General features: G+C 43.6%; 2 protein-coding genes and 1 pseudogene across 7 annotated transcripts; 1 reads left to right on the forward strand and 2 right to left on the reverse strand.

Annotated features, from left to right (window-relative positions):
- Positions 1–2201: 2201 nt before the first annotated feature.
- Ttf2 (transcription termination factor 2) lies at positions 2202–33871 on the forward strand. Its single transcript, XM_027393790.2, has 23 exons — positions 2202–2286; positions 2370–2472; positions 4667–4753; positions 8159–8225; positions 8885–9733; positions 11099–11213; positions 11465–11647; positions 13736–13863; positions 14552–14633; positions 16324–16443; positions 17781–17931; positions 19809–19914; positions 21290–21471; positions 22094–22247; positions 22488–22579; positions 23259–23341; positions 23885–24018; positions 24903–25073; positions 27504–27562; positions 28703–28853; positions 29887–29969; positions 30609–30683; positions 32557–33871. Exons 1-23 carry the CDS (start codon positions 2259–2261, stop codon positions 32699–32701), a joined length of 3348 nt encoding a protein of 1115 aa, XP_027249591.1. The 5' UTR covers positions 2202–2258; the 3' UTR covers positions 32702–33871.
- Positions 10464–10957, reverse strand: LOC113833200 (annotated as a pseudogene).
- A 1505-nt stretch (positions 33872–35376) lies between the features above and the next one.
- On the reverse strand, positions 35377–47994 carry Trim45 (tripartite motif containing 45). Of its 6 annotated transcripts, XM_027393796.2 has the most exons (8): positions 47716–47994; positions 46890–46937; positions 46687–46802; positions 44531–45264; positions 42843–42972; positions 42143–42257; positions 40134–40260; positions 38841–39125 (listed from the first exon to the last, which is right to left on the reverse strand). In XM_027393796.2, the coding sequence occupies exons 1-8, from the start codon at positions 47803–47805 to the stop codon at positions 38977–38979; spliced, it is 1509 nt and encodes a 502-aa protein (XP_027249597.1). In that variant the 5' UTR covers positions 47806–47994; the 3' UTR covers positions 38841–38976. The 6 variants fall into 6 exon arrangements, with proteins under 6 accessions (XP_027249594.1, XP_027249593.1, XP_027249597.1 ...); XM_027393793.2 differs by lacking the exon at positions 47716–47994 and adding an exon at positions 35377–35920 and having other exon boundaries at positions 38950–39125; positions 46687–47709; XM_027393792.2 differs by lacking the exon at positions 47716–47994 and adding an exon at positions 36461–36957 and having other exon boundaries at positions 38950–39125; positions 46687–47709.
- Between the last annotated feature and the right edge of the window lie 22768 nt (positions 47995–70762).

The raw sequence follows: 70762 nt of genomic DNA on the forward strand, positions 1-70762 counted from the left end.
TGTCTACTGTTTACTTTCCACGCGGAAGGTTCTGGCACCACTTACACATTTAGAAAACAACTTTCTTGAGGCCTGGTTTAGATCTCTTAAGTTCACTTATTTGCAGTGTACTATTCTAAGTCAAGCATGGGGATGCATGCTTATAAACTCATCACTCAGAAAGCTGAAGCAGGGGGATTGTGCATTGGAAGCTAAACGAGGAAACATATCCAGTTCTAGAACAGGTTGAGCTAATCCTAAGACTTTCTAAAAATAAATAAATAGCTTTCTTAAGTTTTAGTGCAGTCATTGTCAATATCCAGCTACAGAATAATTCCAACATCAACTTTTGTGTTTGAGTCAGCCCCACATTTAAATAATATATTGGATTGTTAACCCGTGCATTTCAAACATCTAGATTTAGGATCTACTCCAAGCATTCGTTCTGGGTACATCAAGCTATCAAGAAAACCAAAACTGACAATCTCAACTCAAAATAGAGATTTACAAAGCTCATTCTCACAGGTTTTTAGGTAAAGACCACATATGAAATATATATACACAAAACCTGTTTCTGCTCGGTTGTCTAAACATTTTGATCTTGCAGATCCTAAATTAACAGAAGACAGTTTCCCTTCCTAAAACTTCTGTGTCCATTTTTGCTGAGTTGGACCTCTGTGGATGGGCAGCTGCAGAGGAAAAGATTCTTCTGTATCGACACATCTGAGACCTGTACTTTGTCTTGTTTCAAAATCATACTGTGCAAGAAAGACTCACTCCGGTCCTTTGCCCCACCTATTTGTAAGATTTCATTGGAGAACTGTGGGTACATTGAATGTGCTTGGGAATTCTCATCTTCCTCCAGAGTTTGCTGCTGGCTCCATTCATCTTGACATGAAAATACTACTTTATATTTATGTGAACACTAGGTTTAGGCTAGTTCAGTCTCCTCCATTCAGTAAGCCCCTTGTGGTTAGAATAATTGTTTTAAATGTGTGCATTAAGTGAACTTTGTATTTCTCAAACACCTATGCTTTTGGGGGATGAAAAGAGCTATTTAGTAAGAACTGCTTAATTCATAAATGATACCTCGGTCTCTCTCCCTCCTCTGTACTCCTAAAATTTTACATTCTCCATATAGCCCAGACTTCTTAGACACTGCAGCTTTTCTATCCTCATAGCAATTGTATGTGCCAATCTGTATGGCTGAGACATAAATATTAAGCCATCTCTATTGCAACCCAGCTCTGATAGTGATTTCTCCACCTCTGTTCAATAATAGAATTGATTACAATTTCTTAAAGACTTATTTTATTTTTAATTCTGTGTATGTGTCTCTGTGTGTGCACAAGTCAAATGTGGGAGTCCCTGGCGGCCTGGAGCTGGAGTGGTTGTGAGGACAGGAAGTAGGTGCTAGGAACCAAACTCTGCAAGCACTCTTAACTTCAGAGCCATGTCTCTAGCCCGTTGATTACAATCTCAAATTCAATATTCTTTCAACGTCACTCTCGATTTTTAAAACTACAAATACAAAATAAGTTCAAAAGGTTTGACCATGCAAAATACAAAAAGTAAAATTAGCCTGCACGCGAGGCTCGGTATTTTCCTCCGGTTCTTCTCTCGGACTCGGGGCTTGCGCGCTAGGTGGCCCTAAGAACCTCACCAACATGCGAGGTCAAAGAGCCCGGAGCCTGGAACTGAGATCCTTGCAGCTGTTGTGAGGTCGCACACTCAGGCGTCTCCGACCTTGGGTGACTTTGAGGGGAGGACGCTACACTCATTTAAAGGCTGTCCGGGGCCCCGGTTAAGTCTTCGTGCCTACTCGATTACAGACAATACAATACATTGCCGCAGTTTTAAGGGACTCTCCAGCCTCTCGCTCACCTCAAACTTAAGTGTCTCCGCCCACAGCGGCTGCTTCCCGAGCAAGTGAGCGGCTCAGGCTCCCCCGGGTGCCTCACGGCTCACCGGCTACTCAAGAGTCGCTCAGGATCAACCTCATTAGTCTTGCTTTCCCCCAGGTTCAGCCTCCCTAGGTCTTGCTTTCTCCAAGGCCCAAGAACCTGCCCGCATCGTCCCCTGACCCCGGCCACGCCCCGGCACTCCAAGTTTGATTTCGGCGCGCTCCAAGTCTGAAGGCGGCGGTAGTTGGCTGAAGGTGAACGGATCTCCCATTTGATTGGTTCCCGGGATCCAGGGCTCGGACTCTGGGCGGAGCATTGTGGGGGCGGGGTCAAGGACGGAAGCCGGGCGTGCTGGGGGCGCTTCCAGTTAGCGTCATGGAAGTGGTTAAGTGTCCGAAGCATGGTAGGGCTCCGAATCGGGATTTCCCTCACCGGGCCTGTGGGACTGGCCTGGAGTGGCCGTTGCTGACCTTCTTATCTCCTCAGGGTCCGTCTGCTTCTTAAAGACTGGCGTCCGCGATGGCCCAAATAAGGGAAAGAGCTTCTACGTGTGCCGGACGAACACATGCGACTTCGTGCTGGCTAAAGAGTAAGTCTCGAGCCCGGCTCCCATTCCACAGAGTGACCCAGCCTGGTCACTTTACGTCTCTGGGTCGCGGACTCCTCCTATATTCAGATCTTCCAGGCTCAGCTTCAAGTTTCTAGTCACCCGCCTGGCCTTACTTAGCCATTCCCTTCTGCCCCAGCATCCTTTGCGCTTCCTCTAGAAAGTGTAGACAGTGGACGTGGGAATTATTAATCTGCTAGTTTTGCACCAGTTTTAGGTCTCCCCTTTTAATGTTTGAGGTTAAAAACATGAGGAGTTGGATACCTGCTTTTTTCCCCTGCATCTAAGTGGTGTGAGGTTAATAATCCGTCTCTTTAGGGAGTAGTTCTCCAGAGAAATCCAGTTTCTTTAGGGAGTAGCGTTTAAAGAAACCTCAGAGATCCACGAGCAGCTAGCTCGGGTTCTATGGACCCGAAGGCTGAAACCTGGAAACGTCAAGCTTCTTCAGAGTGAGGAAAGCTAATACTGCTCTCAAGTGTGACAGTCATCAGGTGTCTGCATTGTCTAAGTGGAATTAAACTGCGGCATCATTTAACATTTCCTCCCAATCTCTTGTCTGCTGAACTTTGTAGAGCAAAGTTATTTTCTTCAGTATCATAACTTTGTAATGGATATTAGTCCTAGAAAGAGTTGTATGATTTGTGTTTTTGTTTTGCATTAGGGTTTACTATTTATTTCTTGTTTCTAAATATATTGAGGTTTGGTCCCCTGCTCAAATGCTGTGAGACACAAGCATGCACATGTTTATAGGAATTAAGCATCAGTATCAGGTTTGGTTCAACATTTAAGAGGAATATTCTTGGAGATTGGAGAGATGGCTCAGCAGTTAAGAGCAGTGGCTGCTCTTCTAGAGGCCCTATGTTCAATTTCTAGCACCCATATAGGGGCTAATAAATGTCTGTAACTTCAGGTCCAGGGGATCTGACGCCCTCTTCTGGCCTCTGCAGGCACAGCATGTAAATGGTGTGCAGACATACATGCAGACAAAATACCCTTAAACATAAAATAAAATTTTAAAAATGTCCTCTAAAATGAGAGTTAACATTTTTTCCTCCTGTCCAAGACAGGGTTTCTCTGTGTAGCCTTGGCTGTCCTGGAACTTGCTTTGTAGAGCAGGCTGGCCTGTAACTCACGGAGATCCTCCTGCCTCTGCCTCCCAAATGCTGGTATCAAGGGTGGTTCACCATCACCATGTGATGGGAGTTAACATTCTTTTTTGTTGTTGTTGTTTGTTTTGTTTTTTTCCGAAACAGGGTTTCTCTGTGGCTTTCGAGACTGTTCTGGAACGAGCTCTTGTAGACCAGGCTGGCCTCGAACTCACAGAGATCCACCTGCCTCTGCCTCCCGAGTGCTGGGATTAAGGCATGCGCCACCAACGCCTGGCCCGGAGTTAACATTCTTAAATGGAGTGCCACTTACATGGGTGCTCTGCAATAAAAGTAGTACAGTACTTTGACTTGAGGCTTGAAGTGTGTCTGATAGCACACTGCAGGCTGAAAGCTGTTTTACAAGTCACAGGACAATGCTTTAGACCTGGTCTAAAACCTGTTCAGTCTCAGTCTTGTACATAAGCTAAGAGGGACATTTAAAAAATAATGCCAAGCAAGAAGCAACTTAGTAAATTGTTAGAGGTAGTAGATACGTGAGTAGCAGGAAGTGACAGCTGGTTGGGTTATTAATGGATAAAGAGTAATGGGAGAACCGGAGGAGAATTCACAATGAGTCCACCTTATAGCCAACCTTAGACTACAAGTCATTCCTGGGAGTATTGCAGTGTAGACATCATATAACAGGCAGCTTTAAATTCCTAAGTCATGAAGAAAAACATAATTATTGCCATGCTTTATTTTAGGAAGTAGAAAAAGAGAAACTCTGGATCCTTTCCTTGGGAAGCCACATGGATAAGATGTATGGGATTTACAAGCCAACGTAAATCCTTAGCGTAAAATTCTGTAGTTATTGTGGCAGTGGTGGCACATGCTTGTGATCCTAGGACTCAAGAGGCAGAGGAAGGATTGCTGCAAGTTGGAGGCCAGAATGGTCTCGGTAGCAAGTTCCAGGCCATCCTTGTCTCCAAATAAATCAATAAAAAAAGAATCCAAGCTTGGATCTGACTTCAGACTGTTGGCTTCTATTCCTTGTCTCCTAAGAATATTTTCTATTTTTTCCCTTCTAGTATTCCTGTTTCTCATTGTTTATTGCATGAGGACTCCGTGGTAGAGCTTCAGGGCTTGTTTTTACCACAGGGCAAGAAAGAATGGAGGTAAGTGTCCATAAGGAGCATCTCGTTTTTTTCTTTCTTCCTTTTTTTAATCTTGAAAGAGTTGCAGCTAGATACTTTTTTTTAAATTTTTTTTTTTGTGTGTGTTGGGGGGGTTGTGGGGGTGCTTGTTGAGACAGGGTTTCTCTGTGTAGCTCTGGCTGTCCTGGAACTCTGTATGTAGACCAGGCTGGTTTTGAACTCACAGAAATCCACCTGCCTCTGCCTCCTGAGTGCTGGGATTAAAGGAATGCGCCACCATTGCCTGGCTATTCTTTATTACTGAAGAACAAACATTACTGAAGAACAAACTATGTTTGCACATATTGAGGATCATCTTCCTTGTCACTCCTTTAAGTCAGTGGTTCTCATCCAGACCCCTTTAGGGTGGCGAATGACCCTTTCACAGGGGTCCCATATCAGATATTTACATTAGGATTCATAACAGTAGCAAACTTATAGTCACAAAGTAGCAACCATAATTTTATGGTTGGGGGTCACCACAACAGGAGGAACTGTATTGAAGGGTCATAGCATTAGGGAGGTTGAGAACCACTGTGCTAAATGCTGAGCAACTAGTTATCCTGAGAAGTAGGTGGTTAATTTCTGGATCACCAGCTCTGTTGTTATTCTTCTAGCTGTCCGATCACTAATAACATCAGCCCACTAACTTGTCAACTTTCAGTTCTGCTAATAGCATGCTAAGTACTCAATAAAGTGCCATTTCCCTTGGGAAGGGCAGGGAAGTTCATAGAGGGGAGATGTTATTTGTCATAAGTATTAAAAGGTAAGTAGAAACTTACCAGGTACACTATGTTCTTTTTAAAAGATTACATTGCATTGGGTTGCCAAGGCAGGAAGTAACATGACCACTTCAGAGAATTGCAGATGTTTGTTTTGGTGGTTATTTATTTGGCTGGTTTCTATCAAACCCCGGGCATACTCCACCACTGCACCATACCCCTGGCCCTCACTTAAGTCAAGGCTTTAGAACAAAAGGTTGGCCGAGAAGGCAAGGTCATACATGATAGTTTTTGTGTAATAGACTATGTGATTTAGAACTTATGTATTCTGAATCTTTGTCCCCAACCCAAGTACTTTGAAATGCTTGGCATCCTTGTTAAAAAAAAAAAAAATCAATTGACCCTAAGTTTAGGTCAATGTCTGAAGTGGTTAATTTTTTGTGCATTGGTTCATTTACATATTCTTGCATGGTTAATTGATAGGGAATGTAAAGTAGTATGCCTTAACAACCTTTTCAAGATTGTGTCAGCATTTGTGGGATCTTTGTATTTGCATATCAAATATAGATTCAACTTCTTAAATTTCTACAGAAAACCCTATTGAGGTTGCATAATTTACACAGATGAGTTTTGAGAGAGCAGACATCAATATTGACTTTTTCAGTCTGCGAGCATGATGTAGTATGACTTCAAATTTTTCTCTCAGTGTTTTTAAATAATTTTATTATAAGGTTCTCATACTCATTTTATTGAATGTGTTCCTCTGGTTGTTTTTAATCCTGTTGTAAATGGAATGTTTGTTGTACTATATGTCTGTGGGTGTGTGCATGTATATGTGTGTGAATGTGTGTAGAGGCCAGAGGTTGATTGATGTTGAGTCACTGTCTTGGTCACTCTTCACTTTACCAAGCCAGGACCCTCACTGATCCTGAAGCTCGCTTGTTCTGCAGGCTTAGCTAAACAGTTTGTCCTGGGGACCCTGTGTCACTGCTTCCTGAGTGCTGGGACTGTGAGTAAGTCTGCCATACCCACCTGGCTTTTGTGTGGGTTCTGGGGGTCAGAGCTTCAGTTTTCACATTTGCGTGGAAAGTACTTTATTCACTGAGCCATCTCCTTAGCCTGCAAATGTAATTTTTAAAGAAGATTTATTCATTCATTCATTTATTATACACAGTGTTCTGTCTGCATGTATGCCTGCAGGCCAGAAGGGGCACCAGACCTCATTGTGGATGGCTGTGAGCCACCATGAGGTTGCTGGGAATTGAACACAGAACCTCTGGAAAAGCAGTCAGTGCTCTTAACCACTGAGCCATTTCTCCAGCCCGCAAATGTAATTTAAAACAATTTTTTTACATTGTTTTCTTTTAGTAGAGTGGGGCTGGCAAGTCTTTATTACAGTCTTGCTCTCCTGACACTTAAGATCACTTACCCCTTCTTACAGAAACACCTGTAGGTAGTAGAAGGCAACCAATGGATTTCTAATTTGCATAAAAAGAACCATGGAGATTCAAAACTGAACAGAGTGGAGGAAAAGGGCAGCTGAGATAATAGCTACAACAGAGAGGCAGCCTTGTGGCACCTTGTTATCACTGGTCTTCCATGCCCATTTGTGACTGGTTGCAGTAGCTCTGTTTTACAGGTAGATGTAAGACTACTACTATTAGAGAGGTTAGAAAGGGAATCTTGAGTTCCCACGATTATGAATGGGTGTTGCAGGGGTTCAAACCCTACTCCAGCCACTTCCAAACACCACCAAGTGAAAGCTCGAATTGAGATGGTGAAGCTGAGTGCAGTTACTCAAAAAAAAAAAAAAAAAAAAAAAAAAAAAAAAAACTGCTTGAAAAGAATTGGAATGGCAAGACATTTTGTGCTCGTGCCCTTTAGTGTACTGCTCTCTCTGCTTTCTTACCTGGAATAGTGGTAATGATGGTGGCCTTGAAAGTCCCTAGGTTGTGAAGAATCAGCTAGGTGATGTAGTGTGTAGTTCACTAGTATCTTGTTTGTGTGGCAACTTCCTTTTTTTAGACAAGTTTTGTAGCCTCCCTTCTGGCACACACAATATCTGGTTGTTTTTGTTTATTTGTTTGTTTTTTTCCCAATGATTTTAGCAGCGACTGCTGATCACTTTCTCCATTTCATTTTTTCTTCATACAGAATAAGAACAAACATGTACATACTCTCTGGTTATTGTATCATTTTTGTTCTTGACTTTCTACTCCTTAAAAATGTCTTCTGCAAGGACTTGGGGGATGGCTCAGTAGGTAACCTGCTGGCTGTGCAAGCATGAAGACCTGAATTCAGATCTCTGGATGTGGTCAGCCTGGGGTATGGTGAGACACACTCTCTGTCTCTCTCTTTAATTATGGCGTTGGATTGATGATCAGTGGTTAAGAGTGCTTGCTGCTCTTGTAGAAGACATGGATTCCATTCCCAGTACTCAGATCAGGCAGCTCACAACAGTTACAGGCTTGTAACTAGTTCCAGGGAATTCAGTGCTATCTCCTGGCCTCTACAGGCACTACACGAATGTGAGTCACATATATACACATGCAGGCAAAATACTCATACACATAAAAAATAAATTTAAAACTTTTTAAAAATTAAAAAAGTAAAACTCTTAAAGACTTTTTGCAGCCTTAATTATTTGTGTTTTATGCTCCATTAGATTGTTCTTCCGATGCACTAGAAGTAAGGCAGAGGGGAAGCACTGGTGTGGAAACATCCCGTGGCAGGTAGGAACTACCCATCTGTTTTCCATATGGTGTGTTAAGCTGGTGTAATGAGTCTCTTTGACAGAGAGCACCCCAAGTCCTTATGAACTGCTGGTGTCTGTTCTATTGCCTCTGAGAGAGCACTGAAGAGCTGTGTGACTGCTAATTCAAAGCCACTTCAGTGGTCAACATTTCATTATTTACCTCCTGTTTCACAAAAATGTTTTCCAATATCATAAAAGTAGTCAGTGTCTTCCTACTTAGGAAAAGGAGGCTAACTTTCCATATTTTTACAGATCAGTATTTACTTGATTGTTGACATAAGCTAAATGTAACTCTAAGGTTCCTAGAATATGAGAGGAGGAGAGGCCCTATCCATGTGCAGTACATGGGAACTAGGCTGGGGAAGTGGTGACACTTGTAAGCAGTAGAGAAATACACATTGTGGCTCCAAAGTTGCTTTGTCTTAGTTTTCACTTTCCCTTGAGCCCCAAAAAGAAGGAACAAGGCAGCGAAAGAAACAGATTTGTTGTGAATTTGGCATCTTTTTTTTTTTTAGATACAGAAATTATACTAGGCATGGATTGTGTTTGCTGTGTTCCCATTTCCTCCAAAGAGGCATTTTAGATACAAGGGTAGCCTTATTTTACCTCACAGTGGACAGTTTTCTTTGTCCATAGGATCCTAAAGAACATGGTGTAACCGGCAAGCCTCCACAGGCATCTGAGTTATTTCCTCGTTCTCCCAGTGAGCCAAGAAACCCATTCAAGGTGCTTAACAATGATCCAAAAGCAGCACTCTGGAGACAGTTGGGCGAAGGAGAAGATGAGGGCAACACAGCTGATAAAAAACTGAGAGAAAACAAAGACCAGCTCTTAGATCAAAAGAAAGAACAGAAGCCCAATTCTAAGTGCAGGATGGAGAAAGACACCTCCCCTGACATGGTGACAGAAAGACCATCTGAAGGTGAAGGGAAAGAACAAGAGGAGAACACAAAGTTTCAGCCCCAGACTAAGACTGGAGGAATGGCTTCCAAACAAGGCCATGGAGATGCGCTCCGAGAAACACCTGTGGTTCCTCAGATGTCAGAAAGTGAGAGTCCAGATGTCCCAAACAAGCCAGAACCTAGGAGAGAAAAGGAAACCCAGCTTTTGCCTCGGAATGTTCCTGGTCAGAATCTAGAAAGCAAAGCCCAGAATGAGAAACACCTCAGCAAGGAACAGCTCAAGAATAGGGAGGCCCCTGGTGCACAGGCCTCCCAAGAAGGAGCACCTCAGCTTTGCTTGGGAGAGGCCCGCCATGCTGCCTTCAGCAGTGATGACAGTGAGGAAGATGGTGTTACCAGTAGGCCTGAGTCTCCACTTCTCTTTGACTTGACTGTGGACTCAAAGAAGAGGGGGGACCTTCATCTCTCTGATCAGTGTGTGCAAAGACAGATACCTGCTGCTTCAGGTGTTTCCAAGAAGGGAGAGTTATCCGACCCAGCAGTCCAGCGTGCAAACCTTACAACACAGCTGAGACAAAAGAAGGTGAGTATTGGGTCTGCAGAGTATACTGCTTTTGCAGAACCCCAGTTCAGTTCCCAGCATCCACATCAGGTGGCTCAAAACTGCCTGTAACCTCAGCTCCAGAAGATCTAATGCCCTCTTCTTGCCTCCTTGGGTACCTGCACTTATGTCTGCATACTTACACATGGACACATACAAACACACATAATTAAAACTTAAAAAAAAAAAAAGGCAGGCCAGGACTTGAATTGTGTTTTGCCTCTGAAGCGGTGATTCTCAACCTGTGGGTCACAACCCTATTAGGGATTGAAGGGTCCTTTTCCAGTGGTTGCATAAGACCATCAGAAAACAGATATTTATGTTAGGATTCATAACAGTAGCAAACTTAGTTAGGAGGTAGCAACAGAAATATGGTTGGGAGCCGGGTGTCGGTGGCGTACGCCTTTAATCCCTGCACTCAGGAGGCAGAGGCAGGCAGATCTCTGAGTTCGAGGCCAGCCTGGTCTACAGAGTGAGTTCCAGGACAACCTCCAAAGCTACACAGAGAAAGCTGTCTTAGGGAGAAAAAAAAAAAAATGTGGTTGGGGGTCACCACAACATGAGGAACTGCATAAAAAGGTCACAGCTTTAGGAAGGTTGAGAACCACTGCTCTGAGGTTAGGGTGTTCCAGTTTGCACCTGGGAGACCCTCACAGAGCTGATTCCTGAGAGGGCTTTATAGGTGGCTGCTTCATACCTGTCTTTTCTATGTTTATACTTAGGCTTAGTAAGCTAGTTGGGGTTTTGTTTTGCTTTTTTTTTCCTTATTAATACAGTGCTTATTTGTCTTCTCTCTGTCAAACCCTGAATCAAGCACTTTCCCCAAACTTCCTGGGGAGGTACAGGAAAAGGAACACACAGGGCAGATGGGACATGAAAGAACTACGGGAGGTGGAAGTGGAGACAGCTGCTTCACAAGGCGAAGAGGATGAGAAAGGCCACCATTAGGCAAAAGAGCCCCATTGTCTTTGAGAGGGCAAAGCCCAGAATTGTGTAGAAGAGCTGTTGCTTTCTACACAACAGAGCTGAGGCCCTCATCCGTCCATGTCTGTGGTCGATTCAACTCCACTGCAGACAGGGGACGACTCAGCAGCTGAGAGGTGCTCCTGATCAAGGAGCGTGTAGAGATGAACTTGGAGCAGGCATACATATTTGGGGCTGAGGGGCCAAGGCAGGAGAGCTGCTCCCGGGGTAGAGAAGACAGAGCTTGTTTTGCTTTTTAATCCTGGTTTTTACATTCATAATTAAAGCTCATTTCAGAATTTTGGTATGCTAAGCCATTTTAATCTGAAGTTGTCCTTTAATAACTTGAGAGGCCAGTTCCATTCGATAGGATCTGTTTTTTAGGGCACACTGGCTGCGGTGAACGTCCAGGCACTCCCTGACAAGGGTGAGAAGTTGCTTAAGCAAATCCAGGCATTGGAGGATGCACTCAGTGCTTTGGCTCTCTCCCCAGAGCAAGGTGAGATGGGGTTTCCCCCCAGAACTCTGTGTTTGTGAACTTGACAGAGACAGTTTGATAAAGATTGTGTTCATTTTTTCTGTTTTATTGATGCTGAGCTTTCTTCTAATGGTATCTATTGTTACTTATAAAAGCATTCCTGCTTCCTGTGGTCTGAGCACAGTTGAAGTGAAGCCTCTCTCGACTGCATTTGCATTGCCTTCAACTTGTTTTTCTCACTTCTCTCCATTCTTCCCTTATGTGCTGAGCAGGAACTAAGGACAGCTGTAGCTCTCAGGAACCACAGCAGAGTAACTTCACCAAGACCGCTGCTGCCCCTCTACACTTCGTGCCTCCCCAGCCCCTTCCCAGTCATCGTGGCCAGCTGGCAGGCTCTCTAGGACCAAAGGCAGGCCGCCAGGGAACTCCTGAAGGACCCAGCCAGTGCTCAGGAGGTAACATTCAAGGACTCAGCCCTGCTGTGACAAGCTGATGCTGTGGCTCTGTGCTACCTAGCAGGGGTCTTTGTGCCCACTAGAAGGGAAGCCACTTTTTAATTGAAAGTTGCATATGTGTTAGAGACCTTGAGTCTTTGTAGAGCTGGGAACAGTTGTTTTAGGACCCTCTAGGGACTGGTTACTACCTTATCCCATGTGCCCATCCACTGGCCCAGAGGTGGGCACATAGGCTACAGTGTTGTGGGTGAAAACTAGCTTATTAGGAAGCAGGTGAGCCAGCAGCTAACGTTTTCATCCTTTCCCCATATGAAAGGTGGGACTTGTACTGAGGCAGAGCAGAAGCATGTGAGTGGTGACCAGTGATCTACAGACACATAGAAAGCAGTCATTCTCGACGGGTGTTGGTGGCGCACACCTTTAATCCCAGCACTCGGGAGGCAGAGGCAGGTGGATCTCTGTGAGTTCGAGACCAGCCTGGTCTACAAGAGCTAGTTCCAGGACAGCCTACAAAGCCACAGAGAAACCCTGTCTTGGAAAAAACAACAAAAAAAAGAAAGCAGTCATTCTCTAGTTAGCTAAGTTTCCCATTGCTCACTTTCTAGACAACTTTACAGGATCCAAGTAATCTTGGGGTTTTTTGTTTGTTTCTTTCTTTCTTTCTTTTTATTTTTTGAAACGGGGTCTCACTGTGTATCCCTGGCTGGCCTGGAACTTGCTGTATAGACCAGGTTGGCCTCAAGCTCAATGAGATCTGTCTGCCTCTGTCTCCTGAGTGCTGGGACAAAAGGTATGCACCTCCACACCCAGCTCCCAGACAGAGTCTTCACTGTGCTGTCTGATGACTTGATTTACCAGTGAGGAGCTTGAAGTTGAGGTGGACTGGCAGAAATTAGGAAGTCAAAGGCAGTTCTTTCCCGATGAGAACAACTAGCGGTATAAACAATGGAAGGGCAGCATTGGTAAGGAGTGTCTAACAGATGGGGTTATATTTTAATTTAGGCCACTCTAAAAGGTCTTTGAGAAAACACTTGGTCACACAGCATAGCAGTCTTGGCTGCTCATTTTTCCATTGTGTAACAGTGACGAAGTCACCTAGAGAGACATTAAATTATGGTAGGTTATTGAGGTTAAAAGCATGTGATAAGTCTTAGAAAGAATTCTAGTAAGACAGTTTTAAGGCATTTTAAAACTTTAAGTTTCCTGTTGTCTAGAAACCTTGAAACCAGAACTTGGAACAGCTTGGGTCACTCATCCTAGTGGGATGAGAGGGCAAACAGTATAGTATGATACATAGTCAGCTGGTGGCCTGCACCTCAGGGTTCAACTTTCTGTCTTCATAGATGACTTCATGCATGGCTTTTACTCTTGCTGACTTTTCTTCTTTCAATCCAGAGACCTTTGCTTCCAGAATTACTGTACAGCATGACTTTTTTGTCCACTCCTTTTCAGAACTGAAAAATAAATGATCAAAATTCCCAAAGACCTGGCTGGAGATGTAACTTAGTGGTAGTGCTTGCCTGTCTTCTTCAACGCCTCGAGTTTGATCTTCAACTCTAGAAAAGAATTATAGATTGTTTTGTTCTAAATTGTAGTTCATGTGGTTAAGCAAACAATGGGAGTAGAGAAGCTTGGGAGGTCAGTAGAACCTTGAAATAGGAATTTTTTTTTTTAATGATTTTATTTATTATGTATACAACATTCTGCACACCAGAAGAGGGCACCAGATCGCATAAGGGATGGTTGTGAGCCACCATGTGGTTGCTGGGAATTGAACTCAGAACCTCTGGAAGAGCAGTCGTTGCTCTTAACCTCTGAGCCATCTCTCCAGCCCATGAAATAGGAATTTTTACTCAATACAAATCCATTATTTGGCAAAGAATTACATTTTTGAGGCTCTATCAAGAATACAGTACTTGTCTGCCTGTTTTGTTTGTTTGACAGACAGGGTCTCCTGTATCCTAGATTGTATAGTACTGGGGATCAAATCGGTGTTTGCAAGGCAGCCACTATACCAACTGCACTGCATCCTCAGCCCTCAGGACATGGCATTTGTGACATCTTTGGGTACCACTTGTCTGTTCACAGGCCCTATGAACCAGCAGCGCCTGCATAATGTATGGAAAATCACAAGTGAAGCCATTGATGAGCTGCATCGGTCACTGGAGTCTTGTCCTGGTGAAACAGCAGTGGCAGAAGACCCAGCTGGCTTGAAGGTGAGCCATGAAGACTAACAGTAGTGTCCAGCACCTTGCATAGAGCACTGTGAAACCAGGAGATAATTGCCTTAATGGCTTCCCTTGTAGTAGTTTCTTTTTTGTTGAACAGTGAGAATAGCTTGAGGAAAAAACAAAAACAAAAACAAAAAAGTGCCTTTTTTTTTTTTTAAGTCATAAGGTTATACATTTCTATAGCAGCAAAGGAGCCATGTGTTGATCCTGTAGATGCTACAGGATGTAAAACAGTTGTTACTTCTGATGATCTACTGGGGATGGAGATATATAAAACAAATGTGACTATCAGATAGAGATAAAGAGCACCTTGCAGTGTGTCTGTGTCATTGCCCATATATAGAGAGTTAGAGAGTACAAAGGGAACTCAGAATAAGGAGATTATGAAAAACACAGAAAGGCTGGTAAAAGTCAAGTGAGCATCAGAGATTTCTAATTAGAAGACAAACGTGGGCTTTTAGTGGGGGTGACGACATGGACAGGAGCATCCTAGTAGGGATGCTGACTATTAGCCATGTTGAGACTTCAGCAGAGCAGACAGGAGAAACCAGTGGCTCATGACAACAGCTACACTGTAGAGGAATCGCCTGTACAAAGAAGAGTAGAGGGAAGCCAGGGTACACCATAGCCTCGCATTAAGAATTCATTCTGACATTTGACTTATTTTTGTCAGGTTCCTTTGCTACTCCACCAGAAGCAAGCATTAGCTTGGTTGCTGTGGCGGGAAAGTCAGAAGCCACAAGGAGGAATTCTGGGTAAGTTTAGTATTATTTTAGGAGCCAACAGTTATGGGATTCTTAGGCACTATGTTAACCTTGCTGTATTGTTTCCTTTGATGTTGTCACAACACTGTGAGGAAGGCACGTCCATTTTTTTCAGATGGGAAACTGAAGTATAGAAATGTTGAGAACTTGGTTAAAAATACATAGCCTACCAAAGGAAGTGTTTGCAGCCAACATTAGCTGGCTCCAGTCTCTAGAAGCTGTGTAACATGAGACTGGGGGCCAGCATTCCGGGAAGACAGGCCACAACCACAGCTACAAACTTATGACTTTGCTCTGATGTTGAAGGAAGCCAAGGCCACTCAGTGTCAGCTCCATGTGCCCTGAGTTCAGAGATTTGTAGTAGAACCCACAACATCTAGTCCATCCCACGATTATAACTTACACAGATCAAAATCAGCAGAAGGCTCACAGGATAAAATCCTGGGAACAGTCTTCTGAAGTTTTCTAGTGGGTCACATGGGTCACACGTAGTAGGTTGTAGGGTGTTTCCAACCAGAGAAGCATCTTGGAAACTCAATGCCCACGGAGCTTTCTAGAAGTGTGTCACATAGGCACTTTCATCTTGGTAGATACCAAGATTCCATCTTTCAGAAGGAAAGGTGGTATTTGGCACAGAATCACATTGTATACAAATGGCATGGGCAGAGTGAATCATTCCTATCAGTCCTAAAATGTGAGAGCCTTCCTTACTTGTTGCCTCTAAAGGGTAGCCAAGGCTTACTGTTGGGAGCAGGACTCTCAGAAGTGTGTAGACAGGCTGCCCATATTGACACCTGGACTGTGGCAGAAGCAGAATTTGAATCATATCCCATGTGCTAACATTTTACTTCTGCTTGATCACAATGATTATTTTTTTAAGATTTTATTTATTATGTATATAACATTCTGCTTCCATGTATATCTGCACACCAAAAGAGGGCACCAGATCTCGTAACAGGTGGTTGTGAGCTACCATGTGGTTGCTGGGAATTGTACTCAGGACCTCTGGAACAGCAGTCAGTGCCCTTAACCTCTGAGCCACCTCTCCAGCCCCACAATGATTATTTTGAATGAATATAGCAACCTGAGTGTCACAAATGGTATGAAGAGTAAGTTAGGTAAACTCAGTGGCTGGTATAGGAACAGTCACAACCCAGACAGCAATGAAACACTTGTAAAAATCTGGTGACCTGAGTTTGACTTTTGGAATTTGTGTAAAAAGTGGGAGGAAGAACTGACTTACACATGTGTCTTAGTATGTGATGCTTATGTGCACACATGTGGGCCCCCCCCACACACATACAAATATATAATGAAGTGTTCAGTTATGGCCTTTGATGAATAAGAGAAGTACATGAAGGACTATTGGAGCTATGGAAACATCAGTTGAGTAGGTGATAGGATATGTGAGCTAAACATTTTTGCTTTTGGAAATAACCGAAAGATCAACATCATAAAACTGAAAGAGTCAATCAATCCACTGTTACAAAATGCCACTGTAACAGAGAACCTGGGGTAAGAGTAAGATCTAACTATTGTATACTGAGTGTCTGAAATAGCTCTCTACATAAAATAGCAGATCATCTTTGCAAAAACAAAGACTCCACTGGGGTAGGGAGCAGGTCTATTTTTGCCAGGGGAGTCTTCTGAAGTTGTGTTGACTCTCTGTCTTATTTTCCAGCGGATGATATGGGCTTAGGAAAAACCTTGACAATGATTGCACTTATCCTAACCAAGAAGAATCAGGAGAAAAGCAAGGAAAAGGACAAAAGCTTGCCTGTGACGTGGCTGTCCAAGGATGGTAGATATAAGCTTCTTCTGCCATTTCCAACCTTATTTGAGCCAGGTTTTCAAACTATGAAAGGCCACATCTAATTAATCTGTTAGAAAGCCACATTGGCTACTTTCCTGTATTGTTCTAATGCTGAATATGCCAGTTATAATTTACTTTTATTTAAACTTCGAAAAAGTTTTCTGGAGGTGAAAGAGTTCAAACACAATAATCACTGTTTTCTGTTGATATTTGGAATAAACTCCTGAGTAGACCCAAATTAATATACTTTTAAAAAGGTACATATTCAGTTTGTTTCTTGTTTTAAAAATATAACTTGATGCATAGTTTTAAGGTGCTATATATTGTCTATACTATACTATAAATTACTATATCTAAACTATAGTATAGTATATATATATATACATATACTATATATGTATATACTATGTACTATAGTATATATAGTATAGATATATAGTATATATAGTATAGATATATAGATATAGGATATATATATCTATACTATAAATTACTGTGAACATGAACACAAGTCTTGCTTTGCTATGTGGGTAGATGCATGTGACTCTGTTCTCAGGCAGGGCCTGTGTTAAACACTGTTGCAGCTGGGCCCCTCACCCTGTGGTGAGCAGCACATAGCACACATGGAGATGAGCAATGATACTAAGTACTGTGTCTTTATATGGTTCCAAATAGCATTGGCTGTCTTGGAAAAGGCTTTTTCTACTTACATATAGGCTCTATTTAACACATAGTAGGGGTGTGTGTGTGTGTGCGTGCGTGCGTGCGTGCGTGCGTGCATTGTTTTTGTTTTTTGAGGCAGGATTTCTCTGTGTAACAGCTCTAGTTGTCCTGGAACTCACTTTGTCGACCAGGCTAGACTCCAACTCACAGAGATCCGCCTGCCACTGACTCCTGGGTGCTGGAATTAAAGGTGTGCGCCACCACTGCCTGGCCTTGTGTTTATATTTTAATGTGGAAGTACATTAAGTTAAGCTTTTCATGGGAAAAACACCAATAATTCCCTTTCCCTGTAGTGAATCATCTCAGGAGGCCTTAGGAAAGGGCCTGCTGCCTGCTTCCACTCCTGGCCACTGTAAAAGAGCATTGCTTTTTAGATGGCCACACACTGCCCACTTTCCTCCCCGTCTTTAGACTCAGAATCTACACTTTTATAGGAATAAACAGTTAAGTGCTTTGATTTAAAATTGCTTCCATTTCCTATTCTGTTTGCTTTGTGTAGAAATAAAACAGTAAAAATATTGAAGGGGCAAAGTTAGTCAAGAGAAAGTTAATGCTCAAGGCTGTTCAATAAATGTAACTAGGTATTGGTTTCCTCCCTCAAGACTCCTCTGTTTTTACTTCCAACGGAACACTAATTGTCTGCCCTGCTTCGCTGATCCATCACTGGAAGAACGAGGTAGAGAAACGAGTGAACAGCAACAAACTCAGAATCTATCTCTACCATGGACCCAACAGAAATCGGCAAGCAAAAGTGTAAGTGGAAGTTCCTGGATGCACCTGCAACCCATCTAAGGAGCCCTTTTGCCTTTCTGCTTGCCTGTTTCTTCTCTCTGTTAGGGCTCATCAGATGTGTGGAGACTGAGGCCGATTTTCAATCTCATTGCCAGACAACCTGCACTCAGATACATCTACTGTGGCTCAGAGGTTTTACTTTGTTGTGCACTGGTCACTTTCCCTAGCCAAAGCTGCAGTGTGAGGGGCTTGCAGTGCCTGAGCTGCTGCCAGGTGGCAGCCACATTCCCTGGTAAACCCTGGGAATGGGGAAATGTCAAGGAGTCTAGGGATCATCTTCCATTTCGATGAGTATGAAAGGAAGCACCTAGTCTTGCATGCCATCTTGCTAGCATCTGTCATTCACCTGCGGTAGGCTGTGTGGATGTGTGAGTGTTTATGTCATATTTTCATACATAAACTATTCAAAAAGTTTAGACATCAGAGTTTTAGATGCAGAATTTTTAGACTTAACTGAAAATTCTTGGAAGGAGATGCTTGGGAGGGAGAAAAGATCACCCCAGATGGTAATCTTTAGTTTTTGGTTTCTGGAGGTAGTTGTTTTTGTTTTTGTTTTTGCTTTTCCAGTGCTAGAGATTGGAGCATTCTGGGTAAGCACCCTACTACCAAGCTACGTATAGACCTGCCTGGTAATTTAAAGGAACTGTTTTCTGTTTGTAATTGAGATGTGAGAATCTGAGGCAAATATTTGCTGTTTAACCAAGGACTAAAGCATTGTTGTTCCTCCTCCCAAGTGAGCTCTCTCCAACCATTTTCTGCTAGATATTTTGTGTCCCACAGAACAGTATAGGTATTATCTGGGGGTCAATTACCAGATTGGTGACTTTTATTCTTAAATATGTATTTATTTTTTTAATCTCTGGAGGTTTATTTATTTTTTAATCTTTAAAGATTTATGAACCACACATGTTCCGGATAGCAGCAAGTGCTCTTAACCTCTGAGCCTTCTTTAGAGTCTGACCTTAGTCTGACACACCTGTTCTCACAGTCAATGCACTATTGGCAGCACGCAGACTTGGCTGTCGTCTGCTTTTGCTCTGGAGCCTTAGAAACAATTAGAGCTCACTTGATTAGCACTTTGAGCCCAATGGTCTTGTTACTCAGAAGACACCAGTCACTTATATTTGATGCTGAGGATTCATAGATGGTAGTGGTGCTGAGGAATCATAGATGGTACTGCCATTTGGAATTAGGTGTATCATTTTACTAAAGGAATTTCGTGCCATCTCTCAGGTACATGGTATTAAATATATTAGAATAAGATTAGTGCCTTTAATAAGAACCTTTGAGTGTAAATAATGTAGGAGAGGTGAGCTGAAAGCTTTACTAAGTTAAACATTAAAACCCAAAACTAAGTTAACGGATTTTCACAAATCTATTGTGAAGTGGTAGTGAGAAGGTACCATTGGCATGGGTGATAGTGCTTTGAAGCTCTCTCTTTCTTGGAGACAGCAGCCTCACCCACCTTGGACCATTAAATATCAGTTTCCAACCTGTCTTACTTTCTATTCTGACCAGATCATTGCAAACTTAATTTGACTACGGTGAGAGCTTTTCCTTTCTGACTCACTGGATGGGAAGAGAGGTTTTTCTGGCTATAGTGAACACACTGAGTAAAAATGATCACATTGGTAAGAGGTAGAGAAGTCTGGTAGAAAAACCTGCCTCATCTCTCTCTGTCTCTCTCTCTCTCTCTCTCACACACACACAGAGTGAGAGTGAGTGAGTGAGTGAGTGAGTGAATGAGTGCACATATTCTTCAAGGATATAATGTGCTTCTGGCAGGCTCCAGGAGGAATTGTTTACTGTTTGTTTTGTTTTGTATTGTGTCCATGCAGACTCTCTACATATGACATCGTGATTACTACTTACAGCCTTCTGGCCAAGGAGATTCCTACAATGAAACAAGAGGGAGAGGTCCCAGGTGCAAATCTCAGTGTGGAGGTGAGACTTAGGGTATGCCAGGGAAGTGAGGCTTAGGGATGCCAGGGAAGTGAGGCTTAGGGTTGCCAGGGAGGTAGAAGTAGAGCCCCACATAGTCTAATGGGACAGATAGCAAAGGTATTTTCCTACAAGGAGAAGAATGTTCCAAATACTCTACCTATGGACATGAGTCCTTCTTCCTACTGAACAAGCACCCCAGTGATAAAATACTACTTGGCACCGTTCGACTGTTTTTAGAACTAAAGAAACATTCACCGTAGTTGTAATAATAATCACACATGGATTTAGAGGAGTCTCATTCGCAGTTTTTGTCTTTGACTGTGGGGTATACTCTCATGTGTTTTTATGTTTAGTATGTGTTACTCTGTTATTGTCTGCTTTCCCTCTGCCTCCAGAAGGGGCCTTGCAAATAATAGGGCTACAGATGGGTCAAAGACTGAACGATAACCTTGAGAAATTCTTAGTTCATAGGCTGATTCAGGGGCTCTTAGCTGATGTACAGGCTTTATTGTATTGACCAACTTCAGTGCTTTTCCATAGCTCTTGAGATAAACCCCAAATTCCATGGCATAATGTCTTGGGTACCTTACAGTCTTGTCCTGTCTCTATCCCTCATCTCTCCTCATCTGCTCCCTTCCTGTGGCAACGCACACTCTGCATACTGTCACACCTGCCACCCTCTGGTTATCTCTGGACACTGTGCTTAAGCTACCACCCTTTTCTCGGGTGCATTTTCCTAAGTGGTTTCAGAAAGCCTTTCTGTACTGCTCCCTTGTCTGCATTTAGATGAGTGTCTCGGCTGGCACCTGGTACTCGCTTGGGGCTGTGCAACTGGGGTGGGGACTCTGCTGAGTGGGGAAGGGAAGAAGTCTGGGTGCAGTGGACTTCCTCTGCCCTTTATTGAGTGACTTCTGAATAGGCTTCATGTTCTACTTACATTTTTCTCTCTTGCTGGAGTTTGAGTTCTCTGAGGGTATGAGGTCTTTATGGACTTAGCATCTTACACCAAAAATTAGACTTGTAGTAAATTTAGTAACTATCTTACTAAGTGAATGAATTTTCAGCCTTCTGCCTAGTGTATTCCTGGTCAAACATTGTTAATGCAGCTGCCGAACGTGGATTGAAAGAATAAAAGGAAACTCAAAATTACAAAGCATTTTATCCTTAGGATTTTAAGTCCAGAGACAAACTCTTAGGTGAGCATTTGTTTGAACTGTTTGAGGAGTTCTGCCCTTGGTTTCTGAATTTAGTTCAGTGGAAGGCTCTAAGCAATAAATTAGAGGGCCAGGTTGGGTCCTCAGCGCTGTGGTCATGTCCCCTCTTGAGGAACGTGCATGTTCCTCACTGGTGTTGGCTATCACTTTGTCTCTTCCAGGGCATCTCAGCACCTTTGCTTCAAGTAGTCTGGGCTCGAATCATATTGGATGAAGCTCATAATGTGAAGAATCCTCGAGTCCAGACATCCATTGCTGTGTGTAAGCTACAAGCTCAGGCCCGGTGGGCTGTCACTGGAACCCCCATTCAGAACAACTTGTTGGATATGTATTCACTAATGAAGTGAGTGACCTCTTTGCCTCATTAAAGTGAACCCCTGTCCCTAACTTGTAACCCTTCATTATTTCACGTGCAGGGATGAAGCTCTGTGGGTTCAGATTATTTTGTGTAGCAGGTGGCAAGCTTTAAAGGCAAAGGATGGATATTCATGAGGAAGTATTGTTAGTTCACAAGCTAATACCTGTAAATTAAAGGAAGCTAAGGTTACCATTCTTCAGTCCAGTGGCTGTTTTAGGCTGCTTTGCTTTAAAATCTTTGGACTAGGACAGGATAGCAATTTATTTGAGGCAAGCAGAAGAGAATGCTGTTTTCAAAATGCTTATTTTTTTCAAATGTGCCCATAACAGGCTTTGGAATTTCTTTGCTAACAGTGATGCTTTAGTCATAAATTCTAGCAGTGTGTCCTGTTGTGACTTTACATTGTTCATGTCAAATGCACATCTTTACAATGTGGTTTTCCTGATTGGCTTGGGTTCTTTTGGTCTGTGTGGCAAACATTGCTATGGAATCCATTTTTGGATGGGATGGGGTTCTAGGTTACGGTTCTGGTTTGTTTTATTGTGTCTTGCTTTGAACACTAATTCCGTCCTCTCCCTGCTCTGTTTCCTTCCTGGCCCTAAAAAAGGTTTCTCCGATGCTCCCCATTTGATGAGTTCAGTCTTTGGAAGAGTCAGGTTGACAATGGTTCAATGAAAGGAGGAGAGCGGTTAAGCATTTTAACCAGGAGCCTTTTGCTGAGGAGAACAAAAGACCAACTGGATTCCACTGGTAAACCTTTGGTAACCAGATTTCTGCCTATCCTCGGCGAGGCCAGGGAAGTGGGGTGGCCAGGACCTCAGGTAGACTAGCCCCTGTGTCAGGAGCTTCTTTCTTTCTGAGGAGATTCTCCTTTGAGCAGTCCATGGTACTGTGTTAGCAAAGTCCTTGCCAGGGAAGGGGGCTGCTGTCCAGAGACCTGCGCCAGATGAGTCTGTTGGTTTACAGAGCTTCACTCCAGCCTCCTCGTCTCTTTCTTGCAGGTGCCATTGCCCCAGCGTAGATTCCAACTGCACCATTTAAAGCTCTCTGAAGACGAGCAGGCTGTTTATGATGTCTTTCTTGCCAGGTCAAGGTGTGTGCCATAAGGGAGCACCTTTTTTCGTGCTTCGGTTTTTCCTTTCTTGGCTTGAGGAGGAGTCTGGACTTGGGTTTCCTCCAATTTCACATGTGATTCTAACATGCTATATCTTTATATTCCAGAACACCTCTAAACTCTGTATTTCTTTTTTATTGCCCTTCCTCCTCCCTCCCTTCTCCTTGATTTATCTCTGTCTCATACTCATTGACGGTAGAATTTTGACCCCACTTTTAACAGGCTTGTTTACATGGAGATCAGAGGGTGTGGAATCTACCTGCTCCTTTGAGGGCAGTATTGGATAATGACTCTCGTTGACCTTTCACCTACCACCCAGCATCTCAGCTTTGTAATCTTTCATATTTGTTTTTTGCACTTTCTCTAGAACTCTTGTCATTCTTGGAATTCTCCATTTGCCCCATGTCACATGACATTTTGTGTTTTTTGTCTTCTTACACTTTATACTTACTATGAATTTTCAAAAATTTGTCTTTTGCAAATAATAATAACTGATTATTTCTTTGTGTATGACTCATGTTTGCTGTGAGCTGGGTATCATTTAGCCAGTGCATTCTATAACTTGCCCAGGCTCTACTCCAAGTTAAGCAGCAAACACTGTAAGAAGTCTGACCTTAGTGGCCGTAATATGTGTATTTCCTCTTTTGTTCTGAGATAGGTCAGCTCTTCAGTCCTATCTAAAGAGACACGAAGGCAGAGGCAGCCACCCTGGAAAAAGCCCTGATAATCCATTCACTAGAGGTAAGTCAGGGACACTCAAACATGTTGCCATTGAAAAGTGGGACTTCTGGTGGTTAAAATAGCAGAAACAGCTTATGGGCCCCAGGTACCAGAGACTACATTTTATCAAAACTGAAAATACACTGATCTCAAAACATAAGGACTTCTTTCTGTTTTCTAAATCTGCATTATTTAAAATAGGCAAGGCAGAACAACAGAAAACCCAGTCCTTCATCTGACTTCATAAATGCATGTTGTAGCCCTGTCAAGAAGGCTCACCTGGGGAAGGTGCTTGACACCAAGCCTGAGGACCCAAGTGCAATCCCTAGGACCCATGTGGTGGAAGGAGGGTGGGGCTGACTTCCGAGGGTTGTCTTCTAACCTCCACATGCATACCTTGGCACACAGAGCACCAAAGAATCATTTCCTTTAAATATATTACAGCTCAGTTACTGAATCTCAGAACAAAAAAGGTTAGCTAGCCTTACTCAGTTCCCAGTCCTGCCCCAGATTTCCCTGTTTTAAACCCTGTACTGTTCCTGGGGCTTGTCTTCTCTCTGTCAGTGGCACAGGAGTTTGGCTCCAGTGTGCCCCGGTGCTCCGCTGCAGCAGACTCCCTGAGACCCAGCACCGTCCACGTCCTGTCCCAGCTTCTGCGACTCCGCCAGTGCTGCTGCCACCTTTCCCTACTGAAGTCGGTGAGAGGTCATACTAGTCCAGTGGTTTTCAAGCTATGGGTCCCAATCCCTTGGGAGGTCAAATGACACTTTCACAGGGGTTGCCTACATCATCAGAAAGTGTAAATACTTACATTATGATTCGTAAAAGTAGCAAAATTACAGTTATGAAGTAGCAACAAAAAAATAATCTTTTGGTTGGGGGTTACTACAACATGAGTAACTGTATTAAAGGGTTACAGCATTAGGACATTTGCTAACCGCTGCTCCAGTCTACCGTCACCTCTGTAGTCCTCTGTAGCTGGCAGCCAGGCTCCCAAGTGAAGGAAAAGGCTGGTCTGCAGGGCTACAGTGGGTGGAGAAGAAACTGACTTCTTATATTTTATATTAATGTTTGTGAATTCTTATGATTTCCATGGCAGCAGATTCACTTAAAACACACACACACACACACACACACACTTGTTTTGTTTTAGGTACACACTGTTTTAGACCAGGAGGTGCCGCGTTAACGAATCCATTTGTGAATGCTTTGGTATCTCAGGATGTTGTAGAGCTTATGTAGTTACTGTTGTTTAGTGCTGAGGCTTATGAAAACTCAAATACAAACTGGAAGGTAGCTTTACTCTAGATAGAGGCATATCTAGAATTCTCTTTGCTTAGTGCTGTCCTTTGTCAGCAAATGATCTGTGAAAATAGAATGTCATGTAATCTGTCTGGCACGTTTTAAACTTGCATCATGTGGTTTATCTGATGAAAAACTTCAAGGCCGTGCTTTAGACACAGCCTTTTCCATAGAACTGGAGAGAAAAGATAGTTTACTCTCAAGTGTTGGAAAGCAGCTGCAAAGAACGCTTACCCACCTCCCCTGTCCCGTTTCCATCCCTTCTCTCTGTTCTTCCAAGGCCCTAGACCCGACAGAGCTGGAGAGTGAAGGCCTCGTCCTGTCATTGGAAGAACAGCTCAGTGCTCTGACTTTGTCCAAACTCGACTTCTCGGAGCCATCACCCACCGTTTGTCTTAATGGCACGTGCTTCAAGGTGGAGCTTTTTGACAACACACGAAAGAGCACTAAGGTATTTTTGTCACCTCTGTGCTTATAGAAATAAAGAATTACCTTTCTACCCTGTGTTAGAGTACCTCACTTGTGTGCGTGGGAAGAGCCATGTGAGAGCAGGGTTATAACTGTCAGATTCTAAAGGCCCCTCTAGTCTCAAAGCCTCACCTTGTCAAAGCACTCTAAAACTTCATTCATGGTGGGCTTTCAGAAAATGGTTTGGGACAGCGGTAGGTTCCCTGTCGCAGATTACTAGGAAAGTGCTGCCAGTTTTATGCTAGGAGTGGGGACTGAGCAAATGAACAATTTATTTAGGGAAAGCTTGGAAGGAAAACTGCAGACATGACCCTGGAGACTGTGTAGTGTGCCAGTGACAACTGCTTTGACTTGTTGGATGGCTTCCATCTGTGAGTCCTGTTTGCTACAGAGCTGTGTCTTCATTAGTCAGTCAGCTCTAGTTCATACAAGGTTTTTAAGGCTAAAGGACTTTATTACAGGAAGACAAAACTATGCTGTAACTAGAGCCCTGCCTCTTTGTTGACTTACAATATGCTTCATTAGCCCACATAACCCTCAAAGTAGGGCTTGCTTTTCTCTCTTCCAACCTTAAGTTGCCTTTGCTAGCCTAAGCCACCAAAGCTTTCTTAAAGATGTGAACTAGAAAGGAAGTCACTGCCAGAGGAACATATTCATGCCAAAAGAGAAATGCTCCCTCTTAACTGAAATCTAAAAGGATTTGTTTGCATGTTTTGGTTTCTGTGTGTTTCTCAGTCAGTTGTGGAAATCAGAGGATAGCCTATGGGAACTAGTGCTCTTCTTGTACCAGGTGAGGTTCAGGGATTGAACTCAAGCACCCTTATCTGCTGAGACATCTTGCTGTCAGTTAAAATTTTAAAACATGAACCTAGGTATTTATTATAAATAACTGAAAAATACTAAGAGCTCTGTATGTGACCAGCTTGTATACTCTAGCATCATTGGAGTTAGCTGCTGTACCCTTGCCTAGTACTTGGTTTCTTAGCATGAGCCCATTAGGAGATGCAGATCATGTTGAGCTTTGTTTAAGAGGGAGTTGCTTAAAGCCTGCTGAGCTCTTTTGCTTTCTTCTGTGAATTTTAGGCTAGAGCCTTCCCTCTTCCAGCAGCATGGAGTCTGGGAGTACAGGTGTGAGCCAGACATGTGGTGTCTAGCTCCTCAGAGCATCCGAAGTCCTGATAGCAAAGGATCATTACTAAGCAATGATTGTGACTTATGCTCAGAACCGTGACAATAGAAACAAGAGTGGAACATATGTGGTAGACACTGTTGCTGGAGTTTCTTTCCTGCCTGGTCCCACAGCTGTTAGCCCCAAATAAACACACAAATGCTATATTAATTATAAAACTGTTGGCAGATGGCTAGGGCTTCTAGCTAACTCTTTCTTAACCCATAACTACTAATCTACGTATTTCTACATGGCCTTATCTTCCTAGAGAATGCCTGGCATGTCCTATCTTCCTGGTCTTTACATGGCATCTCCTCATGGTCTCTCTCTGCCTACCTTTCCCAGAATTCTCCTCATCCCCTAGTCCCGCCTATCATCCTGCCTCTATTGGCCAGTGTTTTATTCATCAAACAATAAGAGAAACATATATACAGAAGGACATTCCCCCATCAAGGCACCTGACCCACATTTAAGTTGGGGAGGCTTTCAAAAAGTGATGCCTATGATACCCCAACAATATGGCCAGACGAGACCTGAACAATGGCAATACCAAATAGATGTACTAATGTGGAAGAGAGAAATCTCGCAGGGTCCTATTCCTGACAGAGAAATATAGGCAGCCAAAGATCACTGCTGAGAGATGGAGCAGTCTCTCCCATGGATGGGGCCCCTAATTACTTATCCAGTTCAAAGTGCTCAGCCCTAAAATCATATGTACACAAGCCATACCAAACAGACTGTGTAGATTATATTTATATATTTATATGTGTGTGTATGTAACAATAATAAATAAAAAGGCCTATCAATTTGAGAGGGAGTACTGGAATGTATGGGAGAGGTTGAAGGGAAAATTGTAAAGGGGAAGTGATATAATTGTATTTTAATTAAACATTAGAAAAAAAGTTTTTAAAGCCAAAAAAAAAAAAAAGACATTAAGCTGACATGATATTCTAAATAGAGGGAACAGGGGGGCCTATCAGGCAAAGAATGTCAGTATGATTGGCATGTCCTTTGAGGAGGGCTTAGTGAGGAATGAGCAGAGGTCAGAAGGGGTTTGGGCTTTCTCATCAGTGGGAAGAGGAGGGGACAGCCCTCTTACATTTAAGAAGTAGCCTCTGGCTGCAGGAGAGTGAGTAGACAGCCATACCAGAAGCATAGAGGCTGTCCAGGACATTGCTTCTGTAATTCAGAGAGAAGAGACAAAAGTGAATGGCTTAAACTGCAATGTTATGTGACCTTTCCTAGGTGTCTTCTCTGCTGGCAGAACTGGAGGCAATCCGAAAAGGCCCAGGGTCCCAAAAGAGGTAAGTATCGTTTCACTACTTCTTCAAAGAAAGTTGATGTTTGTGAGGCTCTCAAGTCTTAGCTTAAGTCATGCCCTGCAGAACACAACTGAGGTTATGGTATAAATTCCTATAATTTCTAACTGAAATACTGTGATATGTGTTGACCGGGGTCCCTGGCTTACCACACCCCTGCGGATCTGGGTAAGGTAGGTGTCTGAAACAGTAAAAGAACAGAAGAATGGGAGGGGAGCCGGGAGCCACAGCTCATAAGTCAAACAGGGAGTGGACTGGACAGCTACTGACTAAGCTGAGGCTTACAGCCCGGTGGGTTCATTTTGTAATTTGCTGCACCTTCACCTGTTTAGTCTCTCTCTCTCCCTCCCTCTCATACACACACACACACACACACACACACACACACACACACACACACACACACACATCTGTATTATATAACTGCATCTGCATATGTAAACAGTTCCTTAATAAAAGCTCTAGTTAAGCCATGCTTGGGGTGAGCAACCTAGCAGCTGTTCTAGTGGCCACAGGACAAGTAGCCAGTATCCCTTTTCTGTAGGACAACAGGTTTTTTTTTGATGAACACTAGAACCCCAAACAAAAGACAGCTGGAGTTATTACTTTGGCCTAGCTGGTCTTTTTTTCTTACTCTAACACCAAATGAGAGTGGAGCTAAGAAATACATGGGAAGACTATAAACTTCCAGTGTGACCTTACGTGTATGCCTATGTTAGCTTCATGCCACTACCGTGTAAGGTCTCAAAGGAGACACTTAGAAAGCAGACAGATTTCATGTAGCTCATGGCTCTGGAGGCTTCAGTTATCGGAGGCTCGCATTGACTTAGGCTGTGGGTGAGGAAGCAAATGGCATTAGCAGGGGTACATGATACTACAAGTAGTCACATGTCAAGCCAGGAAGCAGGGAGGACTGCCTCCCCCAGGCTCTATCTCACTGCCACCCCAGAGCCAAGCTTTTACAGGAGGCCTTTGGGAGACACTGTCCCAAGCACAGCGTGACCTTGTCCTTTAGGTAACAGATTCTCCTTGTGTGCATTTTGAAACTAATCTTGAAACTGGGGGTGTTACAACCTGCAGAGGAGACTATGTAGTCTTTGATGGTTTTTGTTCTCTCCTCTCTAGTGTCATTGTCTCTCAGTGGACCAGCATGCTGCAAGTGGTAGCACTGCACCTCAAGAAGCACGGACTGACTTACTCCACCATTGATGGCTCTGTCAATCCCAAACAGAGAATGGATTTGGTGGAGGCATTTAACCACTCCCGGGGGCCTCAGGTATGAGCTAGGCACAGCAGGCCGGTTTAAGTGAGGAGCAAATTGTTTTTAGTTATAAAACGGCATAATGTAGCAACTCAACTTAGAAAGTATTCAGTCTTGATCCTTCCAAATGTTTATAATTTACTAGACATTTCTTTGGGATCCTTACTGAAGTGCACAAGTAACTTACAAGGACCAAAGTGAAGAGTCAGCAGATCTGCTTAGGATCCAGGGATCTCTGTAGAGGAGGAAGCTGTGGAGCGTCTGTGGGCTTTTCACTGAGCCACAGGAGAACAGGGTCGTGTGATAGCAAGGACTCGGGAAGCTCTAGTTGAAAGGAAGGAAGGAAGGAAGGAAGGAAGGAAGGAAGGAAGGAAGGAAGGAAGGAAGATGATGGAGCTGTGATGGACATGGTCTTAAGACTAGTCGTAATTTGGCCAATGCAAAGTTGACCACCAAGGATCTGAAGTACAGTGGCTGTATGTTTTGGCTGACTGCTTTTTGAGGTTGACCCTTTATGGGATGTGAGGATTTTTTCAAAAATGAGGTATGAGAAATGGCATCTTAATCTTCAGAACATTATACTGGGGGAATGTGAAAGGAACATGTTTCTTGTGTTTTGACCTTGAATGAGAGGTGGAATAATGTTGGTCAGCTCTTTCTGTACAAACACCTGGTGTAAAGCTAAGGGGCTGCTTTTGGCTTGTGTTTTTGGAGGTTTCAGTAGTGTGGTCTGTGAGCCCTGATGCTTTTGGGCTTCTGATTAGGGAACATAGCATGGCAAGAGTGTGTGGAGGGAAACAGCCACACATCTCATGGCAAGGAAGTAAAGAAGACAGAGAAAGAGTCAAGGGCCAAGGTCTCATTATACCTTCAAAGGAATTTCCCAATGACTTGATGATCAATAGCACCGACTCCATAAAGTTCCACTGCCTCTGAACTAGCATCATGATGGAGACCATCATGGCTTTTGGGCCACTGAAGACCCAACCCATGGCAGATGATTATGAGACCAAGTGTGCAAAAGTTAATAGAATGTTTCCTTCTGTAGGTTATGCTAATCTCCCTCTTGGCTGGCGGTGTTGGACTCAATCTGACTGGAGGGAACCACCTTTTCCTTCTGGACATGCACTGGTAACCAGCGCTTCCCTTTAGCATGTCATGGAGAGCAGGGGGTAGAGGGCAGCAGGGTCTGACCTTAGGTTGTGTGCCCTTTAAGGGAGTCGTGAAGACATCTGTACAGCCCATCTGAGTGGCCTGTAAGGCTGGCTGACATTCCAGCACTGCTGTGTGAGCATTTCATGGCTACTTGAAGTAGTTTGTGAATTTTATTGTTCACCAACTTTAAAAAGAAAAAAAATCTAACATCTTTTTCCCCATAAAAATGAGGAACACAGGAAAAGAAAAAGAAGCTGGGAGTGGTGGCACATGCCTTTAGTCCCAGTACTTAGGAGGCAGAGACAGGTGGATCTCTTGAGTTCGAGGCCAGCCTGGTCTACAGAGCAAGTTCCAGGACAGCCAGGACTACACAGAGAAACCCTGTCTCGAAAAAACAAACAAAAGAAGAGCACAGGTTTTCTCATGTCTAAGAGCTACACTGCTCAGTTTGATGTCTCTAGAATGCTATTTTTCTTAAACCCCTTTGAAAATGTATTGACTATTTTTAGCAAAAGAAGCATACAAAAGTGAACTGTGGTCTGGACTTGGCATTAGACAGTGTTTTGTCAGCCCTGTGTATGATGTTGGAGTTTCTGAGTTACATCTCTCTAACAGGAACCCCTCACTTGAAGACCAAGCTTGTGACCGGATTTACAGAGTAGGACAGGAGAAAGATGTCGTTGTACACAGGTAAGCAGAGGTGCCAGGCCCTTTTTAGCATCTTCCTATGTGAAAGCCTTCTCTGGGGAGTCTTTTCATATACTAGGAAGTGCACTAATTGTGTTTTATAGGCATACCTCAGGGGCATGGTCAGGAAAGGAAGAAGCAATCTGAGGTAACCTTTTGGTCATGGCCAAAAAGTGAGCGGGTATGGTAATAAGCCAAAGCTCACCAAGGAGGCAGCTGTGAAGGGCTTGCTCTCTGCCCACTCCCCACCCCACCCCCCTTTTTTTTAACTTCTGGTATGACATAGTCTCGGCCATACAGAAAAGTTGTAAGGAAATTACCAGAAAGTTCCTGTGTGTGTGTGTGTGTGTGTGTGTGTGTGTGTGTGTGTGTGTGTGTGTGTGTGTGTGTGTGAAGTGATCAACATTAGAACGTTACCATCAGCATAATACCAAGCCTGATCAACACATATTTGGGTTCCTATCTCCCAATGCTGTCCTTCACAGCAGAAGGAGATCCCACATCCCGAGTAGCGTTTGGTTGTCATGACTGTGTATCCTTCAATCTGCCAGGGCTCTTCTCTGATTGTGACATTGCCTTTGAAGAGCACAGCCTGTTACTTTGCAGTATGCTCCTCTTTGGGGCCTGCATGGCTTTAGGAACATCAGAACGTGCCTCGGTGTTACAGTCCACTCTTCCTATGGCCCTTGGTTTTGCTTCCTTTGCCTGACAGGGTCTAGTGAAGAGTTTAGAAGTCACAGTCAGTACTGCTTACTTCCATCCTTTCCTCAGTCTTGCTGAGTGCTTCCACCCATTTCATAGAAGCTGTCCCTGTTTGAGGGTCACCGGTGACATCCAGAATTTGCCACATGCAGTGATAATTAGTTTTCCTGTCTTTAGCTCTCTTCTCTGCTCATTTCATATTCTCCTTTAATTATATCACTCTACTAAGTTAAAAAAAAAATCTGTATTTTTAATTCCTTTCTCCTAAACTTCCAATCTGGATATCCGGATCCCTGTTAAACATCTAAACCTAAGTATGCAGTACTTATCCATCTCCATTCATCCGCTTTGCCTTCAGATAACAGAATGAATGCTTACTGAATACCTGAATGTGCCAAGTATAATTACACCCTCCAGGGTGAAAACATCAGTCTGAAAGTTTTGCTTTCCTACTGCCTCAGTACATAGGTGTGTGATATCTGTGTGGATAGTACTGGCTTATCTAGCTGTACAGCCAGAAACTAGACTCCTCTCCCTCTTTCATGCCCAGGCTTTCAGTTGTATTTTCTGAGCTGCTAACCACCCATTTCTTCCTATCCCCACTGCCAGCTCCCTATACAGCTCTGCTGATGCCTGTCCTGCCTTGCCAGCAGAGGGCTCTTTCTGATTGATCATTCTGTTGGGACATGGCATACCTTCTTCAATGGCTCACTTCCTGTAGATTTACTCTCAGGGTCTCCATGTAGTGGGGATAACCACTGAGAATCTGGCCCACAGCTCCTTAACTTTTGCTACCAGTAGACTTGATTGGACAGTATGCTCTTTAATTAAACATACCATGTTCTAAAGCTCAGCCACAGTTTACACAAGTTCTCATTCCCTGGGATGCTGTGCCTACTCCACCATCTCATCTAGCAAACACCTGATCACCCTGTGTACCTTGAATTAAGAGTTAACTCTGATGGAGCCCTACACAGATTGCCTTTTGTGCCCTCACTTCAGAAAGCCTGAGGCGCATCACTTTAAACAGATGTATTTTGTCAGAGTTGTGTGGATTCTCTGCTCTCATCTAATGCCAGGGAGACATTTCCTTTAGAACTGAAGTCGAGGGAACTTCAAATGTGTGCTTCAATAAGCCGCTTGGGCACTGACGTTATGTTATCATTTGCTCTAGGTTCGTCTGTGAGGGGACAGTGGAAGAGAAGATCTTACAGCTCCAAGAAAAAAAGAAAGACTTGGCCAAACAGGTCCTTTCAGGGTCTGGAGGATCTGTTACCAAGCTCACACTGGCTGACCTCAAGGTCCTCTTTGGCATCTAGCTTCCTCTGACAGTGCTGTGTGCAGTAGGGTCTGGAGTAGATCTTTCCATGATCTTAGAGCCTTAGATGTCATCTTACTTAAACTGGGGCATATTCCTCTTCCAAGAATTGAGGGTGGGTCACCATGTTAACAAACTGTTTAGTTTAACATGTGTATCACTCCGCTTGTTTGATGCCATCAATACCAGTTGGTTATTTCAGATTGAGCCTGGCATGTTGGTGTGCACCTACAATCCCAGCACTTACAAAGCAAGAGGATGGAGAGTTCCAGCCTGGCCTGAGTTAGAGACTCTCAGAAGCACAGAAGTGCTTTGGAAGCCAGTCATAGTCTATAATGATAATCCCAGCCTGGAGAGGCCGAGGCAGGATTGTGAGTTAGAGGCCAGCTTATGCTACAGAGTAAATTCCAGGCCAGCCTGGCCTACAGAGTGAGACAAAGTCTTAGAAGTTAGATGGTCTGGGAAGATAAATCTGGAAGAATTGTACAAATGCTTTGGTGAAACCCAATGAGTCATTACAAGCATGGTGACAAATGCTTATAATCCCAGCACTTTGGAGGCAATGCCAAGGGGATCTTGAGTCTGAGGTTAGCCTGTGTAACATATCGAGTTCTTTGGCAGCCTTAATTACACGGTGAGACCCTGTCTGTCAAACAGCCACAAAGCCCTGTTTTGCCACGTTGGCTGATGGGAGACCTGGTCTTAATTACCTTTTCTGTGTAGGCTCTGCCCTGTCTACTTGCTGGCAGGCTGCTCTTTGTAAGCTGAGAAGACGGAAGATCCTGCAACCAGCCATTCCTATGTGGCTGGATGAATCTAGACAGTTCCTCAGGCTTAGGGTCAAGATATTTTGCATATAAACAGATGTTGCGTATTTATCATGGTATCATCTATCATCTGTCATTTAGCCTGTGCATCATTGTTTCATTTAAAAGTATATCAACATCAGTGTGACTGTGTTACTCAGTTTCAGCACTGTATCATTTAGTATCTGTACTATTTGGTATCACAGTATTTCTATCATGTAGTATTTGTATTATTTAATGTTGATGTCAATTTTAGTTACCAGTAGCATTTAATACTGTTGTGTCATTTAGTTTATACCATGTGTCACGTTGTGTTATCATTGGTATAGTCTTAATAAATGTGTTGGACAGTGTCACAGAGGTAATGCCATGTTCCCCAAACTCCATCTTCTTTTCCTCGGAGCATCCAGAGACCACCTGCTGCAGGTAGGGTCCACATTACTGAGTTGTAGCTGGGAGACCGTGGAGAGAAGTAATGTAAGGAAATAGGCTATCCTGTGCAACTTTCCCAGTGTTTCTTCTTATTGTTTCTGACATCCTGATCGAAATAGGAACTGAAGGAAGGATGTTGTGGGCATAGGAAGGGTAAATACCACTAGATCAGGGGTTCTCTTTTTTTCCTTTAAAAAAAATTAAGAATTTCGTACCATATTCTCCACCACCACTTTGCTCTCCCAGCATCATGTACTCTCTTTAAACCCATTGAGTCTACTCAGTGCTGACAGTATGTGCACAGGGCATGTCCTGGAGCATTGACAGTCAACAGAGGCTATATATCCCTGAAGCAAACTGACAGTGCCCCTCCCCCAGCAGCCATCAGGTACCTACAGATCTTAAGCTGTGGCTTGGGAATTTAAAGCCTTCCTCCATCCATCCTGGAACCTATCTGGCTTGATCTTATGCATAAGTCACAGCTACTATGTGTGTGGTATGTGTGTGTGTGTGTGTGTGTGTGTGTGTGTGTGTGTGTGTGTGTGTGTGTGTGTGTGTGTGTGTGTGTGTGTGTGTGTGTGTGAGACGGTCTGTCATGTCTAGAATGTTTTAGTGGTGCCTACTATCTGTAGAAGAATTGTCATGGAGGAGGCAGAAAGAGCAGGGGTTTTGAATTAATAGATGGCCTTGTCAGACTTGGTCTTGGAGTGACAGGGAACTAGGTCTTCATTGGATGTGTGTCTTTCACCCACCTTACTACATGTACTATGTTGTGATGGAGAGACCCTTTTAAGTCGATGAGATTTGGGCTTGTCAGTGTGCTGACTGATAGACAATGTGAGACTTTCTCATCAGGAAATTAGTTTTCAAAACACTGCTAACTTCTAAGAAAACAAAACGACACTTTCCTAGAAAGAACTGTTTCCTCTAGTTGGGTAAAGGCATGAACCCTACGCTCACCAGTCAGTGTGGCAGGAGACTAAAAATGGGCATTGGTGAGATGAAATAACCCTGGAACTTCCACTGAGTTCTGATTCTGGCCTCACTTTAGCTAGATGCACAGCTAGTTAATTAGTTTTAAAAGCTTATGCTTGGTCTCTTTATTTGTAAGGTGGACCTTGTTTTCAGAACTTCATGGCTACAGTAAGATTCCCATTTTGAAGTTATAGGATCAAAGTAATGATAGAGATGCCTGAGAAGGAATGACCCTTAGCAAGCATGTCCAAGTCTGACAGCCATTAGCTGAGTACTTGCCACAGTTCCAGGTCCCTTGGCCATTGCAGCCTTCAGTCTATATGGTGTATGAATTGGCATATATCACATACTACCCTGGGGACACATGGTTGACCATCTTTTGCCAGGCAGATCAGTGATGTCTGCCTGTGAAGTGAACACTGAATGTTGAATGTCTACTTTAAGCACTGTTGGGACAGAGTCCTAGCATTCAAATTTAAATCTTTATTTGGAGAATACAGAGATTCTAAGCTATATTCAAGGCCCATTGACAAATGCCTCTAAGGTAGACTTCTGGTATCTTAAAGACTTCCCTTCATTTTTCCTGTCGTGATGGCAAGCCGGCAAAGCTTCCCAGTTGTGTCTGAGTTAAGTAAGTGTTCCCACCAAAGTGAGATGCTAGTGATGTCTGTGTATCCAGTAGGGGAGATGAGCATTAATACTGTCACCTGGTAGCAAGAGCTGTGATAGAGGACCTTGTAGCTGAAATGAATCATCACAGAAATGGACCTGTAAGAGTTTTGAGGAAGTGATGAAGGAATGCCTTCTCAATAATGTAGGAGCTGACACACAGTGGGATGCCTCTTCCTCTGTTCTGCTTCTAATTGGCATTCTCTTCATCCAGCCACACTTGACAGACACAGGTACACATCCTCTGGAGTAATGTTGAACGGTGATTGCAGGGAGGTTAGAGGATGGTGCACTGGCAGATATATGGGTGTTTGTATTCCAAGACAGCCGTGTTTACCCTGTTAAAGTATCCCAGAGGAAGGCCTTTTTCCTCGGCTGTAACACCAGCCGCATCACTTACATCATAGGGCTGCATCTTGATGTTTCAGTATGCCTAGCTCAAAGTTCTGAAACACACTATCCTAGGACAGTCTCTAGAGCCTCCAATTCCTTTTTCCTTGCCATGGGGTTTGGGGTTTTTCAGATCACTCTGACTTTCCATGGATCTTTAGCTGCTAGAGCAGTTGGAATACACTGAGCTAAGACCCTATTTTCATACAAGCCAAGAAAGAGCCACCCCTCCTGACATCCCTAGAGGCTTCCAATAACAGAATTGTTATTATTGCTTAGTGACTTAGGTATTAGCCAGAACCTAGATGTCCTACAGAAATCAAAGTTTTCTGTGGTGATACAGCTTCACCTATAGAAAGTGGTCCAGTTGTTAACAGCCTTTCCAAGCGAGACTCATGAGCTTTGATGTAATGGGCTGCGCTGACTCATGAAGACACCTGGGAAAGATGATGTAATCTGAGAGACTTCATGGCAGCAGACTCCCTAGATGTCTGAGGTAATTGGAAAATTCAAGGCTGGTCCCTTGGGTGCACATACTTTATCCAACAAGTTTGATAGAAAGTTAAAACATTTTCCCAAGTGATATTTGGTTAATTCATGAAAACATACTAAGCAGAGCCAAATGGAAAACAACATGCTATTGTCTCTACTATGAGCCAAAATCTGCCCTACATGGGGATAATACAGTTACTGTCAAGTTCCTGCCCTCAGGGAGCTCAAGGTTTCGGTATCCAGCAGATATATATGGCAGATGATGATGAAGCCATGCAGGGTGCTGCCTTCTCCTGGGTAGGATACTGTCATTTTATACAGGGTAGTTAGCTCACTAATAGGATGGTAGTTGACACTGGTGCAGAAATCAGAGTGAATCATGAAGCATGAATCTGAGAAGGGCATGTCAGACAGAAGGCGAGTGATGGTAAAGCCTCCAAGAGAAGACCGACTGAGTCTGAGAATACCCGGCGTGGACAGAGGACAGCAGGTGCTGTGTAGGAAGAGAACATGGGTCAGAACATGCTGGTCATCCATGGTAATGTGTAGCATGTGTGCTTTGTTCTGAGTAAGGTGAGAGGCTGCTGGAGGGTACTGAGCAGAACGATGTGACATTCTGAAAGGCTGTCTACTGGGGGATATAGTGTAAAGGGGGTGGGGGGGGAGGCAGAAGCAGGCTGGCCAGAAGACAATGAGAAGCCTTTTAGGTGGGAAGTCTTGGCATCTCAGACCAGGGTAGCAGCAGTGGATGCAGAGAGTAAGTAGTCTTATGAGTGAAGGTAAGGCTGACGGGAGTGCCCTGTGGTTTGGATATGGTGTGTGACACTCAGGATGCTTCCAAGGCGCCCCCCAACCTGAGGACAGAGTTGTGCTTCTAAAGTGCAGGAGAGGACAAAGGAGAAGTAGTTTGGTGATGGCAGGCAGCGAGAACTGGACAGTGGAAGTCACTTTAATTTGAGGTACTTACTGTATACACAAGGGGAGATGTGGTGTAAACCACTGGACATAATTGTCTAGAGAGTAGACCTGGAGGGGAACTTGGCAGTCACTGTGTATAAATGGTATTTAAGTGACAGGATGAGCTCTTGGGAACAGGAACAAAATGGAAGAGCTGTGTTTCAGCTCTCCTGAGTGTACAGAGAACAGGAAACTGCAAGGATGAGCAGAGGAGACCAAAAAGGATAAGTTGAGCAGAATGCAGGACTGATGCCTCATCAAACATGAAGATGACACTTCTGGGAGGCACAACATGTTCCATTTGCTGCAGAAAGCTATCCTAGGCACTGTCAAAGTCTGACCAGTAATCCCATTAGAAGATACTAGGCCCTGTATCCCCAAGATTCTGCCAGACATTCCTCAGGGAGGTTGGGGTGGGGCAAAAGCCACTGCTGGCTGGGAACCATGGTAAGCTCAAGAGACAAATGACTCTAGGGACAGAAATATAAAGAATGAAGAACTATCAACAACCAACTTGAGGGTACTGGGCAGCCATGTCTTCTGGGAACATCAGATTTTGCTTACAGAATGGGACTAAAGGGGAATGTTTCCAGAAAAGGAAGAAACTTAGTATCTTAATATCTATAGCTACAATGTAGCAGCTCCAAGAAGGAAATTATTCTGTGGTGACCTGACAGCTGTCAACTAAGTGGGTCACTTCCTAAGAAATCTTATAATGCAAATTTCAGTTACATTTATTATATGCTGAGTTTATTGCTATATAAGAAACCAAGGGTCCCAGAACACACAAAGTATATGCAGGGAAGATTTGGCAGGGCTGAGGCAATGCTAAGTCTTTTTCCCAGAATCCTGTAGCCACTAGGGGTACCATGCAGAATCAATGTTTCCAGCTGTTGCTGGATATAAAGATAGTAAAACCCCTCTATTATGTGAGAGCTGTGAGGTTGGAGGGCTCTCCACCATCTGCTGTAAGAAGAACTGCAACAGATGGGCGAGATCTTTCCACACTGTTCCTCCTTGTTAACTGCCTATCTGTGTGCCACACAGATGAGTCACAACCCAGGCTCTCAGCTAAACAACAAAATCACTATAATTGTCATAAACCACGTACTAGAGAAAGCACTGAAAGTATACTTACAAAAACTGAATGGGACAAAGGGTTTTCATTCTCAGAGAAGCACTTAAATTCTAGGAATAAACTGAAGAGTTGTAATACAATGGAAAGTAAGGATATAATGTTCTCTCTGCTCCATGATCTTTATGTTCCCATGGCATAAACACTTCGATGCCTGTATGAAACAGAAAAGAGCCTCCACAGAGTAGACCCATCAGCCTGCCTTGAAGAGTGGTGCAGTGGTGGCCCACACTCAGCCATAGTATAGGTGAGCAGCTCACATACACAAAAAAGCACTTGAACTCTGAAGTTAGAGAAAGCACTTTGTCTTTAATTCCGTCAGTTTCTTTGGAACTAACTACTCAAGCTCTTAGGTCCTCTGCACATCATAAGTCATGCTGGCTTCATGTTTACCTGGCTGAACTTGTACCAAGGAAGCCATCAGAGAGCCACGGTCCTAAGCAGACTCCTCGGTGCACTCTGCCCACCTGTGTAAGTGCAGTCAGATTTCTCAATAAACTTCCCACAGCAAGACCAGTGTGGACGACCTGGGTGTCCTTTGTGTCCATGGCCACAGCCAAGGTACCCACCTGCATAATACAAAGGGAAGGAGACAACTGAAAACAGAGCCCAGCTCTTGCTTTACAAATTAAACCTGGCAACATTCAGACTTAAGCAGTGAAAATTTCTCTGAAGGAACTAACCATTTCACTCCACTCTAACCAGAACTATTGAGGCATCATAGCCAGACCAGGCTCTCAAAACTGTGCAACGTGCAACCTGAAGATGATCTAGTTTGCATTTTAACAGTTACATGAACTGGTTTGGATCTTACCTATATGCCATGAATAACATGAAAAACAAAGGTAGACTAGTAGAAAAGGAGACAGATCCTGCATTAATTGCATAGGAGGGTACAGAAGTTTATTTTGTGGGCCACCATTAAAGACATGATGGAATTTTTTTATTTTATGTATATGAGTGTTTTGACTGTGGGAATGTCTGTGTACCATGTGTGTGCCTGGTACCCACAGAGGCCAGAAGAAAGCATCAAATCCCTTGGAGTTATAAACAGTTGTGGGTACTAGGAATTGAACTTGGGTCTTCTGGAAGATGCACATGTTTGCATCTCCTGAACCCCATGATAGAATAACTTTTTAAAAATATATTTGGATTTCTTGCATGGATATCCTGCCTTCCCTGAGAGTCAGATGTTGATCAATCACCACTCCCCTGACCCACCCCATCTGAGATTTCTCCATATTTGGGGTGGGTCTGCATTTCACAGTGCTCAGACAGCTAGAATGGGTGCAGACTGAATCTGAGCATCCCACAGAGAAGCAGGAGGCCTGTGGACTGGTCACAAGGCCCATGGACCAGTGAACTGTATCAAGAACTCAGAACCTTGAAGCCTGTCATTTCAATTCAGAGCAAGAGGCTTACTGTACAAGCTCCTTGTCCTGCCTCCACACATGAGGGTGGGATTCTAGAAGTACAGCCTTGGTCAAAACACCCTACCCAGTAGCTGTGAGGCAGAGACGGGCAGGATCCTTGCTGCTGCACAGGCTAGCAGGTGTGAGGGCACCGACCATCCTTACCTGGCATGGTGCCACCGCAGGCACAGCGTGCAGTTTTCTGGCCTCCGCTGGAGCAGAAGGTACAGCAATGAAACACCCCTGGATGTGAGCGATGCTTTCTTCTCACGGTCACAGTGAACGGTGAGCCCTGAAGGGTTCAGGCCAAGAGCAAAGAATGGCAGCTCAGCTATCAATGGGGGAGGGGAGTGCTGAGTATCAGTGCGTGATAAGCAGGCTAAGTCACAGGAGGGACAGGATGTAGCACAGAAACAGGTCTTGGTAAGGATGGGGCAAATGTAAGTGCAGTGAGACTTGACTCAGATGTCTGCCATGCACCAGAGTCACCACATTTCACCAGGGCACTGACAGTTCATGTAGCTACTGAGCCTGTGGGCACTGAAGACCGTTCCATAGGTTCAGCTTCATTTTCAGTGACATCTGAATTAGCTCGGGGTTGGCTCAAGCTCTATGGCTTCTGCCTCTCTCGAGCCTTGAATAAAGGAGTGTAACCCACTCCATACACAATCATTTTGTCTCAGGCTTTTGTGTGATTGACTTTAGTCTTGAGGAGTCTCACTGTCAATTTTTGAGGCTTCTCATGGATAGTTACATGGCTGCCACAACCACAAACTAGGACACAGTGCAGTGTTTTTTGCAGCTTCTCGGTCACGTGTCTCTCCTCACAGATCACACCTTTCCTCCCACCTCTAGACCCTGGACACCACAACTGTCTATCTGTCCTCTTATTGGTGGACTGTGAGGATACATGGAAGAGAGAAAGGTTTAGTATGTGTGGCTAATGAGTCTCAAGTTAGTAACTATCCGCTTTTTCTTCAAGGATAACTTGTATTTTCATTTATTTCCCACATTAAACACAAATGCTTATTAATGATTGTAGTTTTCCTGTCCCTATGTAAGAGCCACATTGTCTGGCAAAGACAAAGAGAAAGCCTGTACCCTAGAAGACTTCCCAATGTTAAGTCTCCCTCCACACACTGAACCTCTGAAATTATAAGCCAAAATAAACCTTTCTCTCTTTTAAGTTTATAGCTCTGGTATTTGCATAGTAACAGAAAGCTTGCAAACACTTTTTTTTTTTTTTTTTTTTTTTTTTTTTAAAGAACCTGGAAGCAAATATGATCAGCACATCCTGTAATTCCTGTACTTAGGGGGTCAGGGCAAGAGGATCAAGAGTTCAAGGCCAGCCTGGCTACAAAGTGAATTGTAGGCCAGTTTACAGACTATAATAATACTCTGTCTGCTATCTCATACAACAACAAAATGAAACAAAACAACCTGAAATTAAAGTAATAGGTTCAAATTCCAATTTTGGTTACAGAGCTACTGACTATTGGGACAAGACTGATCTGTCTGAGTAGGATTTGAAGAAAATGGAAGTAAAGAATACAAACACATCCAGCCCATCCTGACATACTTCGATTAGATCAGCAGTAATGGCACCAAATGAGTCTTCCTAGTGCATAGGTCACATGATTAACATGACCACAATGGTGTCTATGGCCATCAGCGTTGCCTTCTGGCTGAGGGACCGATTGCTCCAATGTCAGCAGAGATTTTAAAACTTCCTAAACCAAGAAGTGTTACACTTACTTGTGGGGAGACGGGAACCATGGTACAGGTACACATATGTTCTATGTGCTGACAGGCAGATAAATGACTGGGCAGACAACAGGAGGAGCTGTAACCCTGCCAACTGTGGCCCACTCACAGCGGGAAAGGTTGAAAACCATCGAATGCATTGTGCTTGTCTGCTAAGGGACTCCCCTGTGGTCAAGACATCTTTCCCCGAGTAAGAATCCCCACAAACTAACCAGGAAGAGAATAAAGTGCAGTGTAACTGCCATGGGTGAAATAGGCAGCAGTGTTAGGGCCATGAGCACCCTCTAGTAGGAACAAGAGTCGCAGAACAAGAGTCCACGATGATGAATAAAGGACAGTTTATTCCATCTCTTAAACAGCTGGTCCTAGGAGAGATCCTGAGCTGATGGCAAGTGTGGGGCTCTCCTCACCTGCACGTGCTGCTCTCTGATGCAGACCCACACAATGTAGACTCCAGCTTCCTTGGGGGTGAAGGAAACATGGTATGATCCATCCTTGTTGTCCTGGACTACTGTTCTGATTGGGCTGGATAAAAGAAGTAAAGAGTTCAAAAGGCCATCTCGTGAGCCTGCTCCAGCTGTGCCCACCTGAGGCCAGAGTCTGTGGTATTACATTCATTACATTTAATATGAATTATAAATGCTCCTCAAGTTCTACTTTCGTTCAGTATCCCGAGAACCTGAAGGATATTCCTGAGCTATTTTTTGCAGGTCTCTGTTGTACTCCCTGCTCTGTGGCCCCTTCTTCTCCATATGACAATTGCAAAGGGAAAAATATAAACACAATCCTGGGGCAACTTAATAGGAAAATAGGATAAGTCTTTAAAATGGTACAATCCTGTCACATATCCAAAAAAAAAAAAAAAATCTGTCTATTCCAAAGTTTGGAATGAGGACAATCTGGAGGCAGCAGGCGACTATATTGAGAGAGAAAACTGAAGCTAAGCCATGAAACCTACACAGGGGACACATTCAGTTACTTGTGTGGAATCATTTTCTCATGGCATTATGGAACCATACAATGAAGGAGTCTAGTTATATCTCCAGTAACTCCAAGGCCCTGGTTTTTTCCTCACTGCCTTCTACATATGATAAGTTTAACAACACACACCTGTCTTTCTTATCTTTGGGGACAACTGCCACCTGGACGTCCTCGCCTCCCCTGCCCAAGCTCTCTCCTGAGGCATCCTTACAAAGCAGGGTAAATGAGGTTGTCTGTTTCTCTCGTGCTCTCTGGAGATCTGCAAAAGACAAACATCACTCACTCTTCAGGCAAACAGAGATGCCATTGCCCCCAGTCAGACCAACAAACATTGTGCTTCCCAGTTATTTGAACTACCCTGCTCCCTCTTGCCTTCTAGGCCATACTGCTTGGGTACCCTTCCTGGAGGTCTGGGTATATGGTTCAGCAGCAGCTGCTCTTGGGTTACATGGGATTCTGCATCTTAAATTCAGCCCTAAAGAAACTCTGCAAATACTCAGGATTAATCTAGGTATCCAAAGAAAGCTGTTAGACCTATGGGCTGGTATCCTCAAGACTACCTTCTGCAAGCCCTGGATCCTACTAGAATAGGAAGTCGATAGTGCAGTTCAGCTTGCTGCATCCTTGTTCTGAAAGCCCCTGCAACTCAGAAGCTATGCCAAAGTGCTGAGGACTACCCACTGGCTACAGCCCGGAGGGCAGCATGCAGAGGAAACCAGGTTTCTCAGCCCCAGGTTGTGAACTAGCAGACACGGAGGAGAGGCTTATGAAGCAAACTCTCCTACTTAGTGGTATTTCTGCAAAAGATCATTCTCAGTAATCTGTGACTTCCAAAGACTTAGAAATTCCTTGCTAAACTGAAGGCAACTCTTGAATACAAATTTCCCATCAGGATTGATCTGTGAAATATGTCTGAATAACATGTTTCCTTTAGCAACAGAACACTGGTATGAAGGAACCATTTATAGCTGGGCCTGGTGATGCAACCCTTTAAACCCAGAGGCAGGTGGATTTCTGTGAGTTTGAGACCAGACTGCTCCACATAGTTCCAGGTGAGCCAGAGCTACCCAGTGAGACCCTGTCTCAAACAAACAAAAGACCTCACCCTACAAGTCCTTTGACATACCAATGTTATAAAGTTTGCGTGACCCAAAATGGTAGGGAAGAAAGGAAGCCGTAATTTTTTTCTTCCTCCTTGCTCTGTAACTCTCAACATAGCTACCTAAGCACTAGGAGCTACCACGAGTGTCTGCATAGGCAGATTTGGCCTTGTTCTAGTCAGTGCTGTTGTCTCTGTGGGGGTGACCAGGCTCTATCACACCAAAGGATGGTCCTTAAAAGTCTTGGGAGCCTTGCTCTTCTGAGATGGAACAGGCTTAAGCCTCACTCCAGTATTAACTGTGGCCTGCCCAGACCAAGGGAGAATGAAGAGCCAGGCAAGGAGTTGCTGCCTTTCAAATCAGTGTGCCTCTCCCCTAGGTCAGTGGTCAAAAGTAGAGTAGTCCTAGCTGAACAAGCCTCATTACTTTTTTCTTTTTGACATGTGGTCTCATATAGCTTGGCAGGCCTCAAACTTGTTATGCACCCAAAGAAGTCCTCAAACTCTTTACCCTCCTTCCTCCACCTGCTGAATGCTGGGATTACAGACATGTGTGGCCATGTTCAGTTTTATGTGGTGCTGGCAACCAAACCCAGGCTTTGTGCAAGGTAAGCAAACACTGCAGACTGAGATACCCCCTCAGACAGCAAGCCACAGTTCACAAGCCTCTAAATATTGTGCATGATCCTCTCAGTGCCAGTGGGAAATGCTTCCCTACCTTCTCCCTGAAGGACACATTTAGCTGGATCAACTTCTTTGGTGTTAATGGTCCCGTACACTTCATAGCCTCGGCACTGGCCTGCCTTCTCCCTAGGAGAGAAGCAGATCTTATCGTTCACTCCGGGACGGGAGCTGTATTCAACTTTGTTCAGCTTCTGGAGCCGTTCTACCACCACTCCCTTGGTGATGAGGATTTCTAAGTCCGAGCCGCTGGTCAGCAGGTGCTCAGTGAACTCCACTCCAGTCCGCATATCTGCCAGCAGCTGTTCCAGCTGTGCTTTCTGCAGCTGCAAAGAATTTTCCTTCTGGACCCGTATGGTATCCAGCTGCTGTAGCAGCTTGTCCCGATGCTCCTCAATGGCTTTGATGTAGCCCTCAGAGAATGTTCGGACATCAGCCGCCACTGCCTCCACTCGCTCCTGGAGGCCACTGTTCATGGTTTTGATCTGTGCCAGGGCTTCTTCCAGGGCCTCCACGTGGGGCTGGGTGCCTCTGAGGAGCTCCCTCACGGAATCTCCATGCTTGTGGATGACGTTGCTGGTGAAGTCATAGGGGTGCTCTCGGTGTTCTCCAACTACACAGTCCCGACACACCGGCTGGTCACAGAGTTCACAGAATAGCCTCAGCTCCTCTGCAGGGTGAGTAGGACACAGGATGGGCTTTCCAACCCGACTGTAGCCTTTCAGGTCTTTCAGGTCCACCATGCTATGATACATCGTCTTCTTCTGCCGCCTGGGAAGAAGCAGGAAGTGAGAGAATGACTCTAGAGGGAGACAGTTTGGCAAAGAGCTTCTAGGAGTCGTATAGATTGAAGTCACATCCCTCAGAACTTCTAATATCAAACAAGATCCTCTGCTTGATTATTTTTCCACACAGTGAGACCCAGGCCTACCTGAGGGCTGTTGTTTGGAACACACTGCACATATACTTGGATTTGGCTTGGGATACAACTTCAAAGGTGCAATGCTGAGACTACATTCTGAGAATGTAGTTTAAAGCATTGTGAAGACCAGCACCGAGTGATAAAACCTTGCTAGATGGATCTATGTAGCCTTGAAAGCAGCCAGCTACCAATCTCCTGTCTTACGTTTAACATTTTAGTAAAGCAATTCCTTTGACCAGCACCTACATCATGTACTTTGGCAGGCCAGAATTTCCCTCAAGAGTCATGAGCATTAGTAGTAAGTGAAATCAATGGGCACTAAAATCAAAATTCTCTTTAATTCCTCTTTCTTACGGCCTCCTAGGGGACTCAGGGAAATCCCTAGGAAAATGCAGTGACTGTTTGTAGAAGTCCCTGGTAACATTCCCATCAACTTCAAGTGTATATGCCAATTCTGGTACAAGTGTGACTGCAGAGAAAATGGGTCAGCTGTCGAGCTGGCAATGTGGCAGTCATAGAGATGATCGCACAAATTAAAAATAGGGAGCAATGGCAACTGTTCTGTTGGTAAGGCCAGAAAACAAAACTGTTCTAGGTTAATCTGAAAACCTTGTTTAGTTGTTTTGTTTTGTATTCTGATGCACTAAAGTGGGTTGGAGGAGAAAGAGGGACAAAGTGTAAATGATCTAACAAACTTCATTGAGTGTAATAAAAGACAAAACACCCTAATTAGCATCTACCAGCCTGCTTCTCCAGGTACCTCTCTGAGGAAAGGCACAGCCACTCAACCAATACCTATGCTGAGAAGGTGGCATGCATTTAGGAAAAGGAGCACAGTAGAGGCATGTCTGAATTAAGGATTCAATTCCTTTTACATGCTTACCAGCTATGGGAACTTGGCTAATCTCACGATTTTGCTGAGTTTCCATTTTAATAAATAGGGGTGAAGTAAGTGCCAGTCTCTCTGTAGAAGTTACAATGACCAGATGAGATCAAGGGCAGGGTCTGTGAAAGCATAATAATCCTGTCTCTCCAGCACCAGGTGCAACAATTGGTAATGGAAAGAAAACCCACTGTGCTCTATAAACTAAAACCTGTGATGTTTTCATTACTGCAGGTATCAGGCCAGCTGCATGTGACTGCATGGTGTATGGTTCTTTGCTGCCTGTGTCTGAGAAAGCCTTCCTTTTGACCTGCCCACCAGGGATTTATGTCTTGATATCTTTGCACTCCACTCTTAAGCCACAACAGGTGGGGTATTCCCTCTTTACCTATGAGCCTGGCAGCAGAAGTGGCAGAGATTGGCTTTGCAGGTCTGACACCTCTTCTCTACTTCTCTGTCGCTGCACAGGTCACACACCAGGCCCTGGCCTTCCCCACGCAGACTCTGCAGCATCACATCATTCATAGCCAGGTGGTCTATCGTTAAAGCCTTCACTCCACCCAAGGGCAGGTCCACCTGAGCATCACATACCGGACAGAGGATGCCAATCTGTGGCTGCAAGCTTCGTGACTTGGGTTCCTGGAATATTGACCTCTCAGAGCTTGTGTCTGAGTCACCCCCTCGGATGTCCACTACTGAGAACGGTTCCAGCTTTTCCAGACATGTGGTGCACACCGTGTGCAAGCAAGGCAAGAGCCTGGGGGCTTTGAAAAGCCCCAGACACGAAGGGCAGTGAGTCTTGCCTGAGCTGCCAGATGCGTTCGCATCGGGGACTTTGTGCACGAAACCCAGAAGCGGCTTCCTGTTTTCTGACATCTTCCCCACGTCTGTACCCAGTATCAGAAAGGGCCCTGGGTAGTCCTATAATGCGGGTTAAATTCACCCAAAGACAGAGTTCCCAGAATTTGAACAGAGACCATGAGGGCTCTCGTGTTGCCAAATAAAAGGGCAACGGGAAAGAGGGTACCTCTGAGGAACCATCCACAGATCTACTCCGGATTTGTGGCTGGGCCCCTCCTTTCCAAGGCATCCCATACCAGACACGTCCACGCCCTCCTCAATCACCCAAGTCGTCCTCGCAATCGCTTCTAGATCTAGTCCCAGCTAGCCCTGCCACAACCACCCTGCCCCCTGCTTTTCGTGTCTTCCACGGCCATCCCTCCCCCCCCCCACTGGTCCCGCCCCAACCACGCGACAAGCGCGCCCTCGCCCCGGGCGATGAGGTAGAGGGTCCTCCGGCTCTCCCAGGGTGCGGCGCCCGGTACAGCTGCCTCCCTAGGCTGCTAAGAAGGCCCTAGAGCCGTCGCCCCGCCTCGCACCAATCCCAGCCCAGGTAGGCTCCGAGGAGTCCAATCACCGTCCGAGAGGAGTGGGCCTCGCTGCTCCGACGCGCGCCGGCCTCCAGAGTGGCACCGCTACCATCCTCTAAGCTCAGTAAGTTCCACATCCTCGTCTGGCCATTCGTGCGGCCGGACGAGAGGGACCAGGGGATGGCAGCAGGCAGGGCCGCGAGGAGGAGTCTGGGAGTGAGCGGCGTAGTGTGGTCGGCGTCACCATTTCACGAAGATGAGCTCTGGGGACACCAGAGAGGCCTCAGGACCTTTGCGAAGGCCTCTCTGAGTGCCGCAGGATGGGATCCGCCCCAAACTCTGATAGGGGTCTCCCATTGGTGCGTGGTACTGTCAGTCGGACGAGGTGTAGCCCGAAGCATGCTGGAACTTGTAGGCAGCCTCCTCTTGTCAGCAGAGGCCTCCGCGAAGCGGGAGAAGTCCTGCCAGGTCCCTTTCTCGGTCTTCTGAGCATTTTCTGTCCTGGAATTCCTCAGGTCTAGCATGCTGGGTACCAGAACCCCCACAGCTGGCTAGTTTCTGGTATTTCACAGGGTAAGGGTACCACCGGCTCTGGTTCTAGGAGCCTAACCGAAAAGTTTAGAACGGCTGCCCCTTGGAGCTCAGATGAGTTCCTGGGGTGCTTGCAGCTTTTGATTCACCGGCTCAAGGCGGGACGGAACAGGACCTAAGAGTTAGATACTTCTCAACCAGAATTCTATAGTAACGGAAGAGGGTGTGGGACGACAACAAGCAGAGAAAATTTGGTAGCTGCTTTTTACAATCAAGGGGCGCTCTTGACTGGTCACAATGGGACAGTGGAGGATGTCAGTGAGAGACAAGTCCTTTGTAGGCCCGACAACTAGTTAGGAAGATGGGCATACTCGATATCCTGAGCATTATTGTTTCTTTGCTCCTTGAAGAATTTTGCTAGGAGTTTCAGATTCATTCATATGGAAGCTGCTTCCTAAACGTGGGGTCTGAAACCTTGATCTCTGAATTCCAAAAATGGTAATAACATGCCTCCTTAGCTACTGCGGTTCTCATTCTTCAGCAGCTTAAGCTCTGTCTGTCTCACTGTTTTCCTGTCTACAGCCTTCCTTATTTGATTTCTGTCTATGGACAGCTGTTTCAGGGACCTCTTTATTAGAGTTGTCATACTGTATTCATACAGTCGGAGCCTACACTTTAATGAAGTATGGACTCTAGGTAGAAAGGGCCTCAACCTTTGAAATATGAACTTAAAAAATCATCTGGCTATTTCTAAAATGTGTTGTGTTGAAGATGTAGCTTATTGATGAGTCTTTCCTTAGTATGTATGAGGTTCTGTATTCTGTCTCTAGCTCATGTGTGTAAACACAGACAAATACACACACACACACACACACACACACACACACACACACACACACACACCACCACCACCACCACCACCACCACCACCACCACCACCCCAAAATGGTCTGGTTTGGTCTCTTTTGTGAGGGTCTTGAGCTCTGGTTCTAACTTTACAATAAGTAAAATACCTGCAAATGACTGAAAAGCCACTTTTATATAAAAGTCATGTGACTTCCCAATGTAAGATGCCTTCAAAGGTCTTAGAAATGAAAATGGTCCTTACCTAGATTTCCCAGCCTTTTGTTCTCTGCACTGCCCTAACTGAATCCTGCTGCACTCCAGTATGCTGAAGCACATCACAAAAACTCTATGGACTTGGCTTTGCTATGTATTCTTGCTCTGAACTTTACCCTCCTTAGCTATACTTTGCTTCATGTCTTATTCATGCCGTATTATATTTCCCATAATGGGTATTTAACTTTGAGAACTGCTTTATAATTTATATGCATTATCTCATTTAATCTTCTAACAGCTTTTGAGAGAACAGCCTAGAAGAGGTCTAACGGTCAACCTGAGCTAACACCCGGGACAGAAGCACAGTCTTAGGATGTCATGTCTAAGATTCTGCTGCAGTCGCCACTACCCTTCCCTTTCTCGGCTTCTTATGCAAACTGAGTGCCTACCTACCTTCTATGGAGGGAGAAAATGGGGCTATCTGGAGAACGTCTTCACTTTCTGCTTAAAAGTCTGTGTCTCCTCCTCCTTTTCTCATGACACTGCTGTTTTTATCCCAACCTCTTCTTACTTCTCCTTATTCGCTGACGCTTTTCAGTCAGTCCTCTACATTTTATTTCTACCGAGGACTGTGATCGGGGCCTGAAGGAAAACAAGTCCTCCCTTGATCCAGTTTCCCTCAGCCTAATTAATTTCAGTGGCTCTCAGCACTGCATTTCTTTCTTTTTTCTTTCTTTCTTTTTTTTTGTTTTTTTTTTGTTTTGTTTTTGTTTTTGTTTTTTCGAGGCAGGGTTTCCCTGTGGCTTTGAAGGCTGTTCTGGAACTTGCTCTTGTAGACCAGGCTGGTCACAAACTCACAGAGATCCTCCTGCTTCTGCCTCCCAAGTGCTGGGATTAAAGGCATGCTCCACCACTGCCTGGCTAGCACTGCATTTCTTAAAGGGTAACCTTGTGTCTGTTATCTCATCGCCAACAATCCTCTCTCTTTGGTGTGTAGATCATGAGTGACAATATTGCCTGACTTTCCCTAATCCTCAATCCTTTTAGTATTTGCCATGTTGTGTAGTTGGGCTGCTTTTATACTCTCCTTTGTTAGTCCCCCACCCCTCCATTTTGTTCTGTATCTTTCCCATCTGTATTTCCTCTTAAAGAATTGAGTCCCAGACCTATAATTCCAGTACTGACTGACCTCTCCCCCAAGTTTTTGTCCTAAGTGTCGATTATACCTCCACTCCAAAACATGCCCCATCCCTTAACTCCCACCTGAAATGTCTCTGGGCTTCTCTATTCATTAAATTCTGCACTCTGAATCTTCCCATGTCATTCTCCTAGGGGAAGCTCATTCTCCCAGCCTGAAATCTTATAGCCCTTGTGGCCTGCTTTCTCATTTTCCAGATCCAGGCAGGCATCAGTTTCTTTCCATTCCCCTTGCCAACACCTTACTGCATAGAATTTTTAAGACTGTACAAGGCTGTAGCACTCTCACATCAAGTTGCCACATTAATTTCTGAATCATCCTTGACTTCCTCTTATAAAATAACTAATTTGACCTCCCAGGTTAATTGTAAAGCCATGTTAAGCCATGATGACTGTACAGAAGTCAGGAAGAGCCAGGGAGGGAAGATGACCTATCGGGAGATCAGGAAAGCCAGAGAAGGAAGATGACTTATTGGGAGATCAGGAATGCTGGGTCCAACACTGCTTGGTTCATCCAACAGACATTGAGTGAACATGTAGAAAGGGAAACCTAGGTTCTGGCAGACTTACCTTTCACCACTACATCAGCCTCTATCAGTCACTATCACTTTACCTCCTGATTTCTCCTGAGACCTCTAATCTAAGTCCAGTCCCATCAACTTCTGCCTTCATCCTCTCCTTCCTGGTGGATCTTTCTATGGGTACACACTTACACTTCAGTTTCTCCATCAGGTCTATACTCCTTAGCCTCCCTTTTCTCTTCTTCCTTGCTAAGGGTCTGGAGAAGAATAGTGTGGCTTGGAATGAAGTGTCTCCCATAGGCTCATGTCTGAACCACTCAGTGTTAGTCGGTAGAGTAGTTTAGGGACATTGGCAACTTTTATTTGGTAGAACTTCACTGGAGGAAATGGCTCACTGTGGCTGGGTCGGGAGGGGCAATTTGAGATTTTATAGCTGGCCTACTCCCATCACGCTCTCCGCTTCTTAATTTGCCCAGATGTAAGCAAGCAGCCTCATATCCCCATCAATGCTGAGAGCCACTAGGCTGCCATATTTCCCCACCACGATGGACTGTATCTCAAACTGTGAGCCAAAACAAATGCTTCCTTCCTGTGTGCTTGCCACCATGAGAAAAGTAACATTAAAATAGTCTATACTTGCTTCTCAAGTTCTTTTCCTTCATTTGTCCCCCTAAGGCTGTGCAGTCTGGCATTTTTCGGTCAACCTTCCTTGGAAACTGCTCTTTTACAAATGGCACCGGCAGCATGCCATGTGCTGCTTTTCAGTTCTGATTTAACTGACTTTGCTGTCCATTAAAACACAACTTTCTGAAACTGTCCCTCCCCCTCTCTTGCTCTCCTCTCTTAAGCCACAGTTCAGTTTCTTCTGCTTATCTCTTAAATGTTACTTGAGTTCTTAGCCTTCATCCACCCCCTCCCATTCCAAAGCCTCCTCATTCTCCCTGATAATTATGGGGGTAATACTTGGGGTGATGTGTAGAAAAAGCATCAGTCTTCTTGTTTCATGTGGGCTGGGGGTTCTCTCACTGGTACCACCATCCCCTTCATGAGACTTCTGAATTCAGAGACTTGGTGGTGAAGGAGTGATGTGGACGCGTGGCTGGAAGGAGAGTAACTCAGACAAGGGCAGCAGCGGCTTACCTTGTGCCATCTGCAACAGCAGAAGGCCAGGGTATCAGGGGCAGCAGAAATGAACTAGTGGAGGGACAGAGTAGGGATTTCGGCAAGACCTTACCTTGGCAGCCAGCTTCATTTCTTGCACTGCCCCTGCGTTACACAGAATGTACCTGAGCTTCAGCCTTTTAAAATAACTAACTGTACCAATCTCCTTGCTCTTGTTAATGTAGCTTGCCTGTGCCCTCTGCTTAGACATCTGCTTCTCCAGGAATCTTCCATTCCCCAAGTCTTTGCTATGTGTGTCTCTGTGGGCTACCCATATGTGCTGGAGAGATTTTTGTCAGTGTGATACAAACTGGGTCATCTGGGAAGAGAGAACCTCAGTTGAGAACATGCCTCCATCAGACCAGCCTATAGATGAGTCTGTGAAGCATGATTAGTGATTGACTTGGGAGCTCCCAGACATCTGTAGGTGGTGCTACCCCTGGGCAGGTGGTCCAGGGAGACATAAGAAATGTCTGAATGTGAACCTGGTGAGAAAGCCAGTGTCGTTCCTCCATGGCTCCCGCCTCTGCCCCTGCTCCAGTTCCTGCCCCGCCCTCCCCCAGTGATATACTGTGTCAGGACCTGTAAGCCAAGTAAGCCCTTTTCTGCTCCAGGTGTGTGTGTTTTATCACAGCAACAGAAAGCCACACTAGAACACTGCACCTCAATTTTCTTTTTCTTTCTTTCTTTCTTTTTTTTTTTTTTTTTTTTTTCACTATCCCTGGTTGACCTGGAACTTGATATGTAGACCAGGTTGGTCTTGAATTCTCAGAAATTTGATTGCTGAGATTAACACTGCCACTACCAGCTGCATCTCGTCTCCTAAACACTCACTGATGCTGATGCTGCCTTCTGCCCTGTATTGCTTATTTCAGGTAGATTGTTGTGGGGGCTTTTTCTGAAGTTGTTAGTGTGACCTCATTCCTAATGTGTGATTCTTTACTGCCATCTAGTGGAAGTAGCATCTGTCAAGATAAAAGTACCAAGCTCCAAGAAGTTTGGGTAGTGCATACTTGGTTCTTTATTTAAAAACAAACTTTTTTTTTTTTTTCCCTGAGAGAAGGAAGGGATTGAATAGGCTCAAGGACTCAGTGAGTTCTAGAAGTTTTGGCTTTTACTTAAAGATTCACAGTGCTGAGCCAGGTAAGGCATTTGACAATAATCCCAGCACGGGGGAGGTGGAGGCAGGAATACCAGGAGTTCAAGGTCATTAAAGAAAGGAAGGGAAGAGGGAAGGAATGAAGAAGGAATAGAAGATGAGGTGATGTAATCACGAGAGACAGCAAGTATAAACAGTCCCCACTACTGACACTTGGTGATAAATGGGCAGCTGTTCCACTTTGAGATAGTTAGGATGACGTCAGTTTTCAAGCTCTCCACAGAGGAGAGGATTGGACTAAACTCCACAAGACATCAGCTCCACATTACCACCTGCCCTTGCAGGAAAAGTCTCTACTGTCTTGTTTATGGTGCTTCATCCTTTGTCCTTGACTTCCATTGACAAGTGTCTGCCATGGCCCCCAAATAGCCTATAGAAAGTGTCAATCTTAAGTGATCTTTAAACTGTGTACACTTTATCACATGCTTGTCTACACCTTTCCCTGGGGTTCACTATCCGCCTTTCTTGGAAATCAATGTTTTTAAAAGTTATCTTTGAACAACATTAATAAATGCTCTTATTACATTGGTTGCACGTACATTTGTCTTACGTGCAGAATATATATATAATTGACTAAAATGGGTGGTGTAAAGGAAACACAGAATGTAGAAATCGGGTCTCATGCTGCAGGTGGTGATAATGCCTGCATTAAGATTGGAGAAGCCATTGTGGAGTACTAGTGCTGTTATGTAGAGGACTGGCCACAGAAGCTTGCTTTGTGCTCCTAGTAAACACCACATTCTAACTTAACACAGCTTCCCCTTTTAGGGTCCCGCCAGCTCTTGGCTTTAACAAATGTGCCAACTTTCAAGGTTAGTTTTGAAAATTCTGCTTTAAACTGGACCTTTGGTGTGGTACACATTTGCCCAGGCTAGTTTTTTTTTTCTTTTCTTCAGTTAAATTTATTAAGTACCAAAATGTCATAGATAAATATCCACACCAATTTAGTCATTCTATTTATTGTAAGGTTATAATGATTATATTCATTTAAATAAAAATCAGAACTGCCACAGCTTTTACTGAGTTAATAAAAATCCATCTGGACTTTGAGCACAATTACAGATGTTACACAGTAATATTAGAATGAGCACCTAGATACCAGGTGATTAATATCTTTCAATTCCCATTAGATCAAAGTGTTCAGGTCTTCACAGTCTTACCATTTTTTAAAGCATTTAAATATAGTTCATAGTTTAGAGTAATACAAATGACAGGAAAAATAATGCAATTAGACATTTCTTACTTAATGGACAATGGTCCCCAACACACATTTACCTAGGAATGTTATGCAATAAGCTCTGAGCCAAAGTGACACCAAACACAGAGATGAATATTATATGGTCTCTGCCTCTTAGGATGTTAAGAGATGTGCCAGAAATAATTAAAGTAGTGACTGGCATATATAATTTTTTAAAGAGATTTATTTACTTACTTTATGTATGAGTGATATAGCTGCATGGATGTTTTTCTGCCAGAAGAGGGCATTAGATCCCACTACAGATGGTTGTGAGCCACCATGAGATTGCTGGGAATTGAACTCAGGACCTCTGGAAGAGCAGCCAGTGCTCTTAACCACTGAGACATCTCTCCTGCCTATGCCCTAGCTAGTTTTATGGCTTGCTCCTTGCCAGGATAGCAAGTCAATATGGCAAGGACTAATAGAGAGCCCTCCCATGCTCACAGATTGACAGACAGAACAATATCGTTAAAATGGCTGCCTTAGTAATGTAGTCAGGATAATTCTCTTGAAAATCCTAATGACATTCTTCACATAGAGAACATTTAATCCTAAAACTTATGTGGAAGCATGGGAGATCTCAAACAGCTAAGGCAATCCTGATGAAAAAGAACTGACTTCAAACTCCACTACAGCCAAGGTAACTAAAGCAGCATGGCACTGCAGCAGACCTGTACAACCATCCGATTCTCGACAAAGGTACCAAAGCATGCACTGGAAACAGAGCACCTCCTGCAAAAGTGTAAGTAATGAAGTTTAGATATACGAGCTAGATCCCTATCGCTCACCCTGTACCAAAATCAACTAAAATTAGACCAAGGGCCTTAATGTAAGACCCAAAACTTTGGAAGCTGTTCCAGACCTAGGGGTAAGCAATGGCTTTCTGAATAGCACCCCAATAGTTCAGGAAATAAGAGCAAGAACTGACAAAGACAGAGCAAATTAAAATGCTCCTCTACAGCTAAAGAACAATCAATGGAGTGAAGAGACAGCCCATAAAATAAGAGAAAATCTTTGCCAAGTATTTATCTAACAGGAGTAATGGTATAATATATAAAGAACTAAAAAGAGGACAACAGACTCATTAGTTCAATCAATAAATGAGCAATGGAAATAAACAGACACTTTTTAAAATGAATATGTGCACATGGATACGCATGTTTGCCCATGTTATGTACAAATACACGAACAATATTCAACACCCTTCCTTAGCTATCAGGGAAATGCAAACTAACTACATTGAGATTCAATCTCACCCCAGTCAGAATGACTAATCATCAGGAAAACAAGGTGGCTGGAGAGATGGCTCAGCAGTTAAGAGCATTGACTGCTCTTCCAGAGGACCTGTGTTCAATTCCCAGCACCCACATGTGTTGTGGAATATTTGTACACTGTGTGAAGATGTATTGCTGTGATTGGTGTAATAAAGAGCTAAATAGCCAATAGCTAGTCAGGAAAGGAGAGGCGGGTTTTCCGGGGAGAGAGGAAAAGGAGGAGGATGTAGGTGCACAATTTCACCAGTAGACTTGAAGCAAGTTAGATGTGCTGTACTGAGGAAAGGTGAAAGCCACATGGCAGAACATAGATTAATAGAAGCAGGTTAATTTGAGTTATAAGAGCTAGTTGAAAAAAGCCTAGGCTAAAGCTAAGCATAATTAATAAGAAGTCTCCATGTCATTATTTGGGAGCTGGTGATTAAAGGTAGTCCTCAGGAAAGCTTGCTACACACATGGCAGCTAAAGATCATCTATAATGGGATCCAATGCCCTTTTCTGCCCTGCAGATATACATGCAAGTAGAACATTTATTATACATAAAATACATAAATAAATCTTTGGCTAAGTGGTTGTGGTGCACTCCTTTAATCCCAGTACTCTGGAGGCAGAGGCAGGTGGATGTTTGTAAGTTTGAATTCAGCCTGGTCTACAAAGTGAGTTCCAGGACAGTCAGGACTGTTACATAGAGAAACCCTGTCTCAAAACAAAAAACAAAACAAAACAAAACAAAAAAACAGACAAACAAAAACAAACAAAAGGAACTCTGTGTAATTTAGTTCAGCCACTATGGAAATCAGCATGGAGGCTCCTTGAAAATTTTAATAAAAAAGTTTCTTTTAATCCAGTTATGCCACTTCTGGGAATATATCTCAAAACAAGACAAAACAAACCCAAATATTGTATGCTTTCCCTAATAAGGAAGACAGAAAAAACAGACATGACTAAATATATGGAGAAGGAGTGAAAGAAAGAAAAGGCAGGATAAAGAGTTAATAGAAGAGGTGACTATTATCAAATTATACATGTATGCAGTCATAATGAAAACCTTATGCTCTACAATCAATATAATAATTACTTCGGCTGGAGAGATGGTTCAGTAGTTAGAAGCCCTTGCTCTTTTCCAGAGGCCCTGGATTTGTTTCCCAGCACCCACATGGCAGCCCACAGCCATCTGTAAAATCAGTTCCAGGGGATCTGGAACCACCTTCTTGCTCCCAAAGGCACCACACACACACATGGTGACATACATACATATGTAAGCAAAATTGTTATAAATAAAAATAAATTAAAAAAATAATTCAATTCATACTAGACATATATAGTTGTTTCATATTTTCTAAACAATACAGCAACCACTTAGCATTTATATTGATTATGTGGTAGTATAAATAATTTAGAGAAGTCTAAAACTACACCGGAGAATGCAGACATCCGACATGTAAGCACCACTGAATACAAGGGACTTGAGCATATGCAACCCTTGGTATCTGCACGGTGTCCTGGAACCGAGTTTTCACAATACCAAAGGTAAGTGTGTATGTATGTGTCTGTGTGTGCACACGTGCCTATGTATGAGTGTGTGTATGTGAGTATGTATGTGTGTGGGCCACCTGTGTATGTGTATAGTTTACATTTTTATTGAGAAAATGTGTTTGCTAAACAAGCCAACAATTTACACACACACACACACACACACACACACACACACACACACACACACACACGAGTAACACATCTCTAATGCCAAGTTTGAAATCTGAGAAACTAGTTAACTTTTTTTTTGTTAAAAATATGCATATATTAGCCAGGCAGTGATCTAGAAAGCCTTTAATCCCAGCACTTGGGAGACAGAGGCAGGTGGATCTCTGTGAGTCCAAGACCAGCCTGGTCTATAAGAGCTAGTTCCAGGACAGCCTCCAAAAGCCACAGAGGAACCTTGTCTCAAAAAAAAAAAAAAAAAAGAAAGAAAGAAAGAAAAAAGGACTTCTTCATTTAAATGTACTGTACACCTAGCATTTTGTTTAATGTTAAAAATGTCCTTCATTTGAAAGTGGACTCAGGTGAAGGTTAGACATCTAATAGTGACTTTGTGACTGTAAGTAAAATGGATACATATGCCTACACTCACACACAAGGACCACACCATGCTATTCACACACACACACATCTCTGCAGGATTTGTGGGGCTGCGCTGCTTTTGATTTTACACTTGAACCCCCTTCTGATTTTTTCCCCTTCCTTTGGAAGAGTTATTAAAATGGTTAACAAATGCATGCCTTTCCCCCTCATTTCTCTGAGCGATGAGACTGGAGAATGGCTATAAAAGGGCAGGCTATGATTGAGTGCAGTGTCTCTTCTCATTCAAATGACAGCTAACTTTTCTGAGCACGAGTCGCCCACAGCTTAGTAACTTACAGCATGAGTAGATTATAGTACATCATGGCATAGAGAGACATTTATACATTAGTTCCAGGGATGTTGGTAGGAAATATAAATAATGTTCCCAGCTGCAAGAAAATATAAATCCCCTTCGCCTACTGAGGCAAAGCCTAGTTATGTATTCTAGATTGACAGCAGCTATTTGTTTCTTAAGTACCTGTTTCCTAGGAAGCATTTAAATCAGTGCCGTATTTTAATAAAATGTTCATTTATTTGCACAGTATGTAGGACCTGGAAGGACTTTCTGTCTTTTGTGCGGAGGCAATGTCTCTCATTTTATTCTCTTATTTAATGAGCAATACATGTCATTTCCCAGAAATTGTGATGCGACAAAGCCCTTCTCTCCTTCAACATTCCGTGTTGCTCTGTTAAAATCTCCTAAGAAAATGTACTGTAGGTGTAGATGTGATCATATTGAACTGTGATGAGATACCAGGTGGGTATTGCCAGATATTTGTATTTAAGGGGCTGAGAGGCAGCAGTCTTGGTGTGGAGAGGCTTACAGGCTGGTTCGGAAGCTGCTTTTGTTGAGCAAACAGCACTTTCTCTTTATTCTCCTTATTTTGTGTGTGGCCTGGAGCAATGCTGTTAGAGTCTGAGAGCCAGGCAGAGTATCGGGAGATCTTGCAGTATCACTACATCCTAGTCTTATGCTTTTGGATGTGTGAAACAGTTGCCTCGTGCAGCTGTTAATCACTTGAAATATGGTTAGTCCAAATTCAGATATGCTGTATAAAGTGCTGACTTTCAGAGATCTATAATGGAAAAAAAGGATGTAAAATGTATCATTGATTGCATGTTGAAATGATACATATTTATGTTTATTTTCATAATTTTTAAGTATAAACTTGTCTCTGTGCATGATTGCATGTGTGTGTACAAGCGTTAGGGTGTGCCCATGTTGTCTTCACTCTCTTTCCATCTTACGTACAGAGGCAACATCTCTCACTTGAACCCAGAGCTCACCTATTTCTGCTAGTCGAGCTAGCCAAGCAGGCTGTCACATCCACCCAGCATGTGGGTGGTGGGGATCCAAACTCTGGGCCTCACATTTATTTACACAGCAAGCACTGTACTCACTGAGCCATCTCCCAAGTCGTAGTATCAATAATGTTTTAAAAGAACAGTTTCAGGTTCATAGCAAAACTGAGCAGATTATCTATTTCTCCCTACATCAGAGCCCCCATCCCCCATCCTGCACCATGGTGGCGCCTTAGTTACTGTCTCTGAACTAAAGTCATTGTATTGTCATTTAAACTTCACAGTTTGCAATAGGGTTCACATTGGTGTTCACAAACGTTCCTTAGGTTTTGACAAATGCACAGCGGGTATCAGCCATCAGAGTGTCTGTCTCCAAAGTCCCCTGTGCTACATCTCTTTTAGTCTTCTTTTCAGACTCCTGGCAACCACTGGTCTCTTTAAATATCTCTACTGATTTGCCTTTTTTTTTCAGTGTTACACAGTTGGAATCAAATAGACAAGCCTTTCACATTGATTGTGTCATCTCCATTGTCCCTCACATCCAAGCTTCCTTCATGTTGTTTCACAGCTTGGTAATTTCATGGCTTGATGGCTACCTCTTCCTTCTTTCTCTTCTTCCTTCTCCCTTCATCCCCACCCTCCATTTCTCTCTCCTTCACACCACCTCTTTAGTTTTTGAGACAGACCAGGCTGACCTGGAACTCACTATGTAGACCAGGCTGGTCTGGATGAGATCCATCTGCCTCTGACCTCCAAGTGCTGGGATTAAAGAGATGCACCACACCTGGCCCTTACTTTTTGTTTTACTCCAAAGAATGTTTCATTGTATGGGTGCATTGCAGTTTTTTCGTCCAAAAGTGGTAAGATGTTAATAAAACTCTACTAAATAATACTTATCAATATTCATTATCAATAATTAAATCAGTATTTAAATAGTTTCCATTTGTTCTGATACACTTTTTAAGGTGGCTACTAAAGCAGAACCATAACGAATTCCTCTTTGGGAGATTCTGCCCTGGGCCTTGACAAAACCACATAATCAGTAGAGTTAGCATCAAAACAACCTTCCATGTTAACAGCTGCCTGGACTCTGTTGCGCCCTAAACAGGGCATTGTTCTACTGGCTTGCCTGGAGTGCTTTGTTTCTTCTGCTGCCCCTGCTTAGTGTTTCCTCATCCTCCTGCTCCCACCTCCTCAGTGACACTTAAGGCAATTAATTTGCCTTGGGTGTCGTGACTGATCCTATCTCATGCCTTTGCAATGGGTCTTTGGGGACACATTGAACTGTGCCCATGTGGCTTGTGTTCAACAGAACAGTTAGGGGAAGAGATGCAATGGTGTTAGCAGATAAAGACACGTGTTAGAGCTCTATGAATATATCTTATGTAGTTTATATTAACACTGTGTCTAAAAGTTACCTGTAAATAGGAGTTCATTCCGTTATAATCTGATTCATTCTTTTTTTTTTTTTTTTTTGGTTTTTCGAGACAGGGTTTCTCTGTGGCTTTGGAGGCTGTCCTGGAACTAGCTCTTGTAGACCAGGCTGGTCTCGAACTCACAGAGATCCGCCTGCCTCTGCCTCCCGAGTGCTGGGATTAAAGGCGTGCCCCACCAACGCCCGGCTATCTGATTCATTCTTTTGCCTTCAATCTGTGTATCTCCTATGCTCTCGGTGGAAGCAACATTGTGTTGCAGTGAGCAAAAGCTGGGTTTTGCAGGTGGTGGAAAAAAGTCTCTCCTCTCAAACAAACACGGATACAGCGTATCTTGGATAAACTTTGCTGTGGTGAGGTAAGTGTACCTCAGGGGTTGACACTGACAGGCACAGATTCCTGTGCTCTACACAGGCATTCGTAGGCTCTGCACAGAACAGCTGCACTCTGTAATTTAAACCAGTTAATACTCCAAATTCCCAAGGAGATTAGGGAGTATAAACTAGAGAAAACCTATTGAGATATTTACATTTTATTGTGTCCTTTCTTTCTGAACTCCATCCTGCAGTTCTGCTCTGGGTTCCTGTTGGAGCCACCATGGGCAAGAGGGAGCATCTGATGGGTGTTCAAACTCTCACCAAACATAGTTATTACCACCAAATCATTTATATTTTCTTCCTCTCCCTCTCTTCCCTCTCTTCCCTCTCTTTCCTGTAGTAGCTTGGTAAAGAGTATGTAGATTTTTATTGCACCCTTTTCCCAAATGTTTTCTTGTTTACTTTGAAACAGGTTTTCACTGTGTAAACAAGCTGGCTTCAAACTTGCCATCCTCCTGCCTCAGTCTTTTGAGTGCTAAGCGTGCACCACTGTACCCATCATCAGATGGCTTCTAAAATAAAGTTGAGGTACAATGCTATCACATACATACCTCTACCCACCCCTGCACTGGTCTGTTCTGGGGCCCCATGGAAATCAACTTCTCTAATGTCTAGCATCACACACTTTCTACCCTTCCATTTACATGGAACATCTCATCTGACTTCCTCCTGTAGCCTTTGCACACCCTTTGCCTGGATATTTCCCAGAAGTCTTTTAGTTCCCTCTACTTCAGGAAGTCTTCCATAACCACCCAATCCCACTCGTGTTTAGATTAAGCTCCCAAATAGATTTCAATTATTGTAATTATCCTCACACATCTCTACACGTACACATTAAGTTTGTCTACCTTCACTGCACCATGAGTGTCTTTAAGGCAAAGGTGATGGTTTATTCATCTCTGACCTTAGCAGCTCACCACAGGGCTTCCCAACAGTATTCATTTTATTTTGAAAAAAAACAATAATTTCTCTGCAAAATGCATAGTTGTTTTATATAATTCCATTCCAAAGGACAAAATAAGAAAAACCTGTTTTATTTGCTTTGCAAAGTTTATTGCTGATAACAGCATTTCACATTAGACTTTTATAAAATATTAAAAATGGCTCCCAGCTCCCCATTATTATCCTTGTAAAAGTCTCTTTGAAATATCCCTGACAATGCCACAAAGACCCAGCTGCTTCAGCTCCAGCAAAGCTGTGCTTAGGCCTCAGTACTGCAGCCTCTGCAGGAGCTGCAGGGGAAGCTGCTTGACGGGAAGAAGGAGGGAAAGTAGTGTGGAGGCTGCAAAGACAGATCAATAGGGACTTCTTTCTCAGGACTTGGGAGGTCAGTTGAAGAGACACTCACATGAAACCAATAAAGATACATAACTATAAAGAGATACGCATACATATTCCTGAAGGAAATTCCACTTTCTTGAGGTTCATTGTTTCCATAGTCTGGCAGCCGAAGGGAGAGCATGAGTATCTCTTTAGGAAGTCTTCATTCCTGCCAGGGTGGTTACGAAATGCACCGAGTGCAGTTGCCCTCTGCCAACACACAAGTGCCACAGGGTTGCCCTGTACCTTCAAATCTATTTGTAAGTTTTCTCCTAGTAACTTCTCCTTTATTTACAAAACACACTTGTGTGTTTGTTCGTGGATGTGCATGTGTGTGAGTTCAGGGGCCACAGCCTGTGTGCGGAGGTCAGAGGACAACTTACAGGGTCTTCCTTGTTGATCTTGCTGTTTGACAGACTGGGCGCTAGCCTCTCAGGGAGCTTTGGTAGATTGTCTTGTCTGTCTTCCATCCCACCCTCTGTCTGCTGAGATTCCAAATGCACATTTCTGCATCTGGCTTTTTACATGGGTTCTGGGGATTGAACTCAGGTCACTGGGCTTGTGTGGAAAGTGCCTGTGCCTCTGGGGCATCTTCCTTGCCAAAAGCTCTTTTATGATTTCACTATGTCTCACACTGTTTCCCACTCTGGTGTGTTTGTGTTCCATTTGTATGACTTTGCCCTTGTATATTCTTCATCTTCAAGGACTTAGTGAATAAACAAAGGCTAAAAAGGTAAAACAGCAACAACAATAACAAACAGCAGCAGCAGGAACAAAACCAAGTTTCTTTTCTGAGAGCCCAAGGAAGAAACATTGTGATCCAAAGATAGCCCTAGTACTACAATTTGGTTTGCTCACATGGTACCCCACTGCTCCTCAGACACAGCTCTTCTTTGAAATTGTATGCACATGGGCTGTATTTTCATCTTTTCATGACCAGTGGTCCTTTGTAGCATTGCAAATAGTAACCTGAGTTTGGGGAGTCCATTGATCAACTTGGCTCCCTCAGCAACATCTACCTGCTGAGCCATGTGCTCTCTTCCTTGGATGTCCTCCAACCTGCTTTGAATTGGTGGCTGATGGATCAGGCTTTGATGTTGCCCCACTGTTCAAACACTGTCCATTTATTCTTGGTCAAACTGAGGAAATATAACAGGGTTGTTCATATGCTTGCTGGTATAATTCCTAATACTCATTTATCTTGCTTACTGTGTACAATTTATAATGGCTGATTTTATTAGTACACACACACACACACACACACACACACAAACACATGAATGTTACTGACTAAATTGTTTCCCCAAATATATATGTTGAATTCTCAGCTCCCAGTATACATCAGTATGTGACTGTATTGGATTAAAGCCTTTAAACAGCTAACTGGGTTAAATGGTGACATGTGTGCAGGCCTTAGTGCAGGGTGTCTGACATTCTCATAAGAACAGTGAGAGCCAGGTAGGGAGGTACATACCTGTAATTCCCACACTGCAGAGGCTGAGCCAGAAGGGTCTTGAGTTCAAGGCCAGCCTGAGCTAAATCACAACACACAGTCTTTAAAAAAAAAAAAAAGGTAGGAAGAGGTATCAGGGGTGCACCCACACAGAGAAAAGGCCATCTGAGGATACAGTGGGATGACAGATGACAGCAAGTCAAAGAAAGAAAGACCTTCCCATACCCTGATCTTGAACTTCTAGCCTCTGAAACTGGAAAAACAATTTTTTGAATAGTATTTTTTGCTATAAACATGATCCAAACATTGGATAAGACTTTTTTTAGATTATTTATTTATTTATTCTGTATACAACATTCTGCTTCCATGTATATCTGCACACCAGAAGAGGGCACCAGATCTCATTATGGATGGCTATGATCTGGGAATTGAACTCAGGACCTCTGGAAGAGCGGCCAGAGCTCTTAACCTCTGAGCCATCTCTCCGGACCCTGGAAAAACTTTTTTTTTTTGTTCAAGCCACCGAGTTTATCACACTCTTGATTGGCAGACTAAGCAAAAAGATTCAACGAGGCTAAGGATCTTTACACAGAATACGTCTAGCTATGTGCATCCTTCCCCATGACAGTGAGGAGAATGTAGTAGAGCCCTCAGGGCAGTGGTTCTCAACCTGTGCGGTTCCTCTTTGGACGGTGAATGACCCTTACCCAGGAGTCACCTAAAATCATCAGAAAACACAGATATTTACATCACAATTCATAACAGTAGCAAACTTACAGCTACAAAGCAGCAATGAAATAATTGTATGGTTGGGGGTCACCACAATGTGAGGAACTGTATTTTAAAGGGTCACAGCATCAGGAAGGTTGAGAACTACTGCCTTAGACGGAGTCAGGAGAGTCTTGCAGATTCACTGAGAACCCTTTAGTGAAGCAGCAGAGCACTGGGCATGATTTGGGAACCAGTGCAACCTCTTTCAGGGAGAAAAGCCCTCTTTTTTTCCCTCTCAATTAAAAAAATAATATGCACAGTTTTAGGTTTCATTTTGGTATTTTCCAAATTGAATCTGTTTGGGACCCTAGAGATAAGGCCCTGTAGTTAAGAACACAGGCTGCTCTTGCAGAGGACTGGATTTGGTTTCTAGTAACCACAGCAGGCTCACAACAACCTGTAACTCCAGTTCCAGGGAATCCAAGAGGATTCCTTCTGGCCTCCACAGGCACTCATATGTAAGCAGACTTATCTACATATATACAATCATTAAAGGTTAGGATCCACATATAAACAAGAGCATGCAATGTTTGCCTTTCTGAGTCTGGGTCACTTAATATATTTTCTAGATCTATCAATTTTTCAGCGCACTGTGTTTTCTTCACTACTGAATAACATTCCATTGTGCACATGTTACTTTTCCATCATTCATTCCCTGGCTGACAAACATCTAGGCTGATTCTATTTCCTCACATTACACTGTGAAAAACACAGCTCTACCGGATGTTATAATATCGCTATGGTATTATGGGGAGCCCTTCACAGACAGCTACAGATAAAGTTATTCTCTTTATCTTGAGAATAAAGCTGAGAACTTCCAATGCCTCCTCACACTACAGCAAATAACAGAATGGAAGCCAGTATTTATATAACATTTTAAACTTTACCGGGCCCTCTGTATGTTCTTATACTTGTTCAGAAATAGGTTGTGATGATAGGTAGAGGTTTGAATTCTGGCTAGCCTGTTGACTATGGAGTCATGGTGACTAAACTCTCAGGGACTTTTTGTTTTTATCCTCAGTAAAATGGTGATGGCTCTAGGACCAAATGATAAAGATGGAATGGGAGAAATGTCTAGTATGATGCTGATGTATAGCAGGTAGTCGCTTTCCTTCCTTCCTAGAAAGACAGTTATTTGTGTCTGGTTTCCATAACAACTCCATGTTTATGCAGGAGACATGGTCCCTTTGAGTGTACCTTATGTTATCCAGTGGCTCTTAACTCCCTCCGTGATGCACAGAAGCACATTTGAAAGCGTTCCACAGTCCTCGCTGAGAATCACAGATCTATAGCAGTGATGGCCCCAAGCATCTCTGACTAGCTGAAAGCTTTGTGATGCCCTGTCATTCATCCTCATCACTTATTTCAATGAAGAGAAACAATGTCTGATGGAGTGCTGAACACTAAGCTACCAAATCAGTGTTCCAATGCCTTCTTTTATGTAACTGGGAATTGGGGAGCATCTTTTGGGGTAAGGGGATAATAAAAGACAGAGTAGGCAGGACCTAGAGGGCAGTAGATTGGGAAAATATTTTAAGAGGGAAGGTGAGAGAAGCTGAACACAATTGTCATTTTTCATAGAGCCTTGTTTAGCAGGATGTGACTGATCCTCTGGAAACACGTGCTGCCTCTCACTAGAAACTGCTGTCTCTTTGCTCTACCCCTGACACATTTTCAGTCTCACCTACCCAAGGGTCCTGGTTCCTGTCATTGGAGTCATATATGGCTACCTGAACTATCTCACTGGTCATACTAAATACCATAAAGTTCTAGTAATTTCTCTGTCAAAAATGAAATAGTTCTCCCTGCACTGTGGATGTGAATGGTTAGGATACAAAGGCAATTATACAAAGGATAATTGCCAGGGTAAAAGACCAGGGAGAGCCAGGTGGTGGCAGCACATGCCTTTGATCCCAGCACTTGGGAGACAGAGGCAGGGCAATCTCTGTGAGTTCAAGGCCAGCCTGGTCTCTGAACGAGTTCCATGATAGGCTCCAAAGCTACAGCAAAACCCTGTCTCAAAAAAATAAAACAAAACAAACAAACAAACAAACAAAAAACAGCGAGAAAGGACATGATATTGGTGTGCCTTGAATAGTTACAGACTAGGTTCATTAAGTAGCACTTCTGTCTTGTTCAGAGAAAATTGTAGGGGACCAAAGTCCCATGAAATGGCCGTGTTTACAGTTCTGAGTAATGGACATTGTGACTGAAAATACTAAGAGTAATGTTTAGACTAGGGAATCAGATTTGAACTGAAACGATCAAACTGACAGTCAAAGTCAAGACTTAGAATTTTTGTTACATTATATTTATTAGTGCATGTGTGTGTGTGTGTGTGTGTGTGTGTGTGTGTGTCTGTCTGTCTGTCTGTCTGTCTGTCTGTCTGTCTGTCTGTCTGTGAAGGCCCAAAGAGGGTTATGCACGCCTTTAATCCCAGCAACTGAGAGGCAGAGGCAGGCAGATCTCTGAATTTGAGGCCAGCCTGCTCTACATAGTGAGTTTCAGGAGAGGCAGAGCTACATAGAGAGACCCTATTTCAAAAAAAAAAAAAAAAAAAAAAAGTTGTCTTTTGTGACAGTAGTGCAATTGGTGTGTGTGTATGTGTTCCCTGGATTTATCTATCTCAAATCAAAAGCCATGACTATTCTCCCTGATAGAAGCAGGTTAGGCTGGTACAAGCCTCTAGGAATTTCCTTAACTATCCTGGATGCTCAACCCATACAGACTCCCGTCCTTTCCCATCTAATCAACTAACATTTGTGAAAGGCCTGTTATCTGTGGGAGGTGCTAATCTTTAGAACATGTCTTATAGCTTTTTCATCCATCTCTCCGTTTTCACCTTCTGTGACAGACCCAGGCAGACAACAGTGTAGGGAATGTGTATTTAATAATTCTTTTGAATGGCCTCAACCTTTCTGTTACAAAATGTGATACAGACATGGTGATCCAAAGTCCAGGGAGGTAGTGACCAACACAAGAGTGTGGGGAAGGATTTGGCGAAAAGTGTTCTCTGTCCATACAAGCTTCATTACTCAAGTCTTCATCTCAAAGATCATTGCCCTATTTTCTTTTAGAAGTCTTTGTGAGGGCTGGGGTGGATCTCAGTGGTTTAATTTCTGGTACCGTAAAAACAAACAGAACTCCCAAACCCAGAAGTCTCTGTGTGTTTCAAGGAAGATCCACTTTTGTTGCCTTAACTTGTGTTTTGTCCAGACCCAGCTTTGAGATCCAAAATCCAGTGCTAGAGCACTTGAAATGGAAATCAGGCAGCGTTTAAAGCAAACTCACTGTGTGGCACAGGATGAAGGGAGAGGGCTGTAGCAGTACAGCGAGCAGAAGATAATCCTGTTTGGAATTTCCCATGCTACTTGACAACTGTTCACTGAAGGATGTCACACAATGTGGAGATCAGGCTCTCTGAACAGTAGCCAGAGACAGAAGTCGTTGCCCACTGTCAGGAAGCAAATGGGCTTGCTTGCACTCACCTTTTTCTGGATCTTTTCTATTCCAATTCAGGGTTCCCTAACCTTGATGTGGTTGGCATTTGGAATTGGACAAGTTCTTTGTCAGTGGGACATGTCCTGTCTATTGCAAAATGTTGAACATAATCTGAGCTCTTTCCTCTAGACACCAGTAGCCCTGCTCTCCTTCCTTTAGTTGTGATAATTAGTCTCTCTACATTGCCAAATGTCACATGAAAGATAAGAAGGGGGAAAATCACTCCATGTCATTCCCCGTGCTGTAGAGGTTGGAAGCTGAGGTCACAGCTATCCATGCAGGATAGAAAGTAGAAACTTCAAACCTTATGACGACATCAGGCCACATAGCAGGATAAGGCCAGCATCTATCCTGGGCCATTCACAAATCAACCTCATTTGAGAAATAAGTTGCATTTGTTTGCAAGAAGGAAGTTATTCAGATTATTTGGAAAATCAGCATCACTCAACTATTTTGCTTGCCCTGAAATTATGATCACCCTCCCTACATCTTTGGCATTTGTCAGGTGGGAGGAGAAGCCAAAGCACTTTTGAAAGCATCCTAATGAGAAGTGAATCACTGGGCCTGTCATTCAAATGCTGCCACCTCTCAGTTGTGAAGTGGAGGCTGATTAGCTGCTTTTCACAGTGTACACTATGTTTAATGTGCTGAGTACAAAACGAGTATATGGCAATCAAAACCATCCAGAAACCTTCAGAGCAACATTAGAACAGCCTATTCTCTCACTCCCCAGGAGCTGGTGGGTAAGGGGAGGTCCCTGAGACATGGGAAAAACCCACCACTACACACATTGTAATAGCACTCTTACTACACTCTAGTTCAGTTGAATTATTTTCAAGGTCCATCTTGTTCCTATTGGAGGTGTCTGTGGGTAACTTTTGTTTTCTTTTTGCATCTTATTCCTGTCTGTTCACTCCAGACTTCTAGACACGAATTCATTTTCTCCCAGAAATAAAAAAGTAGGTCATATGTTGTGGAAAATATTTCTGTAGATTCCTGGGATTCTGAAAAGAACAGCAGTGAGACATCATGAGAGGTACTCAGCTAATGTTTACCGAGGACCCAGAGTCTCCCTCCCCTTGCCTCTCTGTGAGTGTACTTCCTGTTTTGAAACAGGTGTATTTTTCTGTATTCTGTTGTTCCTCCATGATTTATGGTCTGATGGGCCGATGAGGGAAGGTGATGGCTTAAATCTTAAACTACATTCAGTTATAGTCTCAGGAAATAAGCAGGTCCTCAGAACAAATAGAACCTGAGAGATGAAGGATGGACAGGTTCCTGGGGTGAAGCTGGAAGACACTGTACTGTCTGCCTCTACTCCTAGCCAGAGAGTATGTGATCTAAAATGCCATGGCCAATAATAACGTGTGTCTCTAATAATGATCCATCACTTTATTTTAGAAATGTTCTTAGAGAAACTAACAAACAAAACCAAACCCAGAATCTCCTCAAAGGGAAAAACATCTGTTTGGCTTAAAGTTATTCTTCTATAAGGTTATTTTCTATAGAAAGCAAAGTGGTAACTGAGTATATAACTCTATGTGTGCTATGTGTGAACATCATCTTTTACATGTATGACATGACTTTTTAAAAAGCTGAAAATTATTGCTCTAAGGGACTATGAGGAAAGGATAGATAAGATGTACTCTATAGGTCATATATTATCTAGTTGCTGCTTATTTAAAAACTTATTTAGAGTGCAAGCAGGGATCAAGGGAGGAAGATAGAGTCCCTCTTTCCACCTGTGAAGTCCCTAAGGGACTTGGGGGAAGTCTCCCTCTGCAGAAAACCATGGAGTCAGAGGTGATGGGAGCTGGCAGGTTTCCTGATGAAGAATCCATTTTTTACACTGAACTGTCTTAAGATCTTAGAGAACAAGAGAGGGAAGAGAAGAAACAAATGAACAGATCTCTGCCTGCGTTCAGATCTTAGCTATTTAGACAAGACATACATGTTCCTCTGAGAGTGTGGGCTGCACCGTGTAACATGGCAGGTGAATGTGGGATTCAAGGGCCCTCGGGAAAGGGGTCTTCAGCTGAAAAGCACTTCCCTGAAATGGATAAAGGAAGTCATGGAGTCATGGATATGATTTGCTGTAGAATAAATTTCCCAGACAGGGCAGGGAGGGAAAGAGCAAAAGGTGTGTGTATGTGTGTGTGTGTGTGTGTGTGTGTGTGTGTGTGTTGGGAAAGAGGGATATTTGAGAGAAGTTAGAGGACTCCGATTGCTCAGCAGAATACAATAGCTCTGATACAGTTGTGCCCACACCTCTTCTGGGTTCCTGAACATAAAGACACCATGGTGAAATCCTGTCTGAATATTTTCATCTGGTACCTAGATCCCATCACCTGTAACAGTGAGATAATTAGTCTAGGGTTGCAGAGATGGCTTAGTGGTTAAGAGCACTGGTTGATCTTCCAGAGAACCGAGGTTCAATTCCCAGCACCCACAGGCAGCTCACAACTCTCTGTAACTTTGATTCTAGGGAATCTGATACACTCTTCTGGTCTCTGTGGGCCATACAGGGTGCATAGACATACATATAACCAAAACACCCATGTACATAAAATAACAAAATAAAATAAATTAGAATTAACTTGGATATAAGATGACAAAAAAATGGATTGGGATCAGTGTGAGAGACAACCCGGAGGAAACACTGTAGATAGGGTCCGTG

Source organism: Cricetulus griseus, assembly GCF_003668045.3.
Source record: "Cricetulus griseus strain 17A/GY chromosome 1 unlocalized genomic scaffold, alternate assembly CriGri-PICRH-1.0 chr1_0, whole genome shotgun sequence".
Taxonomy (NCBI): Eukaryota; Metazoa; Chordata; class Mammalia; order Rodentia; family Cricetidae; genus Cricetulus; species Cricetulus griseus.

What these genes read in the sequence shown, in the direction of transcription:
- Trim45 (XM_027393793.2), bottom strand. Translation starts at nt 47,174, where the DNA reads ATGTCAGAAAACAGGAAGCCGCTTCTGGGTTTCGTGCACAAAGTCCCC. An exon ending in TTCTGCTGCCAGGCTCATAG is followed by an intron (nt 45,265 to 46,686) that starts GTAAAGAGGGAA and finishes GCTTCTTCCCAG; the next exon opens with GCGGCAGAAGAAGACGATGT. An exon ending in ATGTGTCCTTCAGGGAGAAG is followed by an intron (nt 42,973 to 44,530) that starts GTAGGGAAGCAT and finishes TGTCTTTTGCAG; the next exon opens with ATCTCCAGAGAGCACGAGAG.
- Ttf2 (XM_027393790.2), top strand. Translation starts at nt 2,259, where the DNA reads ATGGAAGTGGTTAAGTGTCCGAAGCATG. An exon ending in CAGGGCAAGAAAGAATGGAG is followed by an intron (nt 4,754 to 8,158) that starts GTAAGTGTCCAT and finishes ATGCTCCATTAG; the next exon opens with ATTGTTCTTCCGATGCACTA. An exon ending in ACACACGAAAGAGCACTAAG is followed by an intron (nt 25,074 to 27,503) that starts GTATTTTTGTCA and finishes GACCTTTCCTAG; the next exon opens with GTGTCTTCTCTGCTGGCAGA.